Genomic DNA, 72089 nt, shown 5'->3' on the forward strand with positions numbered 1-72089 from the left:
TTGCTCTGGGTTTCTATTAACTGTAACTGCATGTATCTCAATTAATGCAGAACCTTTATTCATAGGCAAAGTGATCTGAAGCTTAAAACGCACAGAAACATGAGAAATCATAAGAAGCGCAAAGTTAGGAGGAAGCAGAAGCAATTCAGGAAATAAGTTGGTTTTGGGGAAAGAATGAAGAACAGATGTCTAGAGATAGTAGCTATAAATTAAAGGCTAACCAGTACTGAATTATCTAAATCTTCTTAGAATCTAGTTTCAGTCTTTGTGATGCCTTGTACAACTATGATTTTTCTTATTCTAAGGTTGCGTGCCTTAGTTTCATACTTCCTCACAATATATTCCCCATTGGATCCTTGTAATAAGCTACCCCTGACCTCACTGTTTGCAGCTAACTTGAAAAATTATATTTTACTTGCATCTACAAGGGATAAATTAAGATAAATTATTTCAAAATTTTTAACAAAATACTCAAAATTTCCATACTATGAATTGGTGTCAGTTATAGAAACATTTCAAACAGAGAAATTGTCATTTTTTCTGAAAAATTTTATTTGATGGCAATCTATAAACAATACATTTTATGTAAAAATTTTCAATCTTAACAACTAAATTTATATCAGCATTTTTGTTTACACATTCTTTAGTCAAAATGCTATGAGACAAACAAAATTTTCAATTTGACTCAAATTTATGACTGCTAAGGTAATATTATATAAATCACAACTCAGAGTCTAGAGGCAGGCCATGCACCAAACTCTGTATGATATATCACTCAATAGTACAACCAAAGGCTCAGAATATATACAAATACATTTTAAAAAACAATGTGAAATAAACAAGTACTTACAACATACAACTTACTAAAGACCACAAAAAAAGAGAAAAGAAAAAAGTGAGGAAATTTGATGTGTCCAAGGTACTGTTAAGTTGATATATAATACAAGCTGGAATTTTGCTGAGTTGGGAAGAGTAAGAAAGGAGATCCTGAAAGAAGGAATAACAGAGTAAAGAGCCCCACATCTGTACATGTATTCCACCAAAATTATTTTCTAACTATTGAACTGCACACATGCAGGGGAAACTTCAGAGAAGTTAGTGAAAAGCAACAGCTGGAAGACTGAGATAAATGCATAGTTTCAACTGATGCCCACTTCTGGAAAATCAGAATTTTGAGTCTGAATCAAGCAAGTTAATAATTTATTCTACTAGAATAAAAAAAGAAATATTTTAAAAAAAGGTAAACTGCAGTCTCTACAATGTGTTATTAACAATATTCACGATGCAATGAAAATGTAGTAGACAATGGAAAAAAATAAATTGCAACCCATATTTAAGAGAAAAAGCAGTCAACAGAAACCAATGGTAAAATACCTTGAATATTAAAATTAAATTACAAAAACTTAAATAATTATAGATAAAAAAGTTTGAGAACTTGAGCAAAATATGGTCATAATAAATAGGTAGATAAGGGATCTCCGAAAAAAAAAGACACTCTAGAAAATAGCCCAATAGAAATTTTCCAAATGAGCAAAACAATATGTAGTATTAAAAATGTTGCTATATATGGCAGAATAAATGGTTACTAAGTTTGAGAATATGTGAATTTTAAAAATATATCAGATTCGAATAGCAAAGACAGAGGAGAAGTTGGAAATAAAACAGTAGTCTCAGTGATTTTTGAGATTATATCAAGGGGTCTAAGATATACATAACTGAAATCCGAGAAGGAAAGGAGAGAAATAACGAGTTGGGGAGATGTTTAGAGGACATAGTAGTGTCCTTGGGACACAATACCACAGGTTGGGTAGTTTAAGCAACAGAAATTTATTTTCTCACAATTTTAGAGACTAGAAGTACAAGATCAAGGTGCTGGCAGGTAAGGGTAGGTTTATGTTGAGGCTTCTCTTCCTGACTTGCAGATGGCCATCTTCTTGCTGTGTCCTCACATATGGCCTCTTCTCTGTGCATGTGAGAGGAGAGAGAGAGAGAGATCTGTGTTGCTTCTGTCTCTGTCTCTCTTTTTCTTTTCAAGGCCATCAGTCTTATTGAATTAAGGTCCCACACTATGACATTATTTAATCTTTATTACCTCCTTATAGTGCCTGTGTCCAAATATAGTTATATTGGGAGTTAGGGCTTTAACATATACATCTGGGGAGAATATAAATTTGTCCATAACAGAGGAAAGATGCCTGAAATTTTTTCTAAAGTTGGTGACAAACAGCTACCATCATATCGAAGATTCTCAGCAAACCCCGAGCAAGATACATACAAAACACACACACACACACACACACACACACACACACACACACACAACTAGTTTTATTAAGTGATAAACTGTTAAAAATAAAAAATAAAGAGAATATCCTAAAAGAAGACAGAAGAAAATATGTCAGATTTGATATATTATCTATAGGGGATTAACAATACAAATAACAACGGACTTCTGATAAAAAACAATAGAGGTCAGCTGATAGTGGGGTGACATCCTTAAGTGCTGAAATGATGTCTACTATGAAGTTAATATACAGAAAAAAATAATTATCCAAAAATAAGGGAAGTAAGCCAGGCAGAAAAACACAAATATCACATGTTCTCACTCATATGTGGGAGCTAAAAAAAAAATCAAACTCACAAAGATAGAGAATAGAATGATGGTCACCAGAGGCTGGGAAGGGTCATGGGGAGACAGGGATAAAATAAGGATAGTTAATGAGTACAAAAATACAGTTTGATAGAATGAATAAGATCCTGGATTTGGTAGCACAATACCGTGACTACAGTTAACAGTAATTTATTATATATTTTAAAATAACTGAAACAGTGAAATCGGAATGTTCCTAACAAAAAGAAGAGCTAAATACCTAATGTGATAATTACCCTGATTTTATCAATACACAAAATATCACATGTACTTTATACATATATGTAACCATCATATACCCACAATAATTAAAAATAAATGTAAAATAAAAGTAAAATAAAGGCTTTTTCAATAAATTTTCAAAAAGAGTAGGTCGGCAGTGTTCAGTCCTTCTAGAAGAAGTGCTAATACTTTTTTTCAGGCTGAAAGAAAAGTTTGAAGCTGCAGAAAGAAATGTGGCACATCATAAATGAAAAATAGATACATAAGCATGCAACAATATTTTATTCTACTTATTTAAAATAATTATATATGACCCTAAAGCAAAAATTATAATGCTCTTCTATGGGAATTATAACATATGTAGATGTAATATATGTGATAACAACACACAAAAAAATGGGGATAACTGGAACGATACCCTCTGAAGCAGGAATCTAGAGTTTAGACATGCTACACTTCATTCACATCCCCCATCTCTTTGACTGGTTTATACTGTATCACTGCTTCTCTTTGTAGTCTGTGAAAAAGTCATTCAACTTTCAAGTCATTTGACTCTATCCAATGTACCTTCCTGAGAATTTTTAGAGTAAACAAGTGCTGTAGGCTTCATTAACACCAATGATATACTTGTTCCATTGTATTGTAACTACCATATATGACAATCCTCTGCTAGACTCCTTGAGAGCAGGCACTATAATTTCATTGTTCTGTGTACATGCTGTAGCTTTTACAAATATATCTACTTCCTGGAAGACACTAAATGTTCAATGACTAAAGAGATGATTAAATGAAGGAAAAAATGATTGAATGAAAATATGCGTCATTGATTAAAAGAGAAATTAGCAAGAATAAAGAACTTTTAGGGAAAAGAAGCTAAGTTTGGGCATACCAAACTGGTGGTGCTTAAGTAGCAATCATGTCAAGATGTTACAAAAGCTCTGCAACATGGATTTGAATTATAAGAGAAAGGCAGAATTTAGAGATATAGCTAGTGGTGATAATTGAGACTAATCTCATTACAGGAAAATAAAGTGCACAGAAAAGAAACACTCTTAGAAATCTCTTAAAAGTAACCTTCTTTTAGCTTTAATCATATGGCTGCTAACCTCTGGCAGCCAAAACTCTATCCAAAATTTATGTATTTCATCCAGCAAAAAAGATTTTAACTATATAAACTATGGTTGTCAATGGAAAAAATGTTTTAATATGTTACAGAAGGCTTATTGCCTAACCAGACTTGCTCTGGCTCTTTATTTTCATAAGTTAACTTCCTACTGTTTAAAATGCAGCTTTCTCTCTCCATGAGTTCTTTATTATCTGCTTTCATGATTAACATCTGGCATCAATAATATAGTATTTTGGGAAACAATTTTAATCATAAGTCTTTCTTGAGGATCTGGGTTTGTTTTGGATTTTTTTTATTACTTACACATGCTATCATTCCTTTTCTTTCTTTCTTTTTAAAATTCAAAATTAAACATTGAGTAACTTTTTTACAAACCTTGAGGTAATATTGCTTGTACTACATGAACTATAATGAACATTTGTGAGCTTGTCCAATTACCTAAACAGATGATTTGTCTTCTCCTGTGGAGAGATTTTGTTTTAGCAGTGATAATTTATTCACTTTACAGATGGTTTCCTGACATTGGAAAGACATTCTGTTTTCTATTTAATGAAAAAAGGTAAATGTGGACATGAAGATTTTGGGGCCCAAACTAGAAAGAGTAGAATTATTGTAAACCTCCTAAAAATGTATTCAATCAAATACCCTTGGAACTTAGAACTGGAAGAGCAGTTACTTTCATCAGTGTTTCAAGCTCACCATTATTTAATAAAAAAAAATTCTAAGGCCCAGACAGAAAGACTATTCCATTTTGCTATCAGCAAGTGGCAAGGCCAGAATGAGTTAAAACTCGGGTACCCTATTAAATTCTGTACTGTATCTACTACCGGGACAAATTTGCAATGCTATATACACATTAAAGCACATATTTTAACATGACATTTTTCAAACTATGCCTTCACCTCCAGTTACTCTTGATGCAGTCGTGTTCAACTGCCCATTTTATAGAGAAGAGAAATCGAATTGGTAACAATGGGAGTAATTATATAAAGTCCATAGCTTCCCCACCCCACACTGGATATTTCCAAGAGGTGTCCTACATAGTCTTTCAGACAGCCCCCACTGTGTTTCATCCTCAGTTGTCGAGCGTGGTACATTCATTACCACATTCTTCATTAATTTTTCTGGCTTTTCTGCCTCAATTACCCCTTAATTTACTCCAGGGATAACTTACATTAGCTGTCCACACCTAAATCCTTGTCTCAGAATCTAATTTATGGATATATAAAATTAGGACAAAGGGAGAATTGGGAAGTAAGTAATTTATCCTTTCCAGTCTCTATAGAGAAATGGGAAATAGAAAATGGGATTTGGGAATGGATTTTAGTGTAGCCAATCGACGATTTTTACTATAGCATCTGTTATTAATCACACTTAACTAATGAAAGCATTATAGTCTAGATATGTTATAAGGAGTCTGAAATCACACAAGAAGTGAGTCAGTGCTGTGACTGACAAATATAATCTATTATTTACTTGTCAACAATTATAGGATGTGAGAACACATTCCCTGTGGCTAAAATAAACTAGAAATAGAAGTGGATCAAATTTCTTTTGTCTTATTTGATTCTACAATTTATTTTCTCTACTTTGAAGACTGAGAATTAACATCTTTGATTTCTTATTTATAATAATTTTACTGGCTTATTTACATAGTTAAAGTTTCTATTACTATTTACTATTCATGGGCAACATGAATTAGATCCATGTATACTTACAAAGTTATCTATACACTTTCCAGTTTACTTTTGGTGATTAAAAACAACCTTTTTTTATTTAAATTTATTTTTCGTTTTAATCTCAGCTGTAAACTCAATGACTATACTACCCTCTTAGACAAGGGCCGAACTGATTACAGGAAACTTATTCTACTAGGACCTAAGACTCTGGTAGGAGTTCTAGTTTCTGATTTTTTTAAATGTCATATAGGCATAGCATAATATTTTTGACAAATTATCTTCTGCTCACTTTATACTAATTGTTTTCTTTGCCCTTTCTGTCATCTTGATGATTTTTGTAGCCACTGTATTACATAGCTTTTCACACTCCCCTAGACAAAGTATATGGCTCAATAAATGCTTATTGAAAGAATTGTGAGTAGAGGCTGACTTTCTACTTAGAGAAAAAGAATACTGGTCTCTGAATATTTATTTCTTTTCAAATATACTATTAGATGTCACCCTATCAGAAATTAGTATCACCACCACCACCACAAAAACAGGGGGGAAAAATAGAATTTTAAAAAGGAACAATTCAGAGAATTTTTTTTTTTTTGAGATGGGGTCTCGCTCTGTTGCCCAGGCTGGAGTGCAGTGGCGTGGTCTTCCCTCACTGCAAGCTCCGCCTCCTGGGTTCACACCATTCTCCTGCCTCAGACTCCCAAGTAGCTGGGACTACAGGCGCCCGCCACCACACCTGGCTAATTTTTTTGTTTTTATAGTAGAGACGGGGATTCACCGTGTTAGCCAGGATGGTCTCGATCTCCTGACCTCGTTATCCACCAGCCTCGGCCTCCCGAAGTGCTGGGATTACAGGCGTGAACCACCACGCCTGGCCCAGAGAAGTTATTTTTAAAGAGTTTTATGTGCTTGGAATAAATACAATTTTGATAAATGACATTGTGTAATATGTACCATCTGGAATCAAAATACTTGCCATTTAATAAAATAGATACAGAATGAATATTAGGGCATTTTTACAATATGATTATAGAATAAGTATTCTTCTGATTTTAACAAATCATACATTAAAACAAACTTTGTTTGCCAACATTTTTTTGGAGGTACATAAAATATGAGAAATTAAATGTAAAACTAATTTTTCTTGTGAAATTTTCCTTTAGAGTTGCCAATAATGGAGACCATACAATTCTTTCCAGATTTGCATTGGTTTGATTTTGTTGTATATGTGTGTATGTGTATGTGCATGCATGTGTGTGCAGTAAAATATGCAAAATGGGCTATCATTTTGGAACATTCATTCTCATTTACCACTGTGCACAATTTAAATTTAGTAAAATTACAACATACTTTTGGCATGAAGTCCCTGAACTAATTATACGGTATTTAATTGCAAAGCTGATTGGTATATATTTACATGGCATCTGTAAAGATCATTTCAAATGACTGTGAGCTTATTATATTTTCTTGCGAACATGTTCAAATTCATAACTCCATTTGAGAAGGAAAACCTTGAATATTAATTCATTGCCCTCAGGCCCCTTAGTCACAGCTGTTTCTTTTATAAACACAGAAGCTTTGATGTGGCAATTCTCATTTTATTCTGTTGAGATCTTTCACCAAACATTTGGAATGATTCCTTAGGGCCAAAATATTCTGTCAGATAACTTAGAAATTATTGAAATATCTTGATCATTAGTGTTGAAAATTTACACTGATCATTCTTTTAAAAGTTTGTTTGCTTAGATTGTGAGGGTAAAAAGCTTCAGTTTTCATAAGCAATGGATTGGTTTTACCCACTTTATTAATAAGTTTTATTTCTATCAGAAATTATGTATGCCTATATTTAAAGTTTGACATATTTTGAAGGATTGATAACTGAAGTTGAATCTAGACGTGACTGATGTGTTTTCCTTTTTCTGGGATGTCTTGCCTTTAACCTTTTAAAAAAAACAAAACAATTGTATCAATCTTCAAACTACAGCAACTTAATGTTGTCTGATTGTCCTGTAAGCACTAAAACTTCTAGCATGAATTCTTGTGTATAGTAGTAATAATTGATCTGCCAAAATATGGGTAATACACACATGTAATCTAACTTTGTGTACCTTTGTTAGTTACTCAAAATGTTTAAATTAGTAAGTAAAGGAAACACTACATTTTCAGATGCTGTCTTAGTCCTTCTGAGCTGTTCTAACAATACTTGAGAGTGGGTAATTTACAAAGAACAGAAACTCGTTTCTCACAGTTCTGGAGGCTGGGAGTCCAAGATTAAGGTATCAGCCGCTGAAGGCCTGGTCTTTCCACTTCCAAGATGGCTTCTTGTTGCTGCATTCTCCAGAGGGGGGAATGTTGTGTCCTCACATGTTGAAAGTCAGAAGAGCAAGAGATCAAACACTGCTTGATGTTCCTTTTATAAGAATCTTAATACCAATCACAAAGGAGGAGCACTCATGGCTTAATCGCCTCATAAAGGTCTTTAGAGTGGGTCCAGTTTGACTCTTGTGCTTACAAGTGGAGGAAATCTGAATATGCTGAGAATCCCCAGGGATGTGCACATACAGAAAACAGATGCTATGAGACACAAAGAAAGACAACCATTTGCAATCCAAGGAGGGAGGACTCAGGAGAAATCGAACTGGATCCTAAATTTTCTAGATCGTAAATTTCTAGATACTAAATTTCCAGAACTGTGAAAAAATACATTTCTATTATTTAAGTCACCAAATCTGTGATATTTTGTTATGGCCGCCCTAGAAAGCTAACACACCTACCATGTTAAAAAAAATCTATGAATTCTAGTGTTTTGAGAAGAAAGAAGCACAATAAACAATACATTTGGAAAGCAGTTGTTTGGAGTTCCACAGATTTGAAGGAAAAATGGAAAGCAACTCAAAGTAGTTTCAATATTTAACTGAAACAAAAAAACTCACAATTAGAGGAAAGAGGAATCCTACTACTATTACGCATTAGAGAGTGAAAGTATAGGGAAAGGAGGTGTGGGGGTGGTTGTTGGATTATCAGTGGGACATTTGAGCAAAGTTTCTTATGTAGACCAAGTGGAGAAATAAGACATTTCTAAAAGCATAAAAATAATATTCACTGAAAGGTACTTACCTCTCAAAAGTGAAATTAATATCTACCTCTACATATGCAAGTCCAAATGTAGTCAGAATTCATTTAGGTTTAGTTAGCTCAGTTAAGCGACCCATGGTACCATACATAATCGCTTTCCCTTCTGTCTGTAGCTCTCTTTTGATGCTTTACTCCATGCACCTTTACCTTTAACTCCCTATTTTTAACACTTTCACAAACACTTCTCCTTCCTTTTCCCAGGACTCACGAAGATATTTCAAGTGGGAGGTATCAAACACCTGCATGGCATTAAGTCTTTAATCAAGGTAATAAAAAACAGAGAAGATGCTGTCTAAACATATTTGCCTCATATTCCTCCTAGAATCTCACCGAAGTCATTGTGCAGAATTTTTATAAGGAATAAATCCATTACTGCAAAGAGAATTGAAGGGGAGGTCAACTGTGGAAGACAGATTTCAACATCTCTTTGGATGATAATGGAAACAAGGTGGAAATGTGTTAATTGGTTAATTAGAGAGGACAAGGCTGCAGTTTAATGTCTGCTGAGGAATGAACACAGAAAAGGGATTCAATCTCCTATTGGAACCCAGGAGAAAAAAAACGATATTTAGATACTCATACTGTGACTGTCCTTTTTTTAATCTTTCACGTTTTAGAATCAGTTTATAGGAAATGTATTGCAAACCTCATTGATGCTTTAGTACAGTATAAGTTTGAACAACTTTGACCATGAAAATAAAGGTATATCTGACAAAAGATGATGTCAAAGTAGAGAGGATGGTTAGAAAATTACCTCCTCTCACAAAGAGAACAATTGAGATGGACTTGTAGAGTTGTTGCAACTGGAAATAGAAGTATGAGAGTTTTTTTTCCTCCCAACGTTTATTAACTAAGTTAAGAAATTCAAGTATTAACACAGCTATCAAAATATAGAAAGAAGGGAGTAGATAAGTATACGTGTGCTAAATGATCTTCCATAACAGAATCAACACGGTTTGCTTAAAGCTGCCAAATCAAGAAAGATAAAAACATATTATTAGCAGTATGTAGATAACTTCACAAAAACGGTAAATACTAAGAACTGTTATTTCTAGGGAGTAGGACTGGGATAGAAAAGGTAGGGCAGTAAATTACTGTTCTCACTAGAAGCTTAGCTACTGGACTTTTACAAAGCTCACGCATCATTTAGAGACAAATTTAACCTTAAATTGGAAATGCTGTACTAATTTCATAGCATTAGGTTTTCATAATTTATCAATTCCTGTCACTAAAAAGATATGCAAAATATGAATGAATTATTCATGATAGACTGTTATGATGTAATGACATATACTACAAAATTCAGTGGCTTAATACCCCCCCTCCAACAAAAGTTAATTTCTCTCATGTGGTACACGTTCTTGTATCAGTCAGCAGAGCAGGTCTGCCTTATGTAATCTCTCAGGCAGCCAGACTAATAGAATGGCAGACCTTCTGCCATCTGTCACCTGAAACGTGCAGACTTTCCCTCTCTCCACAACAGTGGAAAGGAAAAGAGAGTTGCACCGGAGTAATGCAATTCTTTGACCCGGAAGTAATATCTGTCACTTCCAGTTACTGCACAGTGACCAGAAATATTCTTATGGTTTCTTTGTTTTCTTTCATGAAGATGAGAAAGTTTAATTCCACGATGTTCCTGAAAGAGAGAAATATGGTCTGAGTAAACACTGGACAGCTTCATTAAAATAAAGAAATTTGCATTTAAAGATTTTAGGTAAGTACAGTATTGTGATCAGTATTTGGAAACCTGTACAAACCACTAGTATAAGAGAAAATAACTAATACATTATCAAGTCTTTTTCTCCCTCTATATATTTTTTGCCAAACTTTTATGATAAAACTTTTGAGACAACAAACTTGAAAGAATTTTACAATGAATACCTATATACCAAGCACCTAGATTCTAATATTAGCATTTGACTATTCTAACTCTGTCACATATTGTTCCAGGTATATGGCCATCTAAAATCTCTTCGGTGCATCTTTGTTTAAGAAATTCAAATGTTAATAATACCAATAATATTAATGATAATAATCTCGTTCATCAGCACCTAGTATATTTAGGCATCTTAACTACACTATTACTCTAAGAGGACTCTCAGGCAAAGCATATTATTCTTTGCCTACTGTAATTAAAGAACCAATGTTGCAAGTGTTTAATTAACTTGCTCAGTTCCTTTAGTAGATAGAGAATTCAAACTCATTTGTATCTGAGTCAACAGTCTCTATGCTCTTCGAAATATACCTCGCCATCCTTGCTTTTTGATACATTGGTGTACTAAGTAACTTAAAACATTTTGTCTCTTTCCTCTTAACTATATAAAGACCTTGTACATGATCTTACTATGCAGAAGTAGCTTATCTTGTGTAGAAATCTTGTTTGTTCCATGTCTGTTTCCATTTCTCTGAAGGCAGAGTCTCTACCTTTGAACCTGAATCATGTGCTTGGTTTATACTCCCATTAACCAACAGCTTTTTTGTGTCATTTTTAATGTAAGTGAGAGGCCAGAAAATTGAATATATGGCAGAACTCTTGCCCTATTGGAAACAAATCCTGGCACCATAATATAAATAATGGATAGCTTTTCAGATGACTTTTGCAAAACACAGTTCTGCTAGTCATTTTACGGTTCTGATCTTTTTCCAGGACAACTTTAACTTGTCTTAAGAAGGCGTTAAGAACTCAAGACAATGAATCTTTTTCTACACTTGAATTTTGTTTGCTCAGCTGAATGTCACAAAGAAAGTAATATTTTTGAGAGTTCTAAAAATATATACAAAGATAATAATTCTGTGATTTGCCAAATCATGTTATATTTGCTTCACAGTTTTTTCTACAATGTGCTCATATATTATTTGCTTTCTTTTCCCAGTATAGAAATATTCTCGGCAAAATGTCCTGAGATCTGTCACAGCTGCATAAAGAACATAAATTCTTTAGAATTTTTGGTAAATATGACATTTCACTGTTTTGCTAAGCCATAAATCACCTTCGTTATAGGCAGTGCTGCAGATGTTGTGCAAACTTTCATTCAATGAGACAAATAATTTTTAAACAAGTGTTTTCATAATCAATTTCTATGTATTTATATGTATTATCCTATAATAATCCTTTAACTTTTTTTCAGTTATAATGACATATTTTATCATTAGAATTAGTATAACATAGTGGTCAAAAACAGGGCCTCTGAAGCCAGACTGCTTAGGTATGAATCCTGTATCTGCCTTTCAGCAGCTATGTGATACTGAACAAGACATTCAAACTATTTGTTTTCAATAGTTCAAAATTTTCATCATTTTGTGCTCTCTTCTTTCCTGGGTTCTAAAGTAAATAATGATCACTTGCATCAGAGATTCCTACCAAATCCGAGTTCCTTGATCTTATGACTTCGTGACTTACTTCCTCTTAATTTTGGGAGTCCCATCCTATGACCACACCCAGAATCTTTTCATCTCTCAACATTGAGCCTCTTAAGATATCTTCAGCTGTAGGCTCCCAGGCTCAGGTTACTCTTTTTCTTCCAGCTTATATATGCCCTAATGCCTCTCATACCCGTACTTCAACCTACTGAGCCTTCAGTATTTTTCTCCCAATTGTCTGTCACCTCCTGATCTCATTATTTTTTTCACTATCCAACTTCAACTTCATAGTTCACTAGCCCCATTCTATCGCCCTCAACTTCACTTGTCTGTTTACCCATGCATTGCATACAAATTTAAAACCTTTGACATGGATGAGTTCACCATTTATTTTTCTCAGTTTTTTATTCATAAAATGGTCTGATCTGGTGGAGAAAGTCTATGCAATTGTGTGTATCAGAGTCCCTCCTAATAAAAAAAATTCCAACCTATCATTTATTGGGTATTTTCTATGTGTCAGATGATAAAAAGTTTTACATCTATTCTCTCTTAATTCTCACAGCAACTGTGTAAGATAGATGATATTGTTCTTTATTTTACAGATGAGGATGCAATGCTTAGAAATGTTAAGACATTTACCAAAGATCAAAGAGTTAGTAACAGCACAGGGTGGATTTGAAACTTCATCTTTTCTCTCCATAGCACAAGTTCTTAGCCACTGTACATGTAATTACCAATATATGTAGGTTGAAATGTACAATTTTACAACGTGCTTTCTACTTTTTTTTTTAACTTTCTGTTATTCCCTTCTTTTGGATTCCATAAATAACTTTTCACTCTTTTTTTTCCATTGTATTAGTTTGACAGTTATACATTCTCTACCTATATGCTCTGGTTAACTTTGAACAAAAAAATGCATCCATCCTTTATGACATATAACCTAACTGTAACCAGTAAACTTTACACTTCTCCTAGGCAATACACCATTCTTAGAGCACTGTAAATTTTAAGTATCTTTATCTACCCATCAATCTATCAAATACCCATATTATGATAAGAAATATTAGTGCATGTATGTATATATGTTTGTGTGTTTGTGCATATATATATATATACACACACATATATATACACATACACATGCACACAATAATAATAAATAACACTTAGTAGTTACCATGTGTGTATATATATACACAGAGAGAGAGAGAGAGATTAATGTCTTGGCCCTTGGCTTCCAGATATAGAGCTTCTAAAACTCTTGTAGATGGGGGAAATAGGATAATCTTTTGTTCTAATATTTGGTTTTTGATCCCAGTTATTGACACAGCTCTTAAGATCTCTGTAATTTTCTGAATGATAGGAACAACTGATACAGAACTCCTAAATCCTTTGATATATCCTGGGTGATTGAAGCATCTTTTGTTCTAATGAGGCAACTCCTTGATAGCCTCTGGATGGAGGCTACTTGCCCAGGAAGCAACTGGCTTGCAAGGGTTTAAACTTTCATCTGCCACCACCGTCGGTGAGGAAAGAGAGGCTTAAGGTTGAGTTGACCACTAATGGCCAGTGATGCAATCAATTATGCCAACATAATGAAGCCTCCATAAAAACTCTTAAGCACGCAGTCCCAGAGCTTCCAGTTTGCTGAGCACCTGGAGGTGTCATGAGGCTCCATGCCCCTTTTTGTATACTTACCCTATGCATTTCTTCCATCTGGCTATTCATCTGTATCCTTTGTAATATCTTTTATAATAAATCTATAAATGTAAGTAAACCCTAAAACTTAAAGTATAATAAAAAAAAAAATTAAAAAAAAAAAAAAGTGTTTCCCTTAGTCTGTGAGCTACCCTAGCAAATTAATCAAACCTGATGAGGGGCTTGCAGAAACTCCAATTTATAGCTGGTTGGTTGGACATGTAGGTGAAAATCTACTATTTGCCTTTGACATCTGAAGTTGGGGCCTGGGGCAGTTTTGTGGGACTAAACTCTTAACCTGTGAGACCTGACACTGTCTCCAGGTAGGTAGTTCCAGAATTGAATTGAATTATGGAATACCCAGCTTCTGCCTGCCAGAGAATTAGTTTTTGGTGGGTGGGGAGAAATTCCTTCACATTTTGGTGACCAGAGGTATAGTGTTCTGTTGAATGTGTGAGAGTAGGAAAAACACATTTCTTCCCACTTCTTACACACACACACACACATTTTTACACTGAATTATTTTGATGATTTGCTGAATTCTTTGACACAAGTCTTATCAAATATGTCATCTGGAATTTTTTTCCGCCATACCATTCGTCCTATCTAGGTTTTTTTAAGGGTATTTGGAGAAGTTAAATAAAATAATTCTATTGCAATATTTTTAACCACCAAAAATCTATCTTAATTTTTTAAAACATCATTTGCAAATAAATTGCTCAGTCTATCCTTGTATACTTCTTTTCTTTGATTTGTGCCCTTTTTTCTTGCTTATGAATTAAATTTATGATATTTACATGGAAAGATTATAGATAATATTATTTTGTTTTGTTTTGTATTGTATTTTAAGTAGTTCCATTAAATGATGGATTGAACATTTATAAGAGCCATAATTTACAAAATGGCTTGAACTTATCTCCTAGTTATTACTCCTGAGTTTTAAGAATGATAGTCACATTGTACGTAACATCAAGAAAGAGAACAGCATATCATTTGAAAGCTTCAGGGAACCTATAGTAACTTTGTACATATGTCAAAAAATTGTATGAAGAAAGTGATTCCATTACTCTTAGCTTCACATGTCAATACTCTGAATGATGTCTGTATTCTCCTAATCTGTCCCCTATCCCTGACCAGTCTTACCTCATGGGAGGATGAATGTTTAAGTGCAAAATTCTTCCAAATTATTGAATAGATTAACAAAGTCTAGAAAATTGTACCACATGTTTATATATTCATACAGACCTCTTTCAATAACTTATATGACATCTTCTTCTGGATCAATCATAGTTTGAACTTGTTCAAACTATGTGTAAAAACAAACTCATGATTCTTTCTAGATGTATCTCTATTAGAAAATATACTGCCATCTATTCTGTCATGCAAGCCAGAAACTTTAAAACCCTTGTTCCTCTCACTCCCCTTTATACAATCTGCCACCAAGTCTTGAAAATTTTACCTTCTAATACTCTCACATTTGTCCACTTACCTCTACTTCCACCACAACCTTATAATCCAAACTTCCTCTTTTTTTTTTCTAGCTTGTACTGTAAGACTGAAGTTCTAACCAATCTCTGAACGTTTACTTTTGGTTCCCTCCAAACTGTCTTACTCACAGTGCCAAGGAGAAACATACACATGCACACAGTAATAATAATAAATAACACTTACTTAGTATTTACCATGGGTCAGGTGCTGTTCAAGGGACTTTACATATTCTAACTCATTTAATCCTCACCATATGGTAGATGCCATTACCTGTCTCCATTTTACAGATAAGAGAACACTGAGGCATACATAGTTTAAAGGTTCTGCCCAGGATATGAAGCCAGTAAGTGGCAAAGCTGGGATTTGAACTCAGCAACTTTAGCTTCAATGTTAGTGTTCTTTACCACTGCATGATGATACTCTACAATGAAAATAATCCCTTATGATTTAAAACTCTTCAGTGACTTTCAAATTATTCCTAAGGACTAGAATCTTTAAATTCGGCATGGAATATTCTTCCCTTCTACCTTGTGCTGCTAAGTACTTTTAATCTTTTATATGTTCCCTTAATCATTATTTCTTTAGGGAATCCTTCTCTCAAATCACTATTATTAATTCCTTCACAGCATGCAGCTCTCTGTTAATATTTATCACATATGAAATTGTACATATTTTTGTGATGTTCAGTTAATTTGTGTTTCACTGTAGAATAAACCATAAACAATATTATTTCATCTGTGTGTAGTACAGTCATATATATGGTACTCAAGAAATATTTAAAGAAGGAGGGAAGGTAGAAAATTCTTAGAGTTGAAAAGTTCTTGGAGAAACATACCACGACAATGTTGTTTCCACATAGGACTCCATTTTATACTCTGCCTCTTGAATTATCACTTATTCACTGTTTGAAGTCCAGAGGTAGGTAACTCTACCTCAAGAAAAGTTACTTCCATTGCTGGGTGACTTGGAACAATATCAGGCAATTCTTTCTTAACTAGAGCCAAAATATGACTTCTTATCAATTTTAACCGTATGTTCTACTCTTCATTTTGGGGCTTCCTGGCATATGTTTTGTGCCCTTTTCAAATGGCATGTTTTCAAATATTTAAAGTTATGTTCCCCTTCACATATTTTTTCTCAGTCTAATGATATCTGATTACTTCTATTTTTATGACATAATTTTTATAATTTTATTTATGTGCTTTGAGGTCATTTAAAACACTTTTCTTTTTGTTAATGTCAATTGATTTGATTTATTACTTTCAGCCAGCATTTTAAAAACTATGTTCAAAGTTTGTCGATTGGTTCTCCTTCCTCAATCTCAAATAAGTTTTGGTGTAAAAATAAGTAGTAAGTTTGGTATAAGGTTATAGTAAGGATTGGTTCTTCTTCACCCTCAAATAAGTTTGGTGTAAAAACGTAGTTGCACATTATATTATTTTCTTGGAAATTTACATTATAAAATAGCATATTAAGTTTCTGAGAGGCTTTGAAGTAAACAATTGAACATTTTTAACCTAGTGTTTTACAAATATATATAATTATTTTTCTGTGGAAATATGCCAGATTTGTAGGATTTTAAAGAATACTGTTGGGAAAATGTATATAAAGGCATCCATTGATCTTTATGGATTTGCTTATAGCATATGCTTGTAAATTCATAAGGCTAATGTAAAGTACATGGTACTTTGTTAATGAAATTCTGTTTTTCTTAATTCACAAAAACCAGAAATATTATGGCAAGTGATTAGAATAAAAACTTTTTTGTGTTTTCTGGAAGAAAAGGAAAATGAAGGTAGGAGTAAACATATTTGAATATATTTATGCCAGAAAAATGAAAATAATTTTTACTATAACACATTTTTATTAAAACATGTTCTTTAATGAAGCTTGCTAATTTCTTTGAAATATTCTGTTTTGTTAGAAAGCATTCAATATTTTTATTTAGAAAATCCAAAAAACACAATCAAATATAAAGAACAATTTGCAATTTAAGTGGATTTCAAATGTTAAAACACTAAGATTCCACAAGAAATGCATTATAATAAACATAAAATTTAGAACTTATAAGAATACAGTGGACTATATCTAAAAACAACAGCTACAAGAAATGGTAATGAACTAGAAGTGACTGCTGTTTCATTATTTGATATTAAATAACAAGAATTCTTTAGTGATGAAGTATTTGATTCATTCCATACCCATTCTCAAAGCTAAATATCAAACTTGTAGCGCCAACAGCTACTTAGCAATCTGCAATTATTTTATGATGATTACAATTAAGAAATATTTTATTTTCTCATTTTCTTCAGGTCGTTCTCCTCCTGTTTGATTATTACATTTATACTGCAAATTACGGTATCTGCATAAGTAATTTTAAACATACACAAATATGTCCTTTTTATTGTATAAGAATATAATTGTTTTATTTAGTGTTAATAAACTATGGAAGAGACCAAAATAAAACTATCTTTGAGTTGATAAACTATCTTAACTCTGTGTCTGTTTTATTAATTAAAAGAAAAGCAAATTAATGCAGGCTGTGATGCATGTAACTGGCAAAAGCATCTTTGAATAGAAAAAATACACTGCAGAAATGAAAATGGTGGCCGAGAGCAATGGGGAATATGACTTGTGTCCTAAACCTATTAATGGTAACCACATTTCATGTCAGAAACATTAGCTCATTAAACTAATTTTAGATTTGGTGAGAATGTATTTAAATAATGACAGCCTGCAGAAGTCTGAAGCAGGTCATTAAAGCCATTGGAATTGGTGGTTTGATTTCATTTCCATCCAGACGGAGGTAGCGAAGATGAGGTCCATAACTGAAGGAATCTCGTTCTGCAGGCAGCATGGATGGGCTGGGACATATTACAGAGACATTCACACCTACAGAGACAAAGAGAATAGATGAATGAATTGGAACACAAGAGAAACTAACAGTGGGAAGACCAAAAAACTAATGCCACGGTCCTATGGAGGGCTTAGTGGCCTAATATATGAAAATAGTGGTTATACAAAACATTTGTGTCAGTGAGAAATTGTGCCTATCTGTTTCCCCCAAACAAACGTTCAGCAAACTTACAGTCATCTCAGTCCATGTTCTGCTACTTAGTATAGAGCACTAGTAAGGAAATACTGCTAAGATCTGTGATAGAAACAAATGTGTATAAGACATCACTTGTTTTCTAAACTTGCAGGTAAGATAAAGCACATTTAGATTGCTGTAGGTAGGATTTAGGGCATCAGAGGTGGAGACAACAGTTCAGATTTGGGACTGAAAGAATGGGTAAGTACAAGAGTAGATGGATGGATGGATGGATGGATCCTGGATGGGTAAGTAGAAAATCAATCTAATATAAAAGAAAAAGCTTGAAAATTACCTTAAAAGATGCAAAATAGTGTGCATAACATGATTTTAGAAGTACAATTAACATAACTTTACATAAGTAATACAGAAAACAATCTTGAATCTTCATCTTCAAATTTATTTAATTGGAAACTAAAATTTTGCCAAGAATTGAATGACAAAGAACTCAAGCCAGAAAATATCCCAGCAGCCTTTTCATATGGTTAGGATGGGAGTAATTGTGCACTTGCCTTGGATCAAAGCCCTTGGCACCAATGACTATGCTGAGATTTAGGAACATACAGGAGAGAAGGCCAGTTAAACTAGCAAAATTCAGGGAACTCTGTAACAGCTGATTTCAACCATGAATCCATATATTACCTTTAAATTCCTTTTCAAAACCATTCCAAACAAGAGATCTTCCCTGATTAGACCCACTGAACTTGGGCAATGCCCCTCCTCTGTGGCCTATTGTTTTATATAGATTCATATTGTAGTGAATAATTTTATGTTTCCAGCAAGGTTGCTTTGCTTTGAATTTATGCCATTTTGTAAACTGAATTTAATAAAAATAATGACTCATTTGAACAGCAGTTTAGTTGTTATAAAATCAGGTTCTCTTTTTTTACATACATCCAAGTATCACCTGATCATCTCACAGGCTTTATCAGCCAGTATTATTATTCTACCTACCTGGGCATTTTGTGGGAATTCTGGTTCAGAGAAATAAGGAAATGCACACAACTTATTTCAGAAAGTAAGTGGCAGAGCTGAGACCTGGCCTATTCTTTCTATTTCTACAATGTGTCTCTTGCCCAAAAGAATATGTCCCTTTCGATGTGCAATCCCCTTATCCTCATCAAGCTCATGTCCCATAATCAATGTATGTCTGAATAAATGAATATAAAAAAGAAGTATTCTAAATTTAATTACATTTTCATAAATTACAGTGTTTCTCAGGGAACACCAGAAAGTAATGTAGTTGAGTAAATAACATTTTTACCTAATCTTAAATCCCTGAAAGTTTTCAGAAAAATAAATATTTCCATCATATTGCTTAAGACAAGTTCACTGTCTCGTAAATTTTGATGGCTTTTCATAGAGGAGGTATGTTTCTTAGAGACCACTTTGTTACAACTAGAGTAGATTATGTGGCAAGAAGAAGCAAGTACTTAAACAGTTTTGACACAGTGTGATATTATTATGTCAATATTCTCTCCAGGGAAACTCTTATATTTATTTTCTTAAATATTGAAATGACAAAATTTTATATCTACATTAAAAAGTAAATAACTAGATTTCTCTTTGTTGCTGTTCTACTGATGGAATTTTTTAAAAATTTGTATTCATGACAATGAAGGAAAGTATTGTTATTATACTGTATGAGTGAAAAAAACACTTCAGACTCAGGTTCTGGCTATTGCATTTACCCTTTATCCTTGGGCAAATATCCTCCCCTAGCTGATCTTCAGTTTCTCTCTTTCAGAAATTCCTAATAATATCACACAAGTTTCTTGCAAGGATTAAATAGTAGTTCTCAAATCGTGAGCCAGCAACATCAATACTATTAATACCTGGGGAGTAAACTGTGAGGCCCAACCTCTGACCTAGCAAGTCAGAAATTCTGGGGGTGGGAAACAGCAACCTGGGTTTACAAGATCTCCAGGTGATTCTGATGCACACTCAGATTTGAGAACGATAGAAAATTAGAAATCTATGAGAAAACACTTTGATAAAACTCTAAAATGTGGGTCTATACTACACACATAATACTCCATAGCTAAAGTCTTATACTTCTCAACTGTGTTTTAAATATTGCTACCTCACTCCTAAACACCCTAATTCACAAATGCTCAGGATGAAACACCTAATTTGTAAGCAAGGGCTCTATGTGGAGTCACTTGAAGTTTATTTCCCACATCAATTGTCTGTGGGGCTTTTAAGGAATGTACCTGTAATATACCTGTAGAAGCACAGAACACTCGTCAGGAAAAATTATGTATTTAGGTCAATATTGTTGTTGTTCTATTTGATTCAGCTGAACAGATTCATCTCTTAACATTTTTTTCTGTTGCATCTTTTGTTTTTGACTACAGGATTAAACAATACATTTCATCACCATGGAAAAATAACCGCTGGGATGGCAGGCTGCCATTTAATTCCTGGATTATAGACTCAAGTACACTGTTATTTAACTCCCCCAACCAAAAAAAAACAAAAAAGTCTTAAATAACTGAGTAGTTCCCAGTGGAAAAATAGTCTGTTCCTATAAATGATATGTTTATGTGATTATTTGCTTAAAAAGCTTTAGTGAGTAATACCCAGGCAGCACAACCTTTTGACAAATTATCTTTGTTATTCTCTTACAAACTATCCTGACTGAATATTACTTTTGGAATGCATTTTCTTAGGTTGTCCTGGAGAAATCTCCCCAAAGTTATTTTTGAAGGGTCTACTCTGAGTTTGAAGATGCCTAGATAAATGCCAGGCTAGGTATCGTACTCCTGTGGCTGGACCTATTTTTACACCAAGTCCAGCCTGGTCTCATGCATAATTGTGAAGAAGCCAAGTTTGTCTCTAATGTGTCCAACATCTGCTTTCCATAATCACTTCTTCTGTTGATGATGCCTCTGCCTCCAAAAACTTTGAATTCATCTCTCACTCCCTTATGAAAAGCTCTTTTCAGGAAAGGAGAGAGTAGTCTACCTGACGATTGCCTGTAAGTCCCAAGGAGTTGCTAGCTACCAGGGAAATTTCTTTCCATTTTAATTAATAAAGCCTTAAACTATAGTAGTGGTTTTCAATGTGTAGTTCCCAAAACATCAACTGGACGGCTGTTAGAGATGAAAATTCTCAAGTCTCACTCCACATCTACTGAATCAGAAATTCTGGGGGTGGAGTCACCAGCCTTTACACACTTGTTTGAGACTCCCACTGTAATTAGGGGAGTTTAATTAGAGACTCCAATTAGGAGAGTTTCAGGCATCAGCTGTCATATAGTGTTTAGGACAGAGATGCCTTCCTAATGCCTCTGAAATCATATTTTCTTTATTACTAGTCATGAGGTTGTTTGTGCCTGGTATGGTTTCTTAAATAAGCCTACCCAATGGGGCAGAAATATTGGAATCTCCTGGAGTAAAAGAAGATAGAGGCATTTAGTTTCTCTAATGGATAATAGTCCTCTGTAGATGACTCAAGTCCACTTTTTAGTCTTCAGTTTGAAGATTTGGACTTCTTGGTTCATTAAGACTGTCTGCGTATAGACAAAATTTAATACTGAAAATTGAAAACACACTAAAAATCTAAAGGAACATTAGTGGGGGAGGGGGCAACACATTTGCTCTTTTTAATGAAAATAAAGATACATTTAATGACCATGAGCCCTTTAGTCAAAGACATACTCTGCAGGTTACTTACTTTTAATTTTGTTATGATCAAGGTGAAGGTGCTGCAGATGAGCACTGATTCGGGGAACCTTTGTGAGTTGATTGTGCGACAGTTGAAGATCTAGAATTGATGATACATCAAATCCTCTTGATGGGAGACCCTCATCTGACAATTTGTTGTGATTTAGTCTCAAAAAGGCCACTTTAGGAATCACATTAAAATAATTTTCTGGTATTCCTTCAATGGAATTGTTGTCTAAAAACAACTGCATTGTATTGGCTGGTAATCTTGGAGGCATATTCCTCAGGGCATTCTTGGCCATGTTTAGCTGCATAAGGTTCTTGAGTCCTTTAAAAGTGTCTCTTTGAAAGGCATTGTCCACTAACTTGTTGTTCTGTAGGTCAAGAAGGGTCAGGTTCTCCAGATTGCTAAAGGTCCCTTGAGGAATTCTGGACACCTTATTTCTAGCTAATTGTAATTGTTCTAAACTTCTTGGCAATGGAGAAGGTACCTCCTCTAGCTCATTATCTTCCAGAAATAAGAAGAGCAACTTCTTCAGCTGGCTTAGGGCTCCTTTTTCAATTCCATAGTTGGTTATTTTGTTCTTGTTTAGATTTATCCATCTTAGCTGGGTGGCATTCTCAAATGGCTTTTCAGGAATGGTTTCTATCAGGTTGTTTTGAAGATAAAGATACCAAATTCTTGAAGGAATAGCAGGAATTTCTTTGAGACCTCTATTTTCACAATATAAAGCGGTAGGAAAACTGGGTGGACAGAAACATTCCATGGGACACTCGAAGTCATGAATAGTCCAATCATCTGAATCATGTACTTCATAGACCTGCCTCACACTTCTAGACCACACAGTGTCTGTTATGAACAACACCCACATGATGAAACAGATTGTGCCTGCCATTATAGCACCTACAGAAAAAGGAACACAACTGTTAGATATTTGAAGATCTTGACCTTTAGAAAATTTTATACATCAAAATGATCAGTAAACATTTCTTCTTCAGGGAAGAGGTGAAAATATGTCAACATTTCATACACATATCTTAATTAATATACATTAGTTAGTAGGCACCATATGCAAAGCATTTTGAAAACATTGAGAATAATTCACCGACTTGTAGCTTTCTGGTTGTAACCCAAACACAATAAAAGCCGAGAAATGGAAAGAAAATTTTAGCAGCTCTAAGTGTTTTTCCATTTCAAGCTATTTAATTTAAAGAACTGAACTGAAACCAGTAGTTGAATATGAGAGTACAAAAAAGTGATCTTTTAAAAACTCAAACTGGGAATCTGTGTTGTTCCTGAGAGGAAAGCATATGCTTTTACTTTTACTCTTAAATGAGCAGAACATCTGGATGAGATTTCCTAGGCCTTTTGGCCCTTGAACCAAAGGAATGAAGAGATCAAAGAACATTTTAGCACTTTATGGTGAAGGAAGGTTCTAGGATCTGAATAAAAATGTGATTAATCTGTTATTCTCTAGCTCAACCTCTCAGGTAAGTTTTTTGAGGGTGGGGGAAGATGTCTATAATTTTAAGCACACAATTAAGTTGTTCAGCCAAGCTATTGAATTATCAATTCTCTCTCTCCCTCTCTCTCTCTCAGAGAATATGTATATTCTGTCTCTATATATGTGTATATATGTATATATAGAGATAGAGTTTATTATATAGAGTTGAATACATTGTGATGTATAGCACAAGTACATGAGTATTGTATTTAACTATGCCATTATTATGGTTGATAAGAAACAAAAACAACCAAAAACATATTTAGGATACAGGTAGAGAATTTCTTTATATTCATATTATCAGTGTGGATAATAGAAAGTAGGTTAGCATTTACTAATATTTGATACATTTAAAACATATAAACCCTCCCCACTGATCATCAAAGATTATTGGTACAAATAATTATTTTAACAGGAAATGTACATATATATTTTAATAATTTATAGCATACATATGTTACATATATATATTTATATGTATATCAGTAACATTCTGACCAATGTACATTTATTGAACTGATTGATAATAGGATGAAATAAATTTTACTGATTCCTTAGGAAAAGATAAAGTCAACTTCATTTATGAAATGCTGATCATTCAATTTTGCCATTAAATTGCAGAAAACAAGTGCAGAGCTGCTTCTGCAAGCTGTCAAATTTTCTAGGATTGCAGAACGCTGCTCTGGCCATGTTCCAACAAAGAAACATTATTTTTTTTTCTTTTTCAGAATAGGGTTTTGGTTTAGTTATTGAAGTTGTAACCCTGCGTCTGTTGAATAAGTACTTTGCATGCTTAACTTTAAGAGTTTTTAAAAGTGCAAAATAGTTTACCTTGCCTTCCAGGAATACACCGTTGAGTCCTGTGTCTCAGTCTGAGGTTTGCTAAAAATCAGTTAAGAGAAAAAAAAAAACTTTGACGAAAATAATTTGTTTTTACTTTAAGCTGTCAAGTTTCCTATGAGAAACAGTGAAACCTACTCGTCCCAGTCACCATGAACACCTTTGATCTATTGTTTCCACTTTGACAGGGCTTCAGAAGACTGCTTACCTCAGCCTTCTTGGATCTTCTTCTTCCTTTTCTATTGGTCACTGCTTGTACATGGTAATGGATTGACCCAGGCTCCACTGTCGTGTTCTAATGAATCCTCGGTAATATATATGCACTAGTAGATCCAAATTTAACCCCTCCAACAACCACGGAATCTTAGTGCCTACACAGCCCAGCAAAGGAAATTCTTACTTTAATCCTAAGAACTCATAAAAAAATTTCTAGGCAATTCTCATTCCTAATTCACAGTTCAATTCATTAGTACATGTTGTCATGTACTGATATCCAGACCTTATTTACCAATAGGCAGCTGAAGGCAGTTTTAAAGTATAACAAAAAGATATTTTAAAAGATTTTAAAACATTTTCCCTAGATGATCATTTCTTAAAAATTGAATACAAATAATTAAAAGCCAATGTCTTCTGTTTATATGGACATATTTTATCTGTTCCTGATATAAAATAGATGCTGTAATGTGTTTGACTAAGGGAAAAATAAATAAATATATGTATTTGAAAAAATATAAATGTGATATCTGGAAAGCACTACCTGATTTTGGTGCTAATCTTGGTATTATGCTTTTTTTCAGAGAAATAATTTTTGTATCCCTATTTCCTATTATATTTCTTTTAACAATTTGTTCCAAGTACCTGCTAAGGTGGGATAATTTTTTATTCATTACAATACAACACGTTTTGCATATAGTCCCTTATGAGACATTCTGTTACACTGCTACTTTTTTCTTTAACACATATCTAAACTAGTGTGTCCTCCACTTCTGATACTTGATGAAAAAAAAATTATGCTTCTTGAGAAAAGATGCAAACAAAAAATATTTCATTTAGGTCTTATTATGTGGATTGATTGCTATGTTTTGTTTTTCAAAATCTCTCTTATTCTAGCTTCAGTGAATGTTATATGACTCATTTAACAGCTCACATGAGTATTGTCAAAGAGCACCGTGAAGAGGAGTAAGCATTGGATTCAGAGGACCTTTTGTGAACCACCTCTTTCCTCTCTCCTAACCATAGGAGGGTCAATTAAAGTTCAGTTTTGTCATCTACAAAATAGTAATGGATTGCTTCACAGGGTTAGGTCTAGTTTGTTATAAACAATTACAGAAATAATAGCCTTATTTGGGATTAGCCCTACACTCTCAACTGGAAAATGCATTTATATTAAAGGGTTTTTATAGATTGAGATCCTATTTTGACATGATTTTTTACTAGTCCTATAGGTATGTAGGTGTACTCACATCACATTTTAAGAAGACAACCAAGTGTTACTTGCTTTCTCACAACAATTGTCTCCTCTCTCTCTTGCATTTTTTCTCCCTCTCCTTTTCCTAAACCCTCAGGATTTAAACAACAGATGATCTTCAAATCTGCATGGCCCTCTTCCAGCTATTGTCTTACTGTTGATTTTTTTAGCCAAACTGATTTTAGTCTTTTTATAATTTTCTTACACAAATGTTGCTACTTGTTCATTGTAGGAAAATTAGAGTAGTATACTGGCTGCCTGCAATCTATTTCGTCTTCACCATTCCACTCATGATCTGCCAACCAAAATATGACTTCTAATTCTGCTTCGTTAAAATGGTTCTGACAGAAAATCAGCAATGATCCTCACATTTACTAATCTGTTGAAGTCTTTTAGTGTTAAGCATACTTGGCCTTTGACAATACTGACCCACCCCCTTTTATTAAATGTTCGTCTTAGTTGTTCTGACATTACTCTTTCCTAGTTTTTCCTCCCATTCTCTGGTGACTTCTCTCTGTCTATATCCCAAAGCTCTATTTCTTCTTTATAACACTATTTAAGAGCATTTCTAGCATTTGGAACCCTTTGAGATTCTGTCCTCTGCTTTGTGCTCTTCTTGCTCTATACACATTTCCTGCATGATTCTATGGTTCCAACCATCTCCTCCATCATGGTAACTCCTGAGTCTGTATCTGCAACCCAGCTTCTAGAAGACCTGCTTTCCAATGTGTGTGTATATCTGCTTTCTAGACATCTCCTGTTGCATGTCTCAAGGGCGTATATGTAAAACGAAATTCTCTGTCTCCTTTTACTTCTAACTGCTCCTGTCATTTTATACTTTTGAGACTTTTGTCACATTCAGTCTCCCAAACCACAAATCTGGAAATCATTCTTAACTCTTCTCTCTCATTCTGTGCGCATATGATAATAATCACATTTTAAGGACTTTGGGAGACATGACACAAATAAAAATGATCATCTACAATGCTTGCTGAGTTTTAATATCATTGTTTCCAGACTAAAAACATAGAATTGTTTCCACTGTCAGGGTAATCACTATCTGTGTCTCGATTTTTCCTGTAACATTCTAATCTACTTTTCTTCGATTATTGATTCTTGAAGAGTGGGTACTTTAACTCTTCTCTGGAACTGTTTAAGTTGAATAAATTTCAGAAGTTAGTAAGAATGTCTGAGTCATATGAACTGATATAAAAATTAATAAAAGATTCTGGCTAGTCCTATCTGATATTTCAAAAAGGTAGAAAGGAATCCTAAAGTTTAATAAGGTGGCTATGGCACTATCTATCCAGTGACAAATTGATATTTTAAAAGTCTATGAGGCTTTGCACATAGCAAGTAGTCAACAAATGTTTACTGAAGGAATAAATGAGCAAATAAACATATAAGGCACTTGTATCACTTTTATAGCCATGAGTTTTTGATCAGCATAATTGTTTAAGTAGGAACATAATGGAAAGCCTTAGATTTTGATGTTTTAAAAATGTGAGTTTGAATTTTCCTTTGGCAACTTAGTAGTTGCTTGGCCTTGCATAGGCCATTCAACTATCATGAGCCTAAGTCTCCCCATAATGTATTTTCCCTGAGAAGTGCTCGAGGTCATCTTAAGATCAAATGAGATAATGAAGGTGAACATGTTGGATAAGTATAGACAATTTTCATAGTGAAAAATTCAAAGTTCAAGGGGATCTTACAAATCATTTCTGCAAACTTTGCTTTCACATATGAGGAAATGATGCTAGAAATTTATTTCAGAAGAGAACGTGATAGTCGATAATTTTGCCTTCCAGACATAAATCCTTTCAGAAATTTGATAGGAAATAAAGCTGTTGTTGTATTTTTTGTAACTTCCCTCCTTTTTTTTGTTTTTAGCATTTTTTGTTTTAAATTTACTTATGTTGCTTCTACTTCTTCCTACTAAAAAGGAAGATACTTTGCTAAACTGTCTTTCACTAAGAAATTTAGCTTGTCACATTCTTGAAGATTATTGACATTTAGAAAAGAAGACAATGCATGAGTGGATAAAAGACATGAAATTTCAAATTTGCTGGCACTTGTATCTGACACATCTGTTTTCGGCGATGGTTGGATGGACTCCTTAGGTGCTCCTGGGAGCTTTGTTTATTTAGAATTGATTGAACTTTTGCTAAGAAAAAGAATTTTCTCTTAATAAATCAATTTCAGCTTTGTTTGACTAAACTTTGTCATATAATTTTTTAAATATAAAAGGAATACACTAAAATATATATCTAACACACATATACACACACATATATATAAAATCTTAAATGTGAAAATAAGACATTTAAAGTACTGTAATGATAATTTAAAAAGTCAAGACTACCACAAAACATAATGAAGGTAATAATTACCAACCCCACCCACTTCAGTGTAAGTCCTGCTCCCAAGAGGTCATTATTTTTAACTTTATTCTAAAGCTTTTTTTTAGTATTTGCTTTAATATTCCAGCTTATATTATTTTTTAATTTATCAATTTAACCTTTTTAATTAAGTTAACATTTAACATGCTTGCTCAGTCTCATATATGCATATCACAAGCTTTTATTAAATGAATATTTAGTGCATACTTTTTTATACAATATAAACATTGTCTACTACTAAAACATTGCAAAAATACTATAGATTCTTTATTGTAGCACATTTATTTGCTTTCTCTCTGTATATGTAACTGTACATAATACATTACATATGCAAATATTTCATTCATATTTTCCAAAATCTCAAACAGAATTGTAAAATCATTTGAAAAAATTGTTTCTACTCAGTGAATAGAGGCAAATGGCATGGTGCTTAAAGCCACACCTGCTTGGGTTTGAATAAGTCTCTGCTATTTAGTGGCTGTGAGACCTTAGACAATTATATTTCTAGTTTACTCTGCCTTAGTCTCCTCATCTTTAAATTAACAATAATAATAACAATGACACTAATATGTACCTCATAAAGTTGTGGTGAAGATTAAATGAGTCAATATTTTGAAACGACTTAGAACATTTTACAAGTGTTGATTAAAAAAAACAGACATATTAGATTCATTTTTTTCTCCTGGGAGATAGTATTTCTCCTGGGATGTCATAACTTCCTACTTCAAGGCAATTTCCTTGCTGTTAGAAAGCAACCTAAGCTAATTTGATAGATCACAGTTATTAGGTTCTTTATGTGACATTTCAGTTGTCTTATAGTTATCAAAGGCTATAAGAATCCTCTCTTACAACGTACGTGGAGGTGTTTTGATAAAAGTAAGTGCAACTCAATTGTATCTAATGTAATCGACATTTACTTGCAGCAGGCATTAAAAGAATTCATGTAGTAGGTCTTCATTATAAGGTTTCTTCCAATGTTAAGTAAGCTTCCCTAAGGTATAAATTAAAATTAACACAAAAATAAATCACACTGTTTCTCTTGAATTACTGCCTTTTAAAGTGAATGTACGGATATTACAAACCTCGCTTTCTGGGTCTGTCGGCGACGGTTATGGTCCTGGACTTCCCTTCACCCAGCTTCTCTGTTGGATTCCTTGTTGCTTCCACCATCTTGTGTTTTCTTGGTTAACACCACAATATTGGCAGAGTCTATCCTCTAATCGCTTCACTTCCTGTTACCTGGGATATGTTTTTGCCTTTTTTTTTTAAATTCACTTTTTAAAATGTGTTTATTCAGCCTACCCTCCTAGCTGGTATTTTAACTAAATAGAATTTTAATTTAAAATAGTGTTCCTTCAAAAGTTTGACGATATTCGAAGAAGCAATTGTCTTGGAACTTTTCGAGTTGAGACTGAAAACGTTGATAAAATGATGACCTGAGTCTTCAGAATGTGAACCCTTTCCGTCTCTGAAAACCCTTAGGATTTTTTTTTTCAGTATTCACTTTCTGTAATTTTACAATAGTGTGTTTTGAAAGGGTGTATTTTACTCACTCATGGGGCATTCAAAGAATTCTTCCAACCTGGAAGTTCATGTTCATATAGTCTATCAATTTTTTTATATTCTCTTTTTCTAAGGCTTAAAGTAAATCTAATTAGATTGTCTAATTCTATCTAGTCTTTTCTAATTCCCTTCTCAAAATTGTTTATGATTTCTGACAGATTTCATCTTCTGGATTTTAAAATTTTCTATATCGTATACATTTACTCTTAGTATACATCAACTTGTTCTCTGATCTTTTTTACTAAAGCATTCTTTTGTTTCATGTAATTACTATCTCTATTATCTCACTTAGGATTTTAACTAAAGAGTTTTGCTGGCAGTGCGAGGTTTTTCATCTTCTTGCAATAATTTTGTTTTCTTTGACTTTTTTCTTGGTTTTACTTAACCTCCAGAGATATTTTATATTAGAGTCTTTCCTCATATGTCTGTTAGTGCTTTGCTGAACATAGATTCATATTTAAAAAGAAAGTCCTTATTAAAATATCTGTGAGAATTGATAGCACCAATCAGCTTTACTCTAGAATGAGTAGGTATGGACTTTGCTATTTTATTGGGGTGAACCAGTCCCCCACTCAATATCTATATGTCTTTTTCTTTGTGACTATTCAATTTCTCCAGAAAAATGTTCTTCTCTCTCTCTACACGCATACACACACAGACACACACAAAATGTATATACATGCTTATTTACATACACACATATATTATGCAATTGTACACACATATATGCATGTAGGGGTCTGCATATACTGACTATAAATTGACAAAGAAATGTCAATATTTTGCCTTTCAGTGCACTTTGTATCACTATGATTTTTTATTAATACTGGTAATAAGAAATTTTTCTGTCATTATGAATTAATAGTAAATAACCTTCTGCTTACAGCTTACTCTTTGTGTCTAAACCATCCTGAGGCTATGCTGATTCCAAAACTAATATTAAACTAGTTATAAACTCTGCCACTTCTAAGCTAGTTATATTTTGATTCAACTGGCATATTTATAACTCTCTTGTGCCAGTTGCTCCAGGACTCCACAGGAAGGCTTTCACTAGCTAATTAAACAATAAAAATAAATACAGCCTTGTGATTTTGGGGAGAGCTCTGTTACCAGCTACCCAGATCACTCTTACCTAGAATCATTTTCTTCCTGCTTCTCAAATTCTCTCCATTTCTACCAAGTTAGCCTTAGAACCATTGGCCTTCAGGAGATATTACCACAGGAGGCTAGCAGCTTAGACGCCAATCAGTTTACAGCTCATCTCCAAAACACTTCAGATGAGCTCTCATACAAGACACAATGTCTTCAGAATGCTGAAAAAAATATACTGTTAGATTCGTAATATCTCCAATAATGTTGAGATTTCACTGAATCCCAGATGTATTCTTGTATATCCTTATCCTTGTTATCCGTAACATCTTAACATCTTACAAAACTGCCCTTCCAGGCCATCCAAAATCAGAGCTATATTTTTGCAATCAGTTCCTGAGTATTATATCTTGTCAACTATCATCAGATGGTATTTATACTCTTTCAAGTTATAGAGAAAACCTCTATGAGGTCATAAGTGTGATTTATCAGAAAGGCAGCAGTGCCATAGGACTAGAATCCGTTTGGTCTCATTTCCATTTATATCATGTACTTGCTGAATCAGCACTGCTGGGCAATTCAGATTAGGCTAGATAGACCAGACAACACTGAGTTTATGGGCAGTTAACATCAAATTATTGTTCAATCTCCCCTAAGGTCCAAAAAGGATAATAATTACTTACTAAAGACAGCATGCTTTTATTTTGGAAAGCTGGAGGTTGAATCCTCCTATTAAGGCTTACCACTGGCTGCATCTAGCTGCCATATATTCTTTGAATATCGTTTAATCAGATGAATGATAACCAGTGAAATCACTGTGACCACATCTCTCTGGAGAACCACTTCTTGCCATGGGACAAACTGAAAGCTTATACTTTCTCAGTAGTGGATTCGCATGTGGATGTATGTGGCCTCCACAATTCAAAGAGACTATGTTTCTAGTGGTAATGGATGTAGGGTTCAACAAAATGTCTCCACTGTGAAGGGATATCTCAACTTGCCCTAGACCCTAAACCTCTATAATAAATCAATGAGTTGGCCACTTACAGCCTTCTATTTTATTTATCTCCAACATTTCTGACATTCAAGTGAATGTCAGAAAGTATCTAGCTAATACAGTTTACCCTCTTGATTGTATCACACGATGTCCTGTAAGACAGTATTTCTGCAGACTAAAATATGGCACAAAGTCAAGGAATTAACACAATCCAGAAATAGTATAGCAAAATTGTATTGCTGTTCTTGTCTGGTAAAAGAAAGCATACTGCTTCTGGTCATTTTGTTTATTGGAATAGAAGGAACAGACATTCCTCAGATCATTTGCTTCATACAAGGCACTAAGAGCTGTAATGATTTAGACCACATATGGCACAGCAGTTGCAACAGGAGTTGCCATGTAATTAAACTTTGGAAAATTCATTTTTATCCTCTAAGACTATTTGTCCGCTGTACTGCCAGGCACTAGTTTAAATGGAAATCTGCTGGGAATCATTAATTCTGCACTTTTAAGTCTTTGAAGGTGGCACTGATATGTCTATTTTTTTACTGACATGACCTTGCTATTAATCCAATATTTTTATAGAAGTGAGGAGCTCTGAAATATTTGAGTTTTTTTTTTCAATCAGAGTGGGTCCTTCATTTATGGCTTACAGAGTCAGTATGAGAAATCTATCACTTTCAAAGCTCATTAATTTTAATTATACATACAATTACTTGGGAAATATAAATATGAAAAGGGTATAACCTAGAACAAGATAAATTATTCGCTTGTCCCATCTTAACACCAAACAACCCTTATAAAATGGCTGATGACCCCAGGAATTAGTTTTGCCTCAAAGCCATATTTTCCTCTTCAGGGACTAGGTTTAAAAATATATATAGTAGCAAACACTTGTGATATCATTACAAAATACATATTTAAGAAAAAATGCTCTATCCTTAATTCTGGCATTTCTAGGTCCATGATTTGACTGAGGTTTAAAAATTCAATGAAGGGCAGAAAGTCTGCCTCATATATTATAATGACACAATTCAGGGCTCTGATGAGTGGTTCTGGAGTTTTACAAATCAAATAACAAGATGGCGAATTTCACTTCTCCTTCATTGCTAGAAATCTAATTTGCAATTGGCCATTATTAAGTTCTCTTTGTGACGGGTGATTCTGATTTCATGCTGATCCTAATACCTATAAATAAAAAATATAGTTATTTTGCTCATTGGCAGTCAAGTGACACTACTTGATCTCTTCCACTCCAGCTTTGCTCTTCTTCACTAAAATAAAGGGATCAATTTTCATGACTCTGCCTTCTACCTACACTATGGTCTGAATTTTTGTGTCCCTTGGAAATGCATATGTTGAAATCTTAACCCCCAAACTGATGTTACTATGAGGTGGGGCCTTTGGGAGGTACTTAGGGCCTGACAACAGATAAATTGGATTAGACCCCTATAAAAGAGGCCTGGGAGATCCCCCATCTCTTCCGCCATGTGAGGACATGGCAAGAAACCACCGACTATAAATAATAAAGAAGCTCCTGTCTGACACTAAATCTGTCAGCACCTTTACTTTGGACTTTTCAGCCTCCAGAGCTACAAAGAAAATACATTTATATGGTTTATAAGTCACCCTGTGTATAGTACTTTGTCATAGCATCTCAAATGAACTAAGACAACCAGCAACCCATGGACATCACTAAAATATTTTAAAAGATGCTGGTACTCCCATCCCTAATATCGGTCTCAATGCTTGGTGAAGGTATAATAAATCCACTACAAAATTTCATTTTGAGAAAGTTCTGATTTTGTGCCTTTATAATCTACCAAAGGATCAACTTCATTTAATGTAAGATTCCATTGAGTTCCATTTTGTGATAAGTGGTCCACGAAACTATCAGACTCCCACCTACTTAAACTAGTATAATAAATCCAGAACCTCTAATATAATAAATCCGGAACCAGAACCTATAAGTATGCTCTTATAACTAAAGCTAGTCTGCTCTATTTTTATTGCTCTCCCTCCTTTGTTGAGTATCCTAAAGATCTGTCTTTCCTAATGTGTAGCTAGTATAGATTAGAAAATTCTTATAGTTCATTTAGAATAATGTTTTCATCCCTAGATTTTACTTTTTAATTGATACCCTGTTGCTACCTCTCATATTGAAGATTAAGGGGATGGGGCATGACAAGTATTATTTTTCCCCTAAAGCGAATGAATGCCTGAGTTGAGGAAATAGTCTCTGAACAAGTAGAAATTGCTTTACAACTCAAGAAGGGTGGGGCTTTTCAGCAAGCAAAGGAGCTTCAGTGAGGATTGGGGAATCCTTGTCACACCAATGCATCTGAATCTTGTTGTATAATCCCTATTCCATTTCTTGGGAGGGAGGCTCTGTTTCCAGATCAATGCTCTAACTTTTTATAAAGAGACAAGTTGAATAGTGCATTCATTACAATTCAGAATAGGCTTTTTGATTTTAGCTCTCTCGTCCTGCAATGGCTAAAAAGAAAGCCTTTACAGAGTTAAAATAATTTTATAACCCCCTAGATTTATAAAACCCTCAGATAAAGCTCTTCCAGAACTTCCTATCTATCCTTATTTACAAATTCACTGCTACAACCTTATAAAACATTTTGCAATTTTCTGAACTCGAGCTGAGAACACAGGTATCTGAGTTTCCCATTCTCTTTTTTCCAGCTGTTCCATGGGCCTTTAAGCAGCTACTCTACCTATTAATTATTTCATGCCCTTCACCTTTTTCTGTGACCATAGATACATTGTTCCTCAAAGCCTTACCTTTAGGAGTTGTGTCTTTCAGGTAACTATATGTTCCAATTTTATGAATCACTGTCTTCCAGACTTTCATTCCCGAATAATTTCAGGGTTTTAACCATCTTTTACCTAAGCTATGCAGATAGCCAATGTTGAAGTCCCTACATTGGCCAACAATCTGATGTATTAGGCTATTCTTGTATTGCTATAAAGAAATACCTGGAAAACGGTAATTTATAAGAGGTTTAATTGGCTGATGATTCTGAAGGTTGAAGGTGAATCAGAATCTTGCACATCACATGGCAAAAGAAGGAACAAGAGAGAGAGGTGGTGGGAAGAGGTGCCACACACTTAAAACAACCAGATCTCACAAGAAATCACTATCATAAACACAGCACTAAGTCATGAGGGATCCTCCCGCATGATCTAATCACCTCCCACCAGACCCACCTTCAACATAGGAGATTACAGTTTAAACTGAGGTTTCCTGGGAACACAGATTCAAATCATATCAGATGTCAATAACCAATTTCTGTTAATGATATCCTTGTTAAACAGGCTTCTAGAATATAAACACCAGAGGGTAACTCAATGTTTTCAGCAAAAAATGAATTTCTTTGAAGGAGATACGTGGAATTGAATAAGTGAAAGTCTTTCCAAATACAGTCTTTCCAGATACAGTCTTTCTTTCCAAATGAAAGTCTTTCCAACTACAGTCTTCTGGCTGGAAGACTGTAGTTGGAAAGCAGGCAGATGACAAAGAGGCTCTTGACAAAGAGAGATAATCTGACCAGGCAGTCAGTCATCACTACTAAACATAACTGAGACTAGAAGCTCCCACTGACACAGTCTTCACTGGGGGCTACTTCAAATGAATCCTAAACCGAAAACAAGCATCTGCCACAAGGTTTCACCCTGGATTTACAGGGATAAAGACAGGAGAAATACTTGTGGGCTACTGAGTCCCAATAAGACTGCAAGCAAGGTCGGTTCAGTATGTATAGGAAGAGTCTGAAGTTGAGACAGGTAAAGAAGTGATTGTCTTCTACCCAGAAATATATAAAGACCTGATTAAAAATAATAATAATAAACTAGACTTCTTTTTTTTGTGCACAGGAATCTTCCCCTTGTTTGCCCCTCCAGGACCCTTTCCTACCCACAACTACAGGTCTCCTGCTGCAACCTTATCAAATTTTGTGCAGTTTTCTGAATTTACTGGTATGTCCTCAGCCCCAAGCCTTGGCTGCAATGAAATTTCTGCCAGAAATTATCTTACCACACATCTGTCCACAAAACACATATTTGATATAGCAATACTTTCTCCATGAAGGTTTCCAATATTTTCTGTCCCCCACTTATAGAACTAAGCACATACTCCTTTCAGAAACTACTGTAGACTAAAATAATTCCAACTAAAACAATTTGCAGTTCTTTCCACGTATATCTCCTAGATTGCAAGTTGCTTAAAGCCAGGCATTTTTTTTTTTTTACTTTTTTTTCCCAATGACTAGCACTGTGCTGCCCTATCATAGGTGCTTATGTAAAGAGGAAGAAGAATTAAATTTGGTAATAACACATAGCCCTAGTCAACCTTTACATTCCCCCAACAAAATAAGCTATGTGTCCTCTTGAATTTTAAGTATCTAGTTTCTAACTTTTTCCTCTATTGTGAGAATTGGATATAAAAAATAAAATTATTTAATATTATTAATATTTAGCATATTTATTCTTTATTCCAATAGGAATTTGCAGTTCCACCGATTAAAACTACTCTTTGAAACTGAATATTCTAATTAATTTATTCTCTATAATTAGGTTTTCTTTCTTTCTTTTGGCTAAGTATATCTATTTCTTCTTTCTTAAAGATTTTAACACAGACCTCACCTCTGAATAGGGACTTTTTGTATTTACCTCAATAATTTAAAATATATTTGGGCAAAATTGTTTTAAATAAAAATATGATGTACTAGTTTCCTCACTCATGGATAACATAGTTAAAATTGTTTTAAAAGACAGCTAGCTAAAGATACTATACAATTGAATATTAAACACTGACTTCAGCTATACACAGAATTTCAGTGGGAGCTGAAGTCTAAAGGTTAAAGCAGATATCCAGAATCAGATGGGTAATAAGCTTGTGACCTTGGATAATTCACCTAATCTTCTTCATTAGTAAAATAAGGACAATGATGACACTTACGTCATTGGATCATTTTTAAGATTAGGTATAATTCAACATTTAACACGTTTAGAACATAGGCAATCGTCAAAGGTTAGCTTTTATTATTACTACTCTCAGAAGGAATAAGAAAGCAGATTGCGAGGGAAAGAAAAACCTCTAACTGGAGTTGTAATGAGAATTTGTCTCAAGATACATCCATTAAAACACATCTTAATGAAAGCAGGATTTCACATTCATTTAGCCATAACTCAGGCATAGATGATTGTGATAATTTTCCATACAAAGCTCTTCTTTTGTTTTAATGATGTTTTGCATTTTTAACTGTTCCTTTTTTATTTTATGCCTCTCCTCATGCACCATACTTTTAGTATATTTAAATACATCTTTTTGTTTATATAGGTTCCTGTAAAATGTTTATTTTTTAAAATATACATAAGCTTGTATATTTTAAATTTATTTAAATATTGTTGTTTATATCTCATTGGTTTTGTTTTCAACCAGAATTTATTTTTATGTTTCAGCCTTGCAATGTGTCCATCTGGTCCATGACCTCTAATTGAGAACCTGATTTTTCACGGAGGTATCTTTGAGAAATAGCTAGAATGTTGTATACTAATTTTCTTTTCAGTTTCTTGTTGGAATAGTCATTCATGTTGCTGGCTAAAGATCACATCCATATTTTCCATATTCATAATTTTGGATGAGATGTGATTTCTTTTTTCTATTAAAGGGATACCCTTCTTAATTGAGGCATTAAGAAAGATGTCATCTAAAAAACTATAAAGAAAAAATGTCTGGTGTTGTTGTATTACCACAATAACTAAAGATGCTGAAGAAGTATATAACACAAACCTACTTTTCTTGTGTGTAATTCTTGAATAGAACCAAAAAAGTATGTGTTTGTTATTCTGTGTTTGGTGCCAGTGGATAGTAATGGAGATTCCAGAAACCACTGTGAATTTCATTTGTTGAATCTGAAGAAATAAACTGCACTGATGGTAACACAGCCAAGTTTTCTTCACCCTCTATCTCCTAAATTAGGGAAGCAGAAATAAAGTGATTACAATTATATTGTAAACACCTGAATCTGATGCCTTTTGTTCTGTATACAATTTTTAAAAAGACTTTTGCTAGTAGAATGAAGGAAAAGTTATCAGCTACTTTTTGTTCACTTAAATTATCTCATTACTAATATTTACTGCTCTTAGGATGAAACTAATTTCTATAATCTTATATACAGTGTAATTTTTTCTGGGGAAAATACAAACAAATTAGTATATAAATGAATAAAAGAATAAAACCAGGAAAAAAGCTGTGTGATTTAGGCATTCAAAAAAAAAAAAAACAATTTTCAGTACAGGTACCTATCTGTGTTCAATGCTTCAGAATGTTCAAGGAGAATAACAACCTTGAAATAGTCATTGTCATTGGTCCTTTACTTTGCTTGTAAGTAATTTATCACTTGATGGTAAGTGATGGACTTAAAATTGTTATTTGGCAAAGAAAAACAATGCGAAGGATTATGATAATTTAAATAGTAAGACATTTGCAGGGATTTTTTTGTTATTTTTTATTATGTGGATAACTGGAGCATGTATTTTTTTTTTTTTTTTTTTTTTGGACACGGAGTCTTACTCTGTCACCCAGGCTGGAGTGCAGAGGGACCATGTTGGCTCACTGCAACCTCCATCTCCTGGGTTCAAGCAATTCTCCTGCCTCAGCTTCCTGAGTAGCTGGGATTACAGGCGCCCAGTACCACACCCGGCTAATTTTTTTTATATTTGTAGTAGAGACGGGGTTTCACCATGTTGGCCAGGCTGGTCTCGAACTCCTGATCTCAGGTGATCCACCTGCCTTGGCCTCCCAAAGTTCTGGGATTACAGGCATGAGCCACCGCGCCTGGCCTGGAGCATGTTTTTAAGCAGGCAAATTTGACAATATTTTAGTTCTACATCAATATGAACTGAAGACAATAATCATTTACAAAAAGTTATGATATACCTTAGTAAGTGCTGTAAAAGCTAGTCATATAGAAGAGATGCTCTACTATAGAGTTCATAAAAATTCAATTAGGTGTCGGGTGCAGTGGCTTACGCCTGTAATCCCAGCACTTTGGGAGGCCGTGACGGGTGGATCACGAGGTCAGGAGATCGAGACCATCCTGGCTAACATGGTGAAACCCCGTCTCTACTAAAAATACAAAAAAATTAGCCGGGCGTGGTGGTGGGCGCTTGTAATCCCAGCTACTCTACTCGGGAGGCTGAGGCAGGAGAATGGCATGAACCCGGGAGGCGGAGCTTGCAGTGTGCCGAGATCACGCAACTGCACTCCAGCCTGGGCGACAGAGCGAGACACCGTCCCCCCCCAAAAAAATAAATAAAATAAAAAAATTTCAATTAGGTGTCAAATTACTCCTCCATCCATTTGTCAATTGATTTGATCTCTCAAAAATAATTTATTGTAATAAGCTCAGTCAAATCTCTGTGCCATAATTTGCATTTAAGGCTATGATGAAATAGTTACATGCATTAGTACAAACTGTGTGCTAGTATATTAGATGAACTTGGAATAAATCTTATATGAGACTATTCTTACGTTTTATAACCTCAAAATGTCACACAATCAAAACTTCCCCCAAATGTAGTTCAAACATTTGGATTTTTTAATACTTAACTTTTATACAATGAAGATTCCAAGGAATTTTATCTATCACATCATTTTAACTGTGTCTATTAATTCTGAAGATCTTATTTCTAGAATCCTTAACATTGAAGTCTTTGTGTGTAAATGATATTGCTATTACTAAAAATAGGTTTCTCTTACTGAACAAGAAGGAAAAAACCAATATCAAATTAAAATTTTATGCAAGTTTACACTGTAATTCTGTCTAGGGAAACATGATCCACTAGGCGCATGAGATTGCACAGTATCAAATGACCATCTGAAGCTCTTTGAAATATGCTTTGCACAATGAAATCAACCACAACACCTTAACTAAAGGACTGCTACAGAGGGTTTTTAAAAGATGTTTTCTTGCTTCCAAAAACCACAAAATACTTTCTTCATATCAGTTGAAATTTTGTAGTGAGCTCAAACATTTTGTTTATAGAGGTCTGTATCCAAAATGACACAGCCTTTATTTTCATCTTGTATATTTTCTATTATAGTTGAAGTTATTGTTATATCTGCTTAAAATCTGACTAAAGATTATAAAGTTATAGAAGGAAAATGGAGGGAGGGAAATTGAACAAGAATGCACATTTTATAGAAAAGAATTCTTGTAAAGTAAAGCTGTTGGATTCTAAAGTGACTTGGCCAGGAATATGTACCACTAAGCACTTTTCTCCCTCATGTAGAAAACTGCAGATTTTATTTCAAGTATTTGAAAGTTAGAAAGAACTGGCCACATAATCTACTATACATTTTACAGATTTCTCCAAAGCCAGCAACTTAATTCTAAACATTGTTTTCAGCCAAAGGGCAATAAATATCTTCACTGTTAAATTTATTTTCAACTGCTGAAAATGGCCTTAACCTGTTGGCTTCATAAATTGAAAACTCACTCTCTACACTCATTTCTAGGATTTCTGCTCAACTCTATAAACTTTATGCAAGACTATTTGAATTCTTTGGCTTTTTAAGTCATTTAATAGCCAACTAATTGCATTACCTTTAACATATTCACTCTCTTAATGTTCAAGATAGTGCCCCAAAGTAATTTTTACCATATTCTTTACAAATTTCTGAATTCCTAGAAGAACAATAATCTAAACTTGGATTTCAAAAACAATGTTTTCTATTAATAATCCCCACAAAAAAAAAATAAAAAGAAGCCAATTTTTAAATGAGGGTTCCTTCTAGAATATTTTAATATCCTTTCACTACCCTTACCTAAGGAATTGTTACAGTTTAGAATCATCCTGACAGCTTGTCAAAATTTCATGTTGCTGAGCCCTAACTTCAGAGGTTCTGACTTAGGCTTGTGAGGGAGCCTAGAAATTTGCACTTTTATCGTGGCTCCAGGGTGTTGCAGATTCAAACTGGCCAAGCATAACACTCTGAGCAAATCTGCTCTACATTTTTTACTGAATTATGACTTCTGATCTCAACTATTTTTCCCACTGCTTCTTGGGAGAGCAGATCCTAGGGCAGAAGTATTCAAAACTGTTCTTTCTGCTATATTACAATATGTTAGTCAGGAGTTACTTGAGCTTGAAGTGGAAGGCAGGGCATAGAATTTCACTCTGTCACCTCTGAAATACAGCCTTGTTGTCCTTTAAAATTTAGAACTTTCCATAGCCTATGAGATGTGAGAGAAAAAATAAAGAAACTCCAAGTTTACTCTGCTGCCAATTGGCTGCTATGCCAATGTGAGGATGGTGATGAAAAACCTTTGTCATTTTCTTGCCATTTTCACCAGATGGACTCTATCGTAACAATCAATTTTTTAGAAAAGCCCCTAAGGGTGGGTGGGGTGAGTTGTAGACAAACTGTCAGCTCCAGTGTTGACAGGATCCTTATTTCTGGGAGTTGCATTTCTTGGAAAACTTATAACCACTGTTGCAAAAGCTATTAATTAGCCTTTACTATTAATTCGTTATGCTCACTTATTTGTTAACATGAGTTTATTCCCAGGGCATAGAGAAAGGAAACTTTACTCTTCTCCCAGCTGGTCTAACATAACAGATGCCTTAGCACATTTAGAAGACTTGAATTGCACGTGGAAAACCACTTTGTGTTCCCCAGACCTAGCACATTTTGGCAAAAGTCTTCTCCTCAGTAATCACTTGAGTAAATGGGAGATAAACACCACTTCCATAAAACTCATATTCTAAATAGGTGAGTAAGAGATGTGTAAACAAACTTAACATAAGGTACAAAGGGGAATGTGGCATGAAGCAGGGGTAAATATAGAGTTCAGATAAAAGAAAAGAAGAAAGAGAGAGAGGAGAGAGAGGGCAGGAAAAGGGAGGGGAGGGAAGGGAAGGTAAAGGAAAAGAAGGGGATGAAAAGAGAAGAAAATCAGGGCAAGAGAAGGTCATTTGATTTTATAATGGGAGACAATAATGACTTTATGGAAAAAGTGGCATGGAAAGCAACCCTAAAGTGTTGGTACAAGGGCCTGGGAACGTGGGAAATATTAAAAGTGATGAATGGTCAGACTGGGTCTTTAAAGGAGTATAGTTAGAATTATTGCTAATAAACACCTCACTAGATCCTGCATTTGGTTAATCAGTATTTAGTCAAGTAGAGGTTCTCTAGGGCATTGAAAAGGCTTTATTGGGCTGAAGGGAGCAAGAGAGTATTTAAAACAAAACAAAAAAGTTTGCACCAAGCACCTTTAGAGTTTGTTACAAAAGATAAACTTCTCTTATTTCACCTACCTAATCATTTAAGAGACCGAGTGAAAAGTTTTCTTTACTTTCTACTCAGAAACACAAAAAGCAAGCCAAGTTCATCTCTAAAAAAAAAAAAAAGATTTTTTAAAAAGTCTTGCAGGTATTACATTTTCCCCCTCTTCTAGGTGTGTTTCAGCTTCTAGGAAAAGAATACATACTTTGGTAAAATTGTCTTAAATATCACAACTTATTGATACTATTGTAGTTCCTGTAAGCAGAAAAAAATTGCATAGGTTCTCCCCAAATAAACAAAAAGTTTTGTGTCATTTTCTAGAATTTGTGCACATTTAATTTATGCCAAATAAATTGTATTTATTTTATTTATGTTTATTTTATTTTATTTCTTTTGATGGCGCTTCCTTGCATACTTTTTCAATAATGCAGGAAAACACATGGAATAAGGAATCTGGCCTCTATCAAATTATTTCTGTTTATTGTAGATTTTTAACATTTGTTTTTCCTTTTAAGTTTTCAATTTCCTGTATCCAAGGAGAAAAAGATATTGAATGATGGCCACAACCAAAGGATCATCCTGTCTTTATTCTGTCCTGCATTCCACTCCTCTTCTCCACTCCAGGAATTTGGAGAATAAATGCACAGAAGTCAAGATCATACAAATACACATTTCTGAGACTTTTTTTCCCCCAGTGTTCCTCAGTAACAATGTTGACCTGCAGAGAAGGCATCCTTTTCCTAGGCTATAGGCAGGCATTACACTAAAGGCAGCCTTAACTTTTCCCCAAGACCATACCTAAATGTTAATTATCTATTTTATATTATTACAAAGGTGAAAATGGTGAGCCCTAGACAAAGGTCTGGAAGGGAAAATTTCACCCTGTGCCATGCCACTGAGTTGTCAACTTATAAGAAGGCAAACTAACAAGCAAATGTAGCTTTTGTGAGAAAGAGAAAGAGAGAGACAGGAGACAGAGAAGACAGATGATGAGGAAAGGAGGGAAGGGAAGTGCAGGGAGAAGAGGAGGAGGAGGAGAAGGAGAAGGGAGGGAAAAGCAGGAGAAAGGAAGAGGAGAATGAGAGAGGAGAAGAGAGGAGGAGGCCGGAAGAGGAGGATGAGGGGACAGGAGAGGATAGGAGAGGAGAGGAGAGGAGAAAGAGTTCCTTAAGAGATTAGAAATCCTGAGAGATATAAATCATACCCCAGTACCTTTAGTACCATAAATGTCTACAAATCTAACAAATAACTCCTAAGTGAGTGCCAGAAACTATTCTAGACCCTGAAGATATAGCACTGGGAATAACAGACTAAAATTTCTGCTTCCATAGGACTTATATTCTATTAGGAGTAATGTAATAATAAGAGAATATAAGTAAGTAAAATGTTTATGTTAGATGGTGGCAAGCGCAGGGCAGTGAGACAGGGTGTGAAGGGGTTTAAAATTTAGTTAAAGGAGTCCAATTAGGGGCTCCTTTATGTAGTTATATGAAGGAGGCAAATCATCGAATCAATTTAAGTTTTGGGGGGATACTACCAAAATCAACTCTAAACATAGAGGAAGGTTTATTAGGAAGATACCGAGGTCACTTGCATAACTAAGGAAGATAAATCAAAAAAGCAAACATGTAAGAAACAAACAAAAATTAAATAATTAAACAAAAAATGTTCACAGTTGTAGAAGAAACCTCCAAAGAGAAATCTGTGGACTTCTACCCCAAGACACTGGATTTAGTTTGCTGCTTTGGAATAGCTTTCATCTCTGTGTCTCTTATGGGGTTTTTATATTTTTAGAAGCGAGAATATTACTGACTCATTTCAGGTCATAAGAAAATCAATTGCAACCAAGAAAGACCTAGAAAGTCTTTTATTGGGGTGAGGAGGCTCTGCAGGGATGAGGTCACTGAAAAAGGGTAAGTAATGTGGACCAGGCCACTGAAATAAGGAAGGATAGAAACCAATTTGTACCTGCAACACTGAGTTACATGTTTCTTCAAAAAAAATGGAGGGGGGAAGAGGGTTATTTTCTGCCTAGGGTGTCCTTCTTGGTATCTCTAAGCAGCCTTCAGGTAGGAAGGATAAACTTACTAGAGTTTGAGCAGACAAGTCTGGAAGCTATATAGAGAGACAGTAAAAGGGGAGACACCCATGGCAAGTAAAAAGGAAGTCAGGAGTCTAGCACTGTTCTGCAATTGCCTGGGTTACCTCCGTCTCTGTTTCCTGCTTATCAATGGAGAAAGACAGACAATCAAGGTAGCTGGTGATGTCAGTATCTAACTCTGTAGCCTCAAATACACTAAGGAGTGCAGAATCTTAGAGACCAAAGGACTGTAGGATCTAGTCCAATCTTTTTAACTTATGGACATGGAAACCAAAGTTCACAGAGGTAATCAGTCATGAACAAAGTGGCAAAAGTGTGACTATAATACAGTTCTCTTTATTCCTCACTTAATCTTCTTGCCACTCTATGAAATCACCTGCTAAGCCAGGAAACCCTGCTTCATTTTATTTTGTTTCAGAAAATGTGTACTAATGTCTGTGGAACAGTTCATAGTCTTTTGGATGAGATTGAGCTGGGTTTAAGTGTCAGCTGCAAAACTTACCATCTGTGTGAAATTTGACCAATTTAACTCTTCTAAGCCTCAGAATTCTGGTTTGTAAAGTGAGGATGAGATCTATCTCATAAAACTTGTGTGATTATTAAAGGAAATAATCATATGAAGGTTTTGAGGAAAAATGTTAATGGTTGAAAAAACAATTTGTTTGGGTTGTTTGGTATAAATTGAATTATTTGTTTTGTCAATATTGTTTATGTTTATTGTCATATCTTATGTAGTCCTTGATAAAGATGAAGGCAAAGATGAAGATGAGGAAAAAGGGCAGGAAGAAAAGGAGGAGGAGGAGAAGAGAGAGAAAGAGGAGGAAAAGGAGGAAGAGGAGGAGAATAAGAATACAGTGAAGAAGCAGCCATCACCACCAAAACTCACACTTTAGATAAACAATCAAACCTTTAAGCTTTGTCCTCACTCTAAACTTGAGATTGGAAAGGTATGAATGAAACAGAATTTTTCTATCTTAAGCTAAACATTCTCATCTTCTCAGGAGAGAGACCTTGACTCAGGCAACTGGAATTTTCTTATCAGCTCAGCAGGTGCTAAATGGGTTTACTTGGGAAACAAAGAAAGCATTTAACTTCTACATTAAAAGAATTATTTGGAACCTGACAGACAGCTGCCTGATATTTCATCTCTGAAGTAAGAATTAGGTACAGTTCAGGAAAAAAAAATTAGAGAATGAAAGACTTCTCTGGAGCCGAATGTAGAAGAATCTATCATGGTTACAAATAGCACTGAAGTGTATCTCCAACAGCTTTTTCAAGGTCTCAGTGAAATCTAATTCCACTTGTTTCTTATTTCTGGCGAAAGATAAAGAGACTAGAGATAAAGGCAAACTCAAAATGGTTGTCTTGTTTGAAATTGAGAATATTTCAAAATATATCCGTTGCATAAAGGTAAGATAATGCTCTCAACTTATTTTCTGGCATGTGTTAGTCTTATTTTTAGGTACTTTTCAATGTGATTACCTTTTAGCTTAATAACTCAAATAATGAAATGAGGTTAACAGAAAAAAACACAGTAAGTGTTCTTTTTGATGTGTTTTGTTTTGTTTTGTTTTTTTGGAGGGAAAATACAACCAAGAAATAGCTAAAAGAAGGTTAGCAATAGTTCAGAAATATCCGGCCTTACATAAAAGTAATATAATGGACTTTGGGGACTGGGTGAGGCAGGAGGGGGAGGGGGAATAATGGGAGGGGGCTGAGAGATAAAAGACTGCACATTCAAAAAAAATTAGGAAAAGAATAAATATTAGGTACCCAGGAATATGTCTAATAAAAAGTGTGTAAGACTTCTACATAGACAAGTATAAAATATTACTTATAAAATATTACACAGACAAATGTAAAATAATGAAATGTTTAAAAGTCTAAATAAAAAGAAGACTATACCATGAAAAAATAAAAAATAAAAATCTGGCCTTAGCAAGAGCTGAAACATCAGTGAAAATGGTCTTGTGTTGGAAGAAAGAGGTAATGTTCAAGAATGTAGTTTTAAGAAACTCTCCTGCAAGACTCTTTAAAGATATATATCTGGAAAATATTTCAAATGGGTATGTAAGTTTCTGAGAGTGTAGCTATTTATTTGTATCTATGACAGTCTTTCCTGTTAAATTTAAAATGTGTGTTTACTAGGCAATGTCCCTCACTCAAATGATCTGATTTATGGTATCTAAGCCATGACTAATAAGTCTAGCAAATGGCATTTCATTTCCTGTTGTTTGTTTTTTTTTTTAATTTAAAAAATCCTTTTTAAGTAAGTCTTGGCCAAGAATTTAGGCAACACCTTGACATTTCAAGAACAGGCATCTGAACACCGCTTCATACATCCCAATAGCCATGAAGTCATAGTTCCTGTGGTTTCCACCTTTGACAAATAAAGTTCATTGTTTTCTCAGGACAATAGAAGTTTAATAATAAACTTAGTATTAAGAGGTTTTTACTCAGGATTCCAAGCCATTAAAAATATGAAATAAAATTTTTATCCCAGATTTTTTCTGGGAAACTGCCAAGGAATAAAAATGGGATGACATATGGAATTTTTATTTGTATTTGTTTTATGCCAATGAGTTGATAAATCTGAAAAGTAACTGCAAAATCTTGGAAAGCTTCCGTCTGACCTAATCTAAGAGAAAATAAGACATGTTCCTATCAACAAAATGCTCAGGTTCCATAAGAATGGGCCGGGTTTTCTGTCTGTGTACTTGTCTGGAAGAGTAAACCTACTCAATAGAATAACACTGGGCAAATGCAATTAGCAAAACAAGTGATCTCTTCAGTCCTCCCAATTATCTTCTTACAGCAATATTTAAGACCAAACTGATGTAGAGCAGGAATCTACATGACACCTAAAGGAGAGTGAAATGCCTCATGATCTGGTCATTTCAAGCCAGGGCCTTGTTGGTCTGTGAGGGACTTTAGAACGAAAGGTTCCTTGGGTAGTGCCCAACCCAAATATGTCAGTATTGTTAAGCATTGGCCGATGAAATAAAACAAGTTACCCAAGATCTTGTTAAGGAACAGAACTAACTCTGGGAAACTGATAAGGACAGCATACAAGTGGTTGAGAATATAGGTTCTGGACCCTGTCATTACAGAGACCTCCAAATAAAGTCATTCTGAGGTTCTGGGAGTCAGGACTTCAACATATGAATATATGGGGACATAATTCAACTCATAATATGGAGGAAGAGAGGAAGCAAAAAGACTTCGAAAACTTTGAGGTCATTCATGTCAGATTAACTGAAGGTTGCATTGGAAAGGTGCATTAGCCTATTCTCACACTGTTATAAATAACTGCTTGAGACTGGGTAATTTATAAAGAAAAGAGATTTAATTGACTCACAGTTCTGCATGGCTGGGGAGGCCATGGCAAATGGGGAAGCAGGCATGTCTTACATGTGTGATGGAAGTGAAGAGGGAAGAGCCCCTTATAAAACCATCAGACCTCCTGAGAACTCATTCAATACTACAAGAACAACTTGGAGGAAATCACCCCCATAATCCAATCACTTTCCACCAGGTCTCTCCCTCAACACCTGCGGATTACAATTCAAGATGAGATTTGGGTACGGACACAAAGCCAAACCATATCAGGAGGTAACAGTGGAGATGCGGAGAAATAAATAGATAAACTTGGGATCTATTTTGGTGACACATTCATTAGGAATTGCTAATGAAATGGATGTGAGGTATGAGAGAAAGAGAAGAATCAAGGATACCTGCTAGTTTTTTGTTTTCAGCAACTATTGAATGCCATGTATTAGCTGTGCAACTCTAGACAAGTTACCTCACCTCTTTGTTCCCAAATCTTTATTTGTAACTTGCTGATAACAGCATATATAAATGCATAGGAATGTTGTGAGAATTAAATTTGCTAATGTATGTATAAAGTAGTAAAATACATATTTGTATTAGGTATTATTTTCTACTGATTTATGATGCATAATATAAATTCATTATTTTTAAAACATACAATAACACTCATGGGTTCAACATTCAATTCAGGAAACAGAACATTGCAAGTAACTTCCATCTGCCTATTTCCTTTTCCTTATGGCATCACCCTGCTGTCCATCCTCATTAAGAAAATATTACCTTAATTTAGTGTTTATCATGCTTTTGGTTTTGTTTTCATAATTGTATCCTTAGTAAAGAAAATAAAATGTCTTTCTTTCTCATTTTAGGTTCATGAAAGGGGTTTCTATAGTAAAAGACAGATTAACAAGAGAAAAGCGTACAAATTTATTGAATATACATTTTACATGAAAAGGGAGTCTTCATTAGGAAATGAAGACCTGAAGAAACAGATAAACCTGTGTATTTTTTGTGTGTGCTAGGTTTGAGGAAAAGTAGAAAGTACTGGAGATACATTATTAGAGGACAAAAGTGTAGGATCTAATGGTAATAAACTGAGGAAACTTATAAAGGCCTATTTGTTCAGGTTCCTCATGGCATCTGTATGTCTTTAGCTCTTTTCCTTCAGGTATAGGGAGAGCATCTCTTGAATAACTGTCTTATGGCTTACTTCAGGTGAAGATCAGAAAATTCTTCCTGGATTTTATGACCTGCTTCAGGGAAGAAGGGTGACCTTCCTGCTTGTGCTGTTTTCTCAAATGCTAAGGTTCCAAGATGACATATTGTCCTGAACCTCATCATACCTATACTTATGCATAAATAAATATGTCTTAATTTGTTTAATGTTGAACTTTGTAAAAAGTACATCATGGTATTCTCAGGATTGTTTATCCATTCAGTGGTCTATTACCAAGATTCATGCATGTTACTGTGTTTAGTCGCAGTACATTCGTTTTTACTGCAGTAAAATATTCCATTGGACAATGCAATTTGTAATCTATTCTATTAACAAACGTTTGGATTATTGGCAGTCTTTTGCCATTTGTAAGGGTGTTTTGTATACATCTCACATCTCCTATTGCCCAAATGCAAAGTTTGTATTGGGTTTATCTTGCTACTCAAAGTGTGGGTTGACAGGCTGCATGGGCATCACCTGGGAGCTTGCTAAAACTATGTAACCTCGGCTCACACCTGAGAGTTTGCAATTTAGCAAGATCCTTGGTCAATTAATATGCACATTAAAGTTTGAGAAGCATTGTAGGAAGGGAACTGCTGGATTATATGATACATGAACATTAAACTTTACCTGATAATACCTAGGGAGTTGTACCAATTTATACCAGGTAAGATTGTTTACCTGTGTAGTTGTACTAATTTATACCAGATAAAATTGTTTACACCCCCTTCGATCTTTAAATTGCCAGACTTCTTAATTTTTGGTAACTGAATAGGTAAAAATAATATAATTTTGTAGTTGTTCCTTTGCATTTCTTTAATTTCTAGTGAGTTGAACATCTCTTTATTTCTTTTGGTTATGTGTACTTTCTCTTTGTTCATTTTAAAATTAAGATGTTTCCCGTTTCCTATTGGTTTGGATTCTTGTTTTTAATTATCTGTAGGCTATATTTATTGTAACCATAATCTCTTGGTTTATGTCTTTTCATCTGCTTTGTAATATTATTTGATGAATAGAAGGTCTTAATAGCACTGCAGTCAAATTAATTAATCTCTTCCTTGATATTCTATCTTTGTTAAGGAATCATTCCTTGTTCCATATTGGAAATGTAGTCACATATCGATTTTTTCCAAATATTTTAAAGTTTTATTCTTGATATTTTAGTCTTTATGGGGAACAGATGTTGTGAGTAAGATAAAGAATCCAAATTCATCTTTTATTTTCTTTTGGATTACCAATTTTTCTAGTTATTTTTATTGACTAGCTCCTATATTCCCTAGTGATGTGCAACGACATGTCTCTGATGATATGCAAATTTCCATATATGTGTGAATATGGTTATAGATTTTCTATTCTATCCAATTGGTTAACGTTTTTATTCTTTGACAGTATCACTTTGTCTTAATGGCCATAATACTAATTAAATCTTATAGTAGGACAAGTTCTCCATAATTTCTCATCAAGAGTGTTTTGGATATTTTTGGCCCATTGCTTTCCATATACATTTTAGAATTAGTTGCAAACCAAGTAACTAACACTGAAAGTCCCTTTTCTTCTTTTATATTTCAATTTTCATGTAGTATCTTCCCAGTCCTTTTTCTTCTTCTATCTTTTAATTTTCATGTAGTGTCTTCCCTGACATACTCCTGCAGGCAAAGGCATCTTGGAAAAATAGTTTGCAAAGTTCCATATCCAACATCACAGAATATAAAGATACAGATTTTAATCTGAGATTCTATAGATAAGTAAATGGCACTTTCATTTATTATTTCTAATAATGCTTTTATAGAGTCCATTGTGTTGTTTATGTAGACAATCATAAAATTGGCAACATTTGCAATAATTCTTTTCTTTTAATTCTTTATTTTATTTATTTATTTATTTATTTATTTATTTATTTTTATTATACTTTAAGTTCTAGGGTACATGTGCACAATGTGCACGTTTGTTACATACCTATACATGTGCCATGTTGGTGTGCTGCACCCATTAACTCGTCATTTACAATAGGTATTTCACTTAATGCCATCCCTCCCCTCTCCCCCCACCCCATGACAGGCCCCAGTGTGTGATGTTCCCTGCCCTGTGTCCAAGTGTTCTCATTGTTCAATTCCCACCTATGAGTGAGAACATGCGGTGTTTGGTTCATGCAGTCCATTTACAGTCATTCACCATGATGTCAACAGCAGACTGCATATACACTGGTCCCATGAGACTAATAGAATGTGTATAGAAGCTTAATAAATGGCACTTGATATTAACATTGCAGAGCAGGAGGAAAGTACGGAAAATGATTGTTATTCAGTAATGATGCTGAGACATTTGGTTTACCATTTGAATATATATATATATACACACATAAATAAAAATATGTAACAACTAAATTAATGTAAGTACACTCTATGATGTTCACAAAACAACCAAGTTGTCTAATGACATTTCTCAAAACATATTCCTATCTAAGCAATGCATGAATCTATTTTTCTTTTCAAATTGTGTTGCCAAATTCCACCAATAAACCATTGAATAGAAGTAGTGATAGTGAATATCTTTTCTTTATTTCATATTTTAAGCAAAATAATTCTAACTTAAATTGAATGTATACTGCATTAATTCCCAATGCAATAAGCAGACTTAAGGCTATATATTATACTTGAATTACTACTTTCGCAGAATCAAATTAATTTTATATACAATGTTTTTACTATTCTTTTTATCATATTTTTAAAGTCTCTATTCCGATTTCTTCCTTGACCCATAAGTGTTTTTAAATTGTCACATGAATTTCGAAAAATATATGAACATTCTTTATATTTTTTGGTCATATTCTGGTTTATTTTGTGGATGGAAAATGGGATCTATATACTATCTATTGTTTGAAATTTGTTAAAACAAATTTGGTTTTGTGGCCTAGTATAAAATTCTTACAAATGCTCTATTTGAATTTAACAAGGCTGTAAATTATCTCATTTTTGAATGTAAACTATCTACTAAATGCAGGTTGGAAGTTTTGTAGCTCTAACATTTTATATTTTAGCTAATTTTTTATCTGTTTGAATATTAATAATTTAAAGGTCTGCTTAGAAATGTACCAAAATGCTATTTTTTCTTCCTATAATTATATTATTTTTCTCTATATATTTTAATATTATCTCAGTTGCGAATGTATTTTAAATTATGGTATGTTTTTCTGGTATATTAAACTTTATGTTGTGCCATTATGAAGTTTCTTGTTGCTAATGATGTATGTTGTCTTAAAGTGTATTTTGTCTGATACGATTAGAGCTACACCGGACATTTGGCTATTATTTACCCAATATGTATTTTTTCACCCTTTTAAATTTGACTTCTCGCTGTGATTATGACAAATAATGTTTTTCAGCTGATAAACTTGGTTTTATTGTGAATGCTGACATGCTGAGACTCTATTCTATTATCATACCTTTTGATTTCTACTGTCCCATTTTCTTTTTTGTTTCTTCTTTATTGTCTTCAAATTTTTTTCTTCAACTTTTATTTTAAGTTCAGGGGTACTTGTACAGTATTTGCAGGTTTGCTACATAAGTAAATGTGTGCCTTAGTGGTTTGCTACACTGGTCATTCCATCACCTAGGTATTAAGCCCAGCATCCATTAGCTATTCTTCCTGATACTCTCCCTCCCCGGACCCCTAACACCAACAGGCCCCACTGTGTGTTGTTCCCCACCATGTGTCCATGTGTTGTCATCATTCAGCTCCTACTTATAAGTGAGAACATGAGGTGTTTGATTTTCTGTTCCTGTTTTAGTTTGCTGAAGATAATGGCTTCCAACTCTATCCATGTTTCTGCAAAGGACATGATCTTGTTCCTTTTTATGGCTGCATAGTTATCCCTTGCTGTATAAGTACCACATTTTCTTTATCCAGTTTATCATTGATGGGAATTTAAGTTGATTCCATAACTTTTCTACTGTGAAAAGTGCTGCAATGAACATACATGTGCATGTATCTTCATACTAGAATAATTTATATTCCTTTGGGTATACGATAGGCAATGGGATTGCTGGGTCAAGTGGTGTTCCTGCTTCTAGGTCTCTGAGGAATCACCACACTGTCTTCTACAATGGCTGAACTAATTTACACTCCCACCAACAGTTTAAAAGCATTCCTTTATCTTCACAACCTCACCAGCATCTGTTGTTTTTTGACTTTTTAATAATAGCAATTCTGACTGGTGTGAGATGACATCTCATTGTGGTTTTGATTTGTATTTTTCTAATGATTATTGATGTTGAGTTTTTTTTTTCCGTAAGTATGTTGGCCACATATAGGTCTTCTTTCAAGAAGTTTGTGTTCATGTCCTTTGCCCACTTTTTAATGGAGTTATTTTTTTCTTGTAAATTTGTTTCAGTTCCTTATAGGTGCTGAATATTAGACCTTTGTCAGATGATTAGAATGCAAAAAATGTTCTCACATTCTGTAGGTTCTGTTCACTCTGATGATAGTTTCTTTTTTGTTTTTTTGTTTTTTTTTTTTTTTGAGATGAAGTCTTGCTCTGTCGCCCAGGCTGGAGTGAAGTGGCATGATATCTGCTCACTGCAACCTCCGCCTCCTGGATTCAAGCGATTCTCCTGCCTCAGCCTCCCGAGTAGCTGGGATTACAGGCACGTGCCACCATGCCTGGCTAATTTATTGTGTTTTTAGTAGAGGTGGGGTTTCACCATGTTGGCCAGGCTGGTCTCTTGACCTCATGGTCCACCCACCTAGGCCTCCCAAAGTGCTGGGATCACAGGCGTGAGCCTGTAATTATAGTGTAAGGAAGGGGTCCAGTTTCAATTTTCTGCATATGGCTAGCCAGCTTTCCCAACACAATTTATTAAATAATGAGTCCTTTCCCCATTGCTTTTTTTTTTTCAGGTTTGTTGAAGATCAACAACCTGAGATGGTTGTAGGTGTGTGGTCTTATTTCTGACCACACTGGTCAGAAATTGGTCTATGTGTCTGTTCCTGAACCAGTACCATGCCATTTTGGTTACTGTAACCTTGTGGTTTAGTTTGAAGTAGGGTAGCGTGATGCCACCAGCTTTGTTCTTTTTGCTTACAATTGTCTTGGCTATTTAGGCATTTTTTGGTTTCATATAAATTTTAAAATAGCATTTTTTTCTAATTCTCTGAAAATTATCAATGGTTGTTTAATGGGAATAGTATTGAATCTGTAAATGACTTTGGGAAGTATGGCCATTTTCATGAAATTGATTCTTCCTATCCATGAGCATGGAATGTTTTTCCATTTGTTTGTGTCCTCTCTGATTTATTTGAGCAGTGGTTTGTAGTTCTCCTTGAAGAGGTCATTCACTTCCTTTGTTAGCTGTATTTCTAGGTGTTTTATTTTGTTTGTAGCAATTACGAATGGGAGTTCATTTATGACTTCGCTTTCTGCTTGCCTGTTGTTGGTGTATAAAAATGCTAGTGATTTTTGCACATTGATTTTGTATTCTAAGACTTGCTCAGGTTGCTTATAAGTTTAAGAAGCTTTTGGGCTAAGATGATAGGGTTTTCTTGATACAGAATCATGTCATCTGCAAACAAAGATAATTTGACTTCCTCTCCTCCTATTTGAATAGTTTATCATTCTGTTCTCATGCTGCTATGAAGAAATACCCGAGACTGGGAAATTTATGAAGGAAAGAAGTTTAATTGACTCCCAATTCTTCATGGCTAGGAAGCGCTCAGGAAACTTACAATCATGGCAGAAGGCATCTCTTCACAGAGTGGCAAGAAATAGAATGACTGCAAGCAGTGGAAAGACCAGATGCTTATAAAACCATCAGATCTTGTGAGACTCACTCAATATCACAAGAACAACTTGGGAACAACTGCCCCCATGATTCAATTACTTCCACCTGGTCCCTTCTACAACACATGTGGACTATGGGAACTACAACTCAAACTGAGATTTGGGTGCACACGTAGTCAAACCATATCAAATACCCTTTATTTCTTTCTCTTGCCTGACTGCCCTAGCCAGAAATTCCAACACTACATTGAACAGGAGTGGTGAGACAGGGCATCCTTGTGTTGTGCCAGTTTTCAAGGAGAATGCTTTCAGTCTTGAAGCCCATTCAGCATGATATTGGCTGTGGGTTTGTCATATATGGCTTTTATTATTTTGAGGTATGTTCCCTTAACACCTAGTTTATTGAGAGTTTTTAACACGAAGGGATGTTGGATTTCATCAAAGGCATATTCTGCATCTATTGAGATAATCATGTGTTTTTTGTCTTTAGTTTTATGTGATGAATCACATTTATTAATTTGTGTATGTTAAACCAATCTTGAAACCCAGGAATGAAGCCAACTTGATTGTGGTGGACAAGCTTTTTGATGTGCTCCTGGATTCAGTCACTAGTATTTCATTGAGGATTTTTGCATCAATGTTCATCAGGGATATGGGCCTGAAGCTTTTGTTGTTGTTGTTGTTGTTGTATTTCTGCCAGGCTTTGGTGTCAGGATGATGCTGGCCTTATAAAATGAGTTAGGGAGGAGTTCCTCCTTTTCAATGGTTTGGAATAGTTTCTGTAGAAATAGTACCAGCTCTTCTTTGTACCACTAGTATAATTCATCTATGAAGCTGTCTGGTCCTGGACTTTTTGTTGTTGTTTTTGGTAGCCTATTTATTACTGCTTCAATTTCAGAAATCATTATTGATCTATTCAGGCATTCAATATCTTCCTGGTTGTCTTGAGAGGATGTATGCATCCAGGAACTTATCGATTTCTCCTAGATTTTCTAGTTTATGTACATAAAGGTGTTTATAGTATTCTCTGATGGTTGTTTATATTTCTGTGGGGTCAGTGGTAAAATTCCCCTTTATCATTTCTGATTGTGTTCAGTTGAATGTTCTCTCTTTTCTTCATTATTAGTCTAGCCAGCAGTCTATTTTATTAATTTTTACAAAAAAAAAAAACAGCTCCTGGATTCGTTTATATTTTGAAGAGTTTTTTGTGTCTCCTCTCCTACACTTTAGATCTCATCTTGGTTATTTCTTGTCTTCTGCTAGCTTTGGGGTCTGTTTGCTCTTGTTTCTCTAATTCTTTTAGTTATAACATTGGGTTGTTAACCTAAGATCCTTCTAGCTTTTTGATGTGGGGATTTTAGTGCTATGAATTTTCCTCTTAACACTGCTTTAGCTGCATCCCAGAGATTCTAGTGCATTGTTTCTTTGTTCTCATTAGTTTTAAGAACTTTTTAATTTATGTCTTCATTTCATTATTTACCCAAGAGTCATTCAAAAATAGGTTGTTCAGTTTCCATGTAGTTGTGTGTTTTAGGGGAATCTCTTAATCTTGAGTTTTAATTTGATTGTGTTGTGGTATGAGTTTTTTTTATCATTTCAGTTATTTTGCATTTGCTGAGGGGTGTTTTGCTTCTGATTATGTGTTCAATTTTAGAGTAAGTGCCATGTGACAAGGAGAAGAATGTATAATCTGTTGTTTTGGGGTGGAGAGTTCTGTAGAGATCTATCAGGTCCACTTGATCCAGAGCTGAGTTCAGGTCCTGAAAATATCTTTGTTAACTTTCTGTCTCAATCTGTCTAATATTGTCAGTGGTGTGTTAAAATCTCCCACTATTATTGTGTGGGAGCCTAAGTCTAGGTCTCTAAGAACTTGCTTTATAAATCTGGGTGCTCCTATATTGGGTACATATATATTTAGGATAGTTAGTTCTCTTCTTGTTGAATTAAGCCCTTCACCATTATGTAATGCCATTCTTTATCTTTTTGATCTTTTTAGGTTTAAAGTCTGTTTTGTCAGAAACTAGGATTGCAACCCTGCTTTTTTCTCTTTTACGTTCATTTGTTAAATTTCCTTCCATCCCTTTATTTTGAGCCTATATTTGTCCTTGCACTTGCGACATATCTCTTGAAGACAGCATACCAATGGGTCTTGGCTGTTTATCCAGGTTGCCATTCCGTGTCATTTAATTGGGGCTGTTAGTCTGTTTACATTTAAGGTTAGTATTGTTATGTATAAATTTGCTACTGTAGTCATGATGCTAGCTGGTTATTTTGCAGACTTGTTTATGTGATTGCTTCATAGTGTCACTGGTCTGTGTACTTCAGTGTGTTTTTGTAGTGGCTGGTAACAATTTTTCTTTCCATATTTAGTGCTTCCTACAAGAGCTCTTACAAGACAGGCCTGGTAGTGATGAATTCCTTAGCATTTGATTGTATGAAAAGGATCTTATTTCTCCTTCACTTATGAAGTTTAGTTTGGCTGAATATGAAAGTCTCATGGGTGGGGGGTGGGAAATTATTTTCTTTAAGAATGTTGAATATTGGTCCCCAATCTTCTCTGACTTAGAACCTCTAAGTGTTTCCACTTAGAGGTCCACTGTTAGTCTGATGGGCTTCCCTTTGTAGGTGACCTGGCCTTTTTCTCTGGCTGCCCTTAACATTTTTTCTTTCTTTTCGAACTTTGGGAATCTGATGATTATGTATCTTGAGGTTGATCTTCTCATAGAGTATCTTTCTGGAGTTCTCTGGATTTCCTGAATTTGAATGTTGCCCTGTCTTGCTAGTTTGGGGAGGTTCTCCTGGATGATATACCAAAGCATGTTTTCCAACTTGGTTCCATTCTCCTTGTCTGTTTCAGGTACCCCAATCTGTTGTAAGTTTGGTCTTTTTACATAATCCCATATTTCTTGGAGGTTTTATTTATTCCTTTTCATTGTTTTTTATCTTTTCTTGTCTGCCTGTCTCATTTCAGAATGATAGTCTTCAAACTCTGAGATTCCTTTCTCTGCTTGATCTATTCCCCTGTTGATACTGTGATTGCATTATTAATTTCTCATGTTGTGTTTTTCAGCTCTATCAGGTTGGTTATGTTCCTCTCTAAACTGACTATTCTGGCTATCAGCTCCTGTATTGTTTTATCGTGATTCTTAGCTTCTTTCCATTGAGTTACAACATGCTCCTTTAGTTCAGTGAAGTTCATTATTCCCCATCTTCTGAGGCCTAACTTCTGTCAATTCAGCCATCTCAGTCTCAGCCCAGTTCTGTGCCCTTGCTGGAGAGGTGTTGCACTCATTTGGAGGAGACAAGGCACTCTGGCTTTTTGAGTTTTCAGCATTTTTTTGTTGATTTGTTCTCATCTTTGTGGGCTTATCTATCTTTGATCTTTGAGGTTGCTGACCTTTGAACGGTTCTTTTCTCTTTTGTTGATGTTATTTTCTGTTTTTCTTTTAACAGTCAGGTCACTCTTCTGTAGGACTGCTGCAGTTATTTGGGGGTCCACTCCAGACCCTATCTGCCTTGGTTTTTTCAAACCTAGAGGTATCACCAGTGAAACAGTAAAGATGGCAACCTGCTTCTTCCTTTGGAAGCTCTGTCCCACAGGATTACTGACCTATTGGCTGCACAAATGGTATAAGAGGTGGATGGAGACCCTTGTTTGGAGGTCTCACCCTGTAATGAGGAACAGGATCAGGGACCCAGTTAAAGAAGCACTCTGGTTGTTTATTGGTAGAGCAGCTGTGCTGCTTTGTGGGGGACCCTTTCTTTTCTGGACCATTTGGAATCTCCAAAGCTAGCAGGCTGGGATGGCTGATTCGACCAAACCTCAGAGATAGCAGCTGCCCCTTCCTCACTGGGAGCTCCATCCCAGGGAAAGATAAGAACACTGTCCATATAACCCTGGGTGGAGTGGCTGAAGCCCATGCAGGGAGGTCCCACCCAGTGAGGAGGAATGGATGGGGGTCAAACTTAAAGAATCAGTTTGACCACTATCTGGCAAAGCAGCTGTGCTGCATTGTGGGGAACCCTTCCTTGTTTGGGCAATTTGGATTATCCAAAGCTGGGAGGCTGGAATGGCTGAGTCAACCGAACTGTAGAGATGGCAGTTGCCCCTACCCCCAGGAACTCAGTCCTGCCTCAGGCAGACTCCAGCCTGTTGCTGTTGGCTGGCTGGAATTCCAAGTCAGTAGGTCATAACTTGTGAGCTGCTGTGGAAGTGAGGCCTACAGAACGATGCTGCTTGACTCCCTGGATTCAGCCCCCTTCCTAGGAATATATATGGACAGATCGCCTGCCTTAAAGGGGATCCTGGGGCCACACTATGTAAATCTCCTGGGTCTCTGTGTGTGACTGAGTGGCTGCTCTGCCAAGACTCCACACAGCTCTGTGTATTGGACCCAAGGCCCTAGTAGCATGGGCTCACAAGGGGATCTCCTGATCTGTAGATTGCAAAGATTCATGGGAGAAGTGTGGTTTCCCAGGTGTGGTTGAACAGTCATTCACTGCTTCCCTTGGCTGGGTGTGAGGGTTCCTTCAGCTCCATGCTTCTGGGTGGATCGTCACCCCACCTTGCTTTTCTTCATTTTTCATGGGTCAAGTTGTTTGTCTAATCAGTCCCAATGGGATATTTCAGTTGAAGGTGCTGAATTCACTCATATCTTTTCATTCCTCTCTGTCCACACTGCAGACCACAGCTGCTTCTAATTGGTCATTTGTCCCTGAACCCCTGCCTTCAGTAGTGAATGTATGTTTATTTTTCTTTATTCCACTTTTTAAACCTCTATTGATTTTTAATTTATAAACCTCATTAAATTTTCTTACTCTTAAAATTTTATCCTACAAAATTATCTTTGAAAAAATAAAGTAAAACAACATATTGATCCTCTTTTTTTCTAATGATAAGAGGATTTCAAACATGTTCATTTATGTTTCCTAACTCACATAATTTTATTTACCTATTGCATGCAATATTTCTATTCTAGCCTCTTAAAATTTATACACATTAAACATAATCATATAATTAGATACTTAAAATATTTATTTTGATTAATCTAATATTTGTCATTTAATTTGTTCAATTTTCATCTTACTCCTTAGACAGTATTTCTGAGATCATTTTCCTCCTTGAATATCATTCTTTAGAACTTTCTAGGTGGTAAACTATACATATCTTTATTTGAAATAGTATGTTTAAAAATAGTTTTCATATATAAATGTTACCAGTTATTTACTCTAAGTGCTTCAAAGATGTTACACAATTATCTTCTGGCATGTATTGGTTTTAGTAGAGAAATTTACTGTCATTCTAAATGATTTTTTTGTAAGTAATTTTTTCCTGGATTAATACATTCATATTTTTACCAATTTGTGAAAAATAGTTATCTCTTCAGATATTTCTCTTCTGCATTATTTCATTTATTTCTTTATAGGTCTTCATTTAGAGCTATATTAAAAATACTTGGTCTTCCTATGTCTTAATCCTTTTTTGTTTTTGTCTCATCTCCTTTAGCAGAGCGCTGCATAACATTTCCACTTAAATATCTTGTAAGTCATTTTCTTTCTAACTGTACTTAATCTGCTCTTAATTTATAGAGTTGTTTTAAATCATATTATTAGTGAACAGAGATAATTTGACTTCCTCTTTTCCAATTTGTTTGTCTTTTAGTTCTTTCTCTTGCCTGATAGCACTGGCTAGGTCTTCCAGTATTGTATTGAATAGACGTGGTGAAAGTGGGCAAAATTGTCTTGTTTCAGTTATTAGAAGGATTGCCTTCAACTTTTCCCCATTTAGTAAGAAGTTGGCTATGGATTTGTAGTACATGGTTGATTAACATAGATGCAAAAATTATCACCAAAATACTATCAAACCAAATACAACAGCACATCAAAAAGAAAATATGTCATGATCAAATGGATTTTATTTCAGGGATGTGAGGATGGTTCAACATATGCAATAAATATGATTCATCATATACACAGAATTAAGGAAAAAACACATGATGTTCTTAATAGATGCAGAAAAGGCATTTGATAAAATTTAGTATCACTTCATAAAAAAAAAACCTCAAAAAATTAGGCAGAGAAGGAACATAATTCCAAATATTCAATCTCTTTTAAATCACAAAGTATAGTAGAAAGAGCACTGCTTTTAATTAGAAACCCTAACAACAATAAAAGAGTTAAGAGTGAGCTTCATTTCTGCATCTCAATGGTTAAGTCGTGTTAGCAGATTATTTTCTCTCCTCAGTTTCAGTTTTAAAGTTGTGATGATTCATGCTGGTGAAACTGTTCACATATAGGTGAAACTCTTCCACAAAGTATAAAGTGCCACATAAATGGAAGATTAATTTTTTATCCAACAAAAAAGTTTTGAGAACCTACTGTGTGCAGGAATACTTCTGAGGACTATGGATTGATCTTGTGGGGAGGAAAAGCATGTGCTTTACTTGGGTGGAATTTTCTTTGGATTGTGACAATATGAACAATATACACACACACACATACTGTGCACAAAACAATGTCAGATTCTAATGAATACTACAACAAACAAAGTAACAAAACTTAAAGCAAGGTAAAGGTAGAGATCAACATGGGGTGCTTTTTAACATGAAGTGATTAGCAAATAACTCTAATTATTTTGAAAAGAGATCATAATTAAGGAGGAAATGAACTATATCACTAGCTGGGGAACAGGCAGAGACAAATGCATAAAAACCTGGAACAATGATATTTATTTGGGATTTTCAAGAAACAGGGAGATCAGTGTGTTTGGAGAGGAGTGGGCAAGAAGTGTAATAAGGGAACATTACCTTGGAGGTTATGATAAAGGCTTTTAAGTTTGATGAGAAGACATTTCAGGTATTTAAGATGAGACAGGGCATGAGCTGATTTGTATTTTTCAAGCCTCACCCTGACTTTTGTTTGAAAATTAACTGCAAGATTCCATGCTTGAATATTTTCTGAAATAAATTTGGAGGTACTATATTAATACAGAATAGAGGTAATAGTAGATTGGACCAGTAGTGGTAAGTAGTAAGATTTGTGATATATTTTTAAGATACAGCCCAAAAATTTGTTGGTGAATACTATGGTTTGACTGTGTCTCCCAAAGTTCTTGTGTTGAAAATTTGATCTCAAATATGAATGTGTTAAGAAGTGGGGCCCAGTAGGAAGTGTGTGGGTCATGAGGTCATCACCCTCTTGAAGGAATTAATGCTGTTGTTTCAGGAGCGGTTTCCTTATAAAAGAATGAGTTTGGTCTCCTTTTGTTTCTCTCTCCCTCTCTTTCCCCATCTACTATGGGATGATACAAAACAAACAAGCAAAAAAGGTCCTTGAAAAATTCCAGCCCCTCAATCTTGGAAGTCCCAGCTCCCAGAACTATGAGCCAATAAAGGTCTGCTTATTATAATCACCTAGTCTCTGGTGTTCTGTTAGAGCAGCACAAAATTGGGCTGAGACAATAGATTAAATATGAGTAAATCAATTCATATGAATTAATATGTCTCTATTCAGTATCCCAAGTTATGAGGGTAGACAATACTCTCTGAAAAAAAAGATAGAATACTGACAGCTAACATCATAGTTAATGGTTAAAAGCTGAAAGCTTTTATTCTAAGATAACAGACAAGATAAGCATGCCCACTCTCACCAGTTCTGTTCAGTGTAGTACTGGAAGACCTAGCCAGAGCAATTAGACAAGAAAAAGAGATAAAAGGCATGCAAATTGGGGAAAAGGAAGTAACACTGTCTCTGTTTATAGATGATGTTTTATACAGAAAACCCTGAACATTCCACTAAAATAAGTGTTAGAATTAATAAACAAATTCAATAAAGTTGCAGGATACAAAATCAACACACAAAAATTAGTAGCACTTCTATACACTAACAATGAATGATCCAAAAAAGGTATCAAGAAAACAATACCATCTATAATAGCTTCAAAAATACTTATCAATTGACTGGGTACGGTGGCTCATGTCTGTAATCCCAGCACTTTGGGAGGCCAAGGCTGACAGATCACGAGGTCAGGAGATCAAGACCATCCTGGCCAAAACTGTGAAATCCCATCTCTACTAAAAATACAAAAAAGTGAGCTGGGCGTGGTGGTGCACACCTGTAGTCCCAGCTGCTCGGGAGGCTGAGGCAGGAGAATCACTTGAACCCAGGAGACGGAGGTTGCAGTGAGCCAAGATTGCGCCACAGCACTCCAGCCTGGCAATAGGGCAAGACTTTGTCTCAAAAAAAACAAAACAAACAAACAAACAAAAAACAAAAAAATCTTAGCAATTAATTTAACCAAAGAAGAGAAAGATCTGTACATTGAAAACTGTAAAACATTAGTGAACAAAATTAAGACAAATATATTGACAGATAACCTGTGTTCATAGGGAAAAATGTAGTGTTTTTAAAATGTCTGTACCACCTGTTTTAGTCCTGTTCTGTGCTGCTGTAACAAAATACTTGAAACTGTGTAATTATAACAATTTATATATATTTATTTATGTATTTTATATATTTATAAATTTTATTTATAACAAATTATTTATTACCAAAAATGAATAACTTTATAAAAATGTAATTATAAATTAAAGTAAGTATGTCAATTTTATTTCTTAGAGTCCTGAAGACTAGAAAGTACAAAGTTAAGGCGCTCACATCTGGCGAGGGCCTTCTTGCTGTGTCATCTCATGTTGGAAGGGTAGGAGAACACATGCACATGTGCAAAATAAGCCAAATTCATTTTTATAACAAAACTATTTCTTCCAATAATGAAATTAATTCATTTATTTGGGCAGAGCCCTCATGACCATGACCGAATCACCTCTTATTAGGTCCCATCTCCCAACATTATTGGATTTGGGGTTAAGTTTTCAACATATGAAATTTGGGGGACGCACTTAAGCCATAGTACTATCCAAAAAAATTCAACACAATACATATGAAAATTACAATAACATTTTTTACAGAAATAGGAAATAATTTCTAAAATTTGCATAGAACTAATCAAGATCCCAAATATCCAAGGCAATGTTGAGCCAAAAGTTAGAGGTCTCACACTATTTGACTTTAAATCTACAGCAACCAAAAGAAAATGGTATTGGCATAAAAATATACACATAGGGCAAGGAAACTGAATAGAGAGCCCCAAAGTAAATCCATGATTTTATGGTCAATTAATTTTCAACAAAGTTGCCATGAACACAAAATGGGGAAAGAAGACTCTTCTTAATAAATAGTGTTGAGAAAACTGAATATTCACATATAGAAGAATGAGATTGGATCCTTAGTTCGTACCATACAAAAAATCAACTCAGAATGGATTGAAGATTTAAACATAAGACCTGAAATTATAAATCTACTGGAAGCACACACAGGACTGAAAAGCTCCTTGACATTGGTCTCAGCGAATATTTTTAGGATATGAACTTAAAAGCACTGGCAATGAAAGCAAAAACAGGCAATAAGTATTACATCAAATTAAAATCCTTCAGCCCAGCAAAGGTAACGATCAATAGTGTGAAGAGACAACCTATGAAATGGGAGAAAAGATGTCCAAACCATACATCTTATAAGGAGTTATCCAAAATATAATGTACAATACAATAGCAAGGAAACACATAACCCAATTTAAAAATGGGCAAAGAATCTGAATAGACATTTCCAAAACAAAGACATACAAATGACCAGCAGGTATATTAAAAAATGATTAACACCACTAATCATCAGAGGATTGCAAAGTAAAACCACAATGAGATATTGCCTCGTGTCTGTTACAATGGCTATTATCAAAAAGTTGAAAGGTAAGTGTTTGCAAAGATGTGGAGAAAAGGGAACCCTTACATACTGTTGGTGAGAATGTAAGTTACCACGGCCATGACAGAGAACAGTAAGAGGCTTCCCAAAAAATTAAAAGTAGAACTACCGTATGATCCAGCAATGGCACTTCTGGGTATATACCAAAGTAATTGAAATTAGTATTTCACAGAGTTATCTGCACTCCCCTGTTCATTGCAGCATTATTCAAAATAGCCAAGATATGGAATCAATGTAAGTGTTCCTTCATGTATAAATGGATACAAATGTGGTATATATACAGATGGTCCTCAACTTAGAATAGTTCGGTTTATGATTTTTTGACTTTATGATGGTGCAAAAGTGATAACACATTCAGTAGAAACCATATTTTGAGTATACAATCACACAATTTTAACCTTCAGTACATTATTCAATAAATTACATGAGATATTCAATACTTTGTTGTAAAATAGGCTTTATGTTAGAAGATTTTTGTCTAACTGTAGCTAATGTGAGTGCTTTGAGCATATTTAAGATAAGTTGTGCTAGATATGATGTTCCATAGGTTAGGTGTATTCAATGCATTTTTGACATATATTTTCAATTCATGACAGGTTAACTGGGACATAACACCATCATAAGTCAAGGAGCATCTGCATATACAGTAGATTACCATTTAACCATAAAAAAAGGAAGTCCTATTTTTGGAATAACAGACAAAACTGGAGAACATTCTGCTAAGTGTAATAAACCAAGCACAAAAAGAAATATACTGCATGATGTCACTTATATGTGGAATCTAAGACAAGTCAAACTCATAGAAGCAGAAAGAGTAGAATGGTGGCTACCAGGAGCTGAGGGTGAGGGCTGGGTAGATGGGAAAATGTTGGTTAAAGGGTACAAAGTTTCAATTAGACAGGATAAATAAGCATGGGAGATTTATGGTGTATGGTAACTGCAGTTAATAATAGTGTATTGTACACTTGAAAGTTGCTAATAAAAGCAGATCTTAAATGTTCTCACAATAGAAAATTATACGAATGTGAGGTAATGTGCTTGTTAATTAGCTTTATTTAACCATTTCACAGTGGATACACGTATCAAAGCATCATGTTGTCCACTGTAAATATATACAATTTTTATTTGTCAAGTACACTTTAATGAAAAATATATTTAATAGATAGATGTTTTTAGATAATTCCATGGATTAAAGTAAATTGCAATGTTTTGTGTAATGTTAAAGGGAGTAAAGCAGAAGCAATTGTGCTGGAGCTCACCAGGAGAGGCCCGCCTCATGACTGACCTTTGTAACTTGTTCCTTCCAACCACAGCTTCATTCCATTAATGCTACTCAGCAACCACGTCTGGAAAACTTACTTCCAGGCCCTGTGTTTTGTCAGGGCTAAGACGAGGAAATTTACAAACACACATGTAAACATATCTAAGCCCCCTTAATGCCACGGGGGATTACTAAGTTATAATATACACTCTGAGAACAGAGATCTGGTCTCAAATGAGAGTTACAATACTTCAAATCACGTCTGATCCTACACCCAGGTTTTTCTCCATGCCTAAGTAGAAATGTACCTTATACCTATTATTTGAGCTAAAATAATCCATAAAGAACATTCCTTGAATTATCTAATGTATCATAACATTTAAATTAATGTCCAAATATATGTTATAATGACAATTAGCTCTGCTCCCCAGAAGTCTTTCCTTATCACCCAAAAAATCACCACTCCCTCCATTTCTTCATAGTCCTTCAGGTCATTTATTTCTTCATAGCACTTATCACTACTGTCATCATGTCATAGACTGTGCGTTTATCTGCTGATTGAATCCCCTATAAATGTCAACTTTGTTAGGATAAAGATTTGCCGGTCTTGTTCACTACAGTGTCTCCACCACCTAAGCCATTTCTGGAGTATAGTAGAAGCTTTATTTTTTAAAAAGTTAAATGAATTAATGGAAAAGGTACAGATGGATGAACAATGAATGAAGGGAGTTGTTAAAAAAACTTTGATAAATGATTTTTATTTTTTAACAGATGTTTGTTTTATAATAAAGGATATTAATTCTACTTGAGAAAGTTCAGAGGAGGTATTCTGCTGAAGGGTTAGAGTAGCTTAAGAAGAGTCTTAAAAGATGTTTATGTGTTTCCAAGTGAAAGGGGCATGAGGGGATTCCAGGAAGAAAGGCGTTTTCATAGACACCAGAGCAAATGCAGCTGCAAATTAGTAAGTATGGTTGAAACAGTTCAAGCAACTTAAAGTAGTGCATGATGAGGTCTGACAAAACCTGGTAAGAGATAAGTCTAGAGAAGTAACTAAGGACTAAATTGCAAAGGACCTTTGCAAACTGCAAAGGACCTTTAGTGTCCTGGAATGCCTTTTGTGCTGCTCTGAGTAGCCTGGATCACATCCTGAAAGCAATGGTGCATCACTGAACAGTTTTAAACAGATAAATAATATGGGACCAGGTTTATATGTCAGAAAACTTGCTCTAATAATGCACTTGATGATTAAGTTAGGCAAAACATGAGAATTTTCAGAAATCTAAGTGAAAATTCAGGAAGTCTTGAAATAAAGACTTGGCAGTGAGGCTAGAGAGGGGCTTATGTGAAATACAATCCATAGGGTAAAGTTACTACTAAGGCTCTTGAATATTTTAGAACATACATTTTAAAAAATAGAACATCAGGTGCATTGTAAGGGGACAAGACACAAATATAGATGGTACTCTTTGGGCCAATCCAAATTTTAAAGCTACTAGAAGAAGTGACATTTTAGGGCTATCAAAGTGAGATTAGGATGAATGAATGAGACCTCACTTATTTATGTTGCTGACATTTCTATTTTTTTTTCATGTGTTGTATTGCAATTTGTTATATCTTATCTGGAAACAAAATCTATTGAATATGTGTGTAAAAACTAAATATAATTTGCTAGACATTTTTAATGCATTTTGATTCATTTCATATATTTACAAGACTTTTTTTATAACATTGCCATTTTTATATATATTTTTACTTCTGGTAGTAAAATTACTTTGCAGTTCCCTTTAAATAAAATGAGAACTTCCTTTTACTTGTGAGTGAATGTTAAGTATTTATGATGGTTGCAAAATCCAACCAAAGAAAAGTCTAAGGCTATCATTATGATAAAATTACAACTATAGAAAAACCGGAACCCAAACTTAAAAGATCACAAGGAAAAAAAAACTCATAGTCTTTTTGAAAACCAACCTTTTAAACTCTTCAGGATTTCTAAAAACATAGCTATTACCAGTTGGAGAACTTTTAACTGAGAAATCAACATTCCTCTTGCTCATTTAGTGGTCTATTATTCATCTGTATTTTTTGTACTTATTAGGGCATGATAATTCCTCACAAACCTCAAAGCCTGAGTACATTATAGCTCTCCTTCACCATAAAGGCACCAGTTAGCCCTAATTTTTGTCTTGAGAACAAAAAGGAACTTTCCTTATTTTTCCATTTTCTCCCCACAGTAAGGGATTACAGTTAAGGTTCTAATGCATCAGTCTTGGGAAAGAAAGAATTTATGTGCATTATTGCTTTAACCCACTCATGGAGGACTTTATCCACTTTATCCAAAAAGAGATAAAATCAAGATCACTATTGTTAGTGAGACAGTTGAGAGAATCTCTTGCCTTAAATTCAACCTGCTGTTGACATTCCCCATGGGTACCTTCTTAAAAATTTCATCAAAGTGAACCCTTAGCCATTTCTCTTGATAGAATACCAGTTGGTCAACTCTGAAGGGAAAAGGAACTTAGGTGGGTAAGAAGTGTTATAAAGCCACTCTCAAGCAAGTTTCATGGCAGAAGTGTCTCATGCTATCTTAATGAAAGCTGTATCTGCATTCCTTGCTTATGGATGAAGAAGTAGAGGGCTAGAGAGCTTAAATTAGTTAGAATATAGAAAAAATAATATTTATTCTCATAGATAGATAGATAAATAGATAGATAGATGATAGATAGATATGCTGTGAAAAGCAGGCTACTTTCTATTCTGCCTCCCCAGAAAAGAGTACTTTTCTGCTTTTTAATTATTTGTGATTTCAGTAACTTAATCATAGTATCACACTAAGTCAGTGTTTTGAAAAATATGCAACGCTGAGCACCAGTATAAGAATCACCCTTGGATGCGCTTTAAAAATGCAAAATCCTATGTTGCACAATTCATTACGTCTGTATATCTGGGGCATGTCTGGTAACCTGGATGTAGAAATACACCCTTACAGGCTGGTTATACACTTACCATTTTGAAAAACACTACCCTAAATAGGGTGAGGATGGAGAGATGAGGAGAAAGCTGATAAAAGTTTCACCAGATTTTCTTCCCTCAGCACCTCACTAGGGCTGCCCAGTGAGTGAAGGAGTAAGTGGGAATCTTCTCTTCTCCAGCTTTGCCCTGAAAAGATGAAGTCTTCCCTCTAAAAAGAGGAGCTGTTCCTAAACAGGATATATTCCTTTCCCAGATGCCTCTACAACAAAGTGTCACTATGTGCTTAACTTGGTCTTTGTCAACCAACATTAACTACAAAGGGAACTGCTGTTTTAAAAGTCATAGTTTTGCTTCTTAGGCATGAGAATAACATAGGACTTTGGATAGAGAGAAATCAAAGGCTTTTTAAAGATGCAGACAGACTGCTGAGAAGATGTTTCCTCTAAGTAGTACAGAGACAAAGCTCGTTTAATTCCATCACTTTCTTTCTAAAAGAGAATTTATGGCACATTATCTACCCTCTATTTGAGAATAGGTTTCCAAGGCTTGATAGTGACTTTTGTAGACAGGGAAAAGTAAATTCATTTTCAATTCATCTACATTATAGTTTTATCGAGAAAAAGTAGATTTCAAGTTTAAACCAACAAATAAACTGAGGCTGCTATCACACTCTAAGGAATTTACCTTAATGTAGAAAACTCATGAAAATAAAAAATACACATTGTACCTAATGTAATATCCATCGCACATATCTGCCAGTCAACTCAGTCTCAATGATGATCCTTTGATGAAAGGCCGCTGTACCATAAGATAGAGTTCACTGAAAGTGGTGTGTTAAAACATTTTATGCCTTAGAGATACATTTTATTTGTACTAGACACATATTTGACTATATATACACTGGTATGGGATGAGCAGACCTTTGTCTGCATAACATTTGGCTCCACACATAGGTTTTATTGTTAACTAGGTAAAACAGAAGTTATTTTTATAAATTATATGCATAGTATTTATCACTGTATAGAATTGTATATACTCGTAGAAAGCTGAAAGCTGTTATTACTGGATTATAAACTCAAAACCTATGATCCAGACATATTGGCTTCAAGCTAAAATGATTTTTTAAATATCTATTTCAGAAAATTTTATGTTCATTCATTTTTAATCCTGTGAGTTATCCACCATTTCTTGACAACCAAGGAGTGAGTGCTGAGATCACATAGCAGCTTCTTATCTAATAGAATACCATTGTATATGAACAAGTAAAAACACCAGGAATGGGAATAATGACAAATATCTAAGTAAGTTGTGAAATCTCAGTAGCTATTATAGGTGTTTTTAAGAACTCTTTGTAAGTGAACGCTAGAAGTAGACAAATTATTTAGTGGAAAATCCTATGTTCACATCAGTAAAATACTGCAGGCCAGAGATATCTTTTGATTTCTAATCTATTGTTTTATGTATTTCATATACAAAGTACAGAAATTTCACAAGAAGTCAAACACAGTGATGCCATTTGCTATGTTTTATTTTGCTAGTAGCTTATCAAACATAACATGCAAATAATCAAAGAGAAACATACATGACTTAGAGTGAAAAATAATTCTAGAAAAGTTTCACTAGGTAAGTATGCAAATTCTTATTCTAAAAATACTTATTTAAGTTCATGAGGCTTCATGCATTTTGCAATATTCTTGGCCTCAATATCTACCACCTATTTTTTAACCAGACAAATTTGAATGTATCAAGATAATTTGGTGCAAGAGAGTAAACATCCATATGTATTTAATCCAAGCTTTGGGGCACATTAAGATTTAAGGATTATAAAACTTGGCTGATTTCCATGCAACCAGTAAAAGGTTTTGCACATCATTTGACAGTAGAAATAAAAAAACACTAAATTTACAAATAAAGCATTGAGTTTGATGTCTATTCGTGTATATGTGTGTGTTCTTGTGATGAAATAGGCCTGCCTTTCATCTTTTCTTTAACAAAAATAAATGTTTACAAAATATTTCCCTCAGATTTTAAAATTCATGGAAGTAATAAACAGTAATAAAATATGGATACTATGAAAACTGACACACAGAAAAACATAACCATAAAATATTGTTCCAGGATACAGATATTAATTAAGAGTGACTTCGTTAGCAACACGTAGACATTCATACATATCCGGTGGAAGACTGGTTTCTGAGATGCGATTGCCATCCAAACGCAAATGCTTGATCTTGGAGTAGGATAATGGCCCCAGGATCTTGCAGAAGCTCTTTACGTCAAACTCTAAAAATTAAAGAATAGGAAACATTAATCATTTTTCAGTACACTGGCTCAAAACAATACAAAAATTTTATGTTTAATATATTATAAAATAGGACCTCTTCCCATTTAGAAAAGTCATAATATAGTATATGTTTGAATTTGCAACCATTAAAGGCATATTTCAGGCTACCAAAATGGCACAGTAACATTTAGTAAAGAGTAATCATGGTAGATCAAGATATTCAGTGGAATATTTTAAATAACAGAACTTATTTTATCACTAGAAGTTGTTTTTAGAAAGGCATTCAATAAGTGTGTCATATTATCTAACAACTTTTTTGAAATAGTATAACCTGAAGAAATATAAATGGATCCCATTGTTGTATGAACAATCTCAGTATAAGTACTCTTTGGTTTTACATCTAAAAATAAGAAGGGTTAACTAGATGATCTATAAAGAATTTTCTAGCAACCACACACCATGACCATGATAAAAATTCCAAGACAAAAACCAAATCATTCCAGCAATCACACACCATAACAATGATCAAAATTCTAAGGCAAAAACCTAATCATGGCATGTCCACCATCTGAACTCATGTTTTTTGTTTGTTTGTTTATTTTTGTCCATGGTCAAAAAGCTACCACAAATAAAACACTGACTTACTTTGTAATAGAAACCAAGAGTGTTACTGAATTGACTGACCTGTGTATACACAGAAACTATGTTTGCCTATGTCTATTTTAGATTAACATTTTCAAGTCCTTTATCTTGTTTTCATTTTCAAACTGTAGTTAACAAAGACTTCAGTGGAACCCCAAACACACATGCTTTTTAAAATAACTCATCAGTTAATTCCAGGGATTTTTCTATGGTACCAACATTTGAGAAAGTGAGGAAAAATGGAAAGAAGATGGGCATAGTCCCATCTTGGAATTCTACCTCTGCCACTTACCCAGGTGGGCAACACTGGAACACTTATCTGATCTTGTTAGAAATAACACATCTATCTTACCGTGTTGCATGAAGATGAAATTAAGGTGTGTAGAGCACTTCACACAATACTAGTACATAGTTA

At 34.6% G+C, this 72089-nt stretch overlaps 2 protein-coding genes across 2 annotated transcripts in view; both read right to left on the bottom strand.

Annotated features, from left to right (window-relative positions):
• Positions 1–17226: 17226 nt before the first annotated feature.
• KERA (keratocan) lies at positions 17227–29436 on the bottom strand. Its single transcript, XM_004053663.5, has 4 exons — positions 29412–29436; positions 24454–24504; positions 22128–23021; positions 17227–18250 (listed from the first exon to the last, which is right to left on the bottom strand). The coding sequence occupies exons 3-4, from the start codon at positions 23011–23013 to the stop codon at positions 18078–18080; spliced, it is 1059 nt and encodes a 352-aa protein (XP_004053711.3). The 5' UTR covers positions 23014–23021; positions 24454–24504; positions 29412–29436; the 3' UTR covers positions 17227–18077.
• A 40822-nt stretch (positions 29437–70258) lies between these two features.
• The window catches only part of LUM (lumican), an 8226-nt gene continuing 6395 nt past the window's right edge, over positions 70259–72089 (bottom strand). The window contains exon 3 of the mRNA XM_004053664.5: positions 70259–71031. Coding sequence (XP_004053712.3) covers positions 70877–71031 — 155 coding nt within the window. The 3' untranslated portion in view covers positions 70259–70876. The remainder of the gene's footprint in view (positions 71032–72089) is intronic.

The sequence above is a fragment of the Gorilla gorilla genome, chromosome 10 (assembly GCF_029281585.2).
Source record: "Gorilla gorilla gorilla isolate KB3781 chromosome 10, NHGRI_mGorGor1-v2.1_pri, whole genome shotgun sequence".
NCBI classification, from domain to species: Eukaryota; Metazoa; Chordata; class Mammalia; order Primates; family Hominidae; genus Gorilla; species Gorilla gorilla.

Bases quoted from the DNA above. Each gene is read 5' to 3' on its own strand.
- KERA (XM_004053663.5), bottom strand. From the start codon at position 23,013: ATGGCAGGCACAATCTGTTTCATCATGTGGGTGTTGTTCATAACAGAC. The intron at 18,251-22,127 runs GTAAGTAACCTG...TTGTCTCTGTAG, and splicing joins TGATCATAACAAAATTAAAA to GTGTGAATGTCTCTGTAATA.